At 44.8% G+C, this 71658-nt stretch overlaps 3 protein-coding genes, 1 long non-coding RNA gene and 1 pseudogene across 8 annotated transcripts; 2 read left to right on the top strand and 3 right to left on the bottom strand.

Annotated features, from left to right (window-relative positions):
- Window positions 1-11068: 11068 nt before the first annotated feature.
- LOC124700834 lies at window positions 11069-16577 on the bottom strand. Of its 4 annotated transcripts, none has more exons than XR_007001839.1 (7): window positions 16294-16577; window positions 16109-16164; window positions 14919-14985; window positions 12736-12762; window positions 12383-12636; window positions 11526-11653; window positions 11069-11362 (listed from the first exon to the last, which is right to left on the bottom strand). It is a non-coding gene; the product is annotated as an uncharacterized LOC124700834 (long non-coding RNA). The 4 variants fall into 4 exon arrangements; XR_007001838.1 differs by lacking the exon at window positions 12736-12762 and having other exon boundaries at window positions 12383-12484; window positions 12581-12636; XR_007001837.1 differs by lacking the exon at window positions 12736-12762.
- Window positions 16578-40753: 24176 nt separating this feature from the next.
- Window positions 40754-41636, top strand: LOC124704554 (auxin-responsive protein IAA14-like). The gene is made up of 3 exons (XM_047236824.1): window positions 40754-40935; window positions 41032-41376; window positions 41476-41636. Exons 1-3 carry the CDS (start codon window positions 40754-40756, stop codon window positions 41531-41533), a joined length of 585 nt encoding a protein of 194 aa, XP_047092780.1. The 3' UTR covers window positions 41534-41636.
- Window positions 41637-43262: 1626 nt separating this feature from the next.
- On the bottom strand, window positions 43263-46821 carry LOC124704553 (rRNA-processing protein efg1-like). Of its 2 annotated transcripts, XM_047236822.1 has the most exons (8): window positions 46613-46819; window positions 45728-45857; window positions 45517-45629; window positions 45227-45365; window positions 44979-45087; window positions 44351-44408; window positions 44029-44265; window positions 43263-43535 (listed from the first exon to the last, which is right to left on the bottom strand). In XM_047236822.1, the coding sequence occupies exons 1-8, from the start codon at window positions 46775-46777 to the stop codon at window positions 43530-43532; spliced, it is 957 nt and encodes a 318-aa protein (XP_047092778.1). In that variant the 5' UTR covers window positions 46778-46819; the 3' UTR covers window positions 43263-43529. The 2 variants fall into 2 exon arrangements, with proteins under 2 accessions (XP_047092778.1, XP_047092779.1); XM_047236823.1 differs by lacking the exon at window positions 43263-43535 and having other exon boundaries at window positions 44023-44265; window positions 46613-46821.
- Window positions 46822-53725: 6904 nt separating this feature from the next.
- On the bottom strand, window positions 53726-57028 carry LOC124700833 (transcription factor UNE12-like). Its single transcript, XM_047232901.1, has 7 exons — window positions 56737-57028; window positions 56520-56612; window positions 56311-56433; window positions 55552-55617; window positions 55085-55150; window positions 54916-54990; window positions 53726-54161 (listed from the first exon to the last, which is right to left on the bottom strand). Exons 1-7 carry the CDS (start codon window positions 56920-56922, stop codon window positions 53931-53933), a joined length of 840 nt encoding a protein of 279 aa, XP_047088857.1. The 5' UTR covers window positions 56923-57028; the 3' UTR covers window positions 53726-53930.
- Window positions 56921-64857, top strand: LOC124697693 (annotated as a pseudogene).
- The last annotated feature ends 6801 nt before the right edge of the window (window positions 64858-71658 follow it).

Below are 71658 nucleotides of genomic sequence, written 5' to 3'. Positions count from 1 at the left end.
ATTTACATTGCTTGAAAAAGAAAGTAGAAAGTGTGACTATCATGACTAAGCTTTATCCGTGATGACAAAGAACTTGATTGAGTTAACATGGTCTTTTTCCGGTGTTTGTCACTCCAGGCTTCATTTGGTATATTCACATCCCAACCTGGTCGAAAATGGAAACATTTTATACTTAAAAACAGATATAAATGAGTATCAAATATATTAAAACTGTTGAAGTAACAATGGAAGCGAATGTACATACATCACCGAAGAATTCAGACACAATAGTTTTGTCTATTTTGTTCAGCTTTGTGAAGAAAATCTCATTAGCATATTTGATTCTCAGATTAAGAATGTCTGCTTGGGAAAATGAGTTCTGCATTTGAGTCCTTGGATCATGAATTTCCATAAACTTCATTAGGAAAACACCGCAGTCGTCACTGTTTTTGTTAGAAAAAATTAGAGGCAATTTAGAAGATAAAAAAGCATAGCTAAAAACATAACAAAATGCATTTAGAAGATAAAAGTTGCCAGGCATAAATTCCTTAGTACAATTTACCCGTTGTCCTGTTTTGGAACAGGTGGATATCTGGTTTGAAATTCGTTAAAGTCAATTTGATGTTGCATTTGAGGAGTTACAATAATATCCCACAGTGTAATGAAGTTCTGAATCTGTGATGAAGTAGAAAAGAAAAGTGTTTAAATAGAAGAAAGGTAAAAACTGTGATAAAATTACTATATAATTGCTGAAAAGGTTAACTAACCAGTGGTTCTCTTATTGCATTATGGAAAGCATCATTTTCATCATATAGCGAATCGCAAAATGCAAACACTTTTGCCTTCAAGCATACAGAAAACAGGAACCAATGGTGTCCTATTACAATTGGGAATTGTACCTGTGAGGAATGGCAGTACAACATGAAAAGGATGCAGATCGGAGAAAATGTATGAGTAGCTAAAATTGTACATAAGAACAAAAAGAATTACTTGATCTGATTTCCATAAACGGGATGCAGAGTTGGCTCCTTCAAAAGCTGACTGGACAATGTCACCATTATTGCCATTATACCTCAGAATTGTTTCCTAGTTATACAAACATCCACAAATTATTATGTAAAAAAGAAGTATACATGATACAAAAAGAAAATTGAGTAATTAAAAATGTAACTGGAATTTACCCCAACATGCGGGAAGAAGAAATGTTTCTTTGAAACACTAGGATGCTTGTCGTGAAATAGTTTTCGACAGTAGCATAGTATGAGGTAATTATCAATATGGCCATAGGGTTCAAGTGTTGCTAGTGACTCCCATGAACAGTAAGCTTTCTCATATCTAATACCTTCTTCACTGTGTAAAACAAAAAGAGATAGGAAAAAGAACATTAAATTGGGTATAAAAAATTCTAGAAGAAGTACATGTTTTATTATGAGGAGGAAATGCACACCTTTTCTTTCCTGGTATTTTTCCTAGGTGGCAGATTGCACTATAGTAGCGTCGTTCGGATGGAAGCACGGGGAAACGAGTTGTGTTGTGGACATAAGGAACGAATGGATCCGTGTATCTCTTAGAAGGTGCAACATATCTCCTAGGCACAATATTTTGATGATCTGTTGGTAGAAGATGGAATGAAAGCATTTTCTTCCGTGTGGTTTGATTGTTTGAATAAAATGTTTGCACACTGGTTTGCTTGATATGGAGTTTGTCCCTGTAATAGCATTGTAAAAACTTTTAAAAAAGAAAGAACATGTTAAAAATCAACAGAACATGGAAAAAGAAAAAAGATAGAGAACACTTGACCTCATTCAGTTTCTTTAGACAATCGACATTAGCTGGAGTTGACACAATGTTCTTGAGTTTGTTATAAGCTTCATCCGTTTGCTTTGACATAGCTTCATACTTTTGGTTGAATTTAAACTCCCGTGTTATCTGTACTTCTGGACTTATTGACTAGTGATGATACAACAAAAAGAATGTGTAAGAATCTTCCTTAACTTTGAATTGAATACATATAATTCAAATTAAACGGGAAACAGAAGAGACATACATCGTCTAGAATTACAAGTTGAGGATCACAAACTGGTGATGATAGATCAATGATTTTCTGTGCAATGTGTTTGACAACAGCTTCAAGTTTTGAACTACTGACAGTGGGTGTCGTTGGGGAATCCTTAAAAAGGATGAAGTCATGTAAGCAAAGAAGATATGGAGCTGAAATTTTAAAACAAGTACATGTCTGAATGTACTTACCTTTGTAGATACATGCTCACTGAATATCTCTGATAACCTAACAGGCACTATTGGAGAAAGAACTTTATTTGGTGCATGCATTGTCTCGTTCACTTCTTTTGACTTTTCCATAACCTCTTTGTACACAGGTACATTGTCATTAACTACACAGCCATTTCCTTCATTTGCAGTATGTGCATGTGTATGACAAACCATATCTGAATGAAAAGTATCTACCACTGCTGGATGTTTAATGAATGGTTCTGGGACAACTACATTAACAAGACAGAGACTGTGTTAAAATAAAAGAATCACAAGGAATAAAAGAAGTGTTGAGCGGGTGAAACAATTTAGTAACTATATTATTTTACACAATCATTACAAGGTGTTAAACATTTTAGCCCAGCAACTGTCCGCCCGAGAACTGAACAATAGAAAAGATAGGAAACACAACACATTTCAGTTTAGCAAACAAACAAACAGTCCGATTCAGTTTACAAACAACAACAGTCTGGTTCAGTTTAGCAAAACATCAAGCAAAAATGAAAACCTGAGCCATACTTTTATACATTGACATTCAGTTAACATGTTCGGCAAAAGAAGAGCAGAAGGTTGAACACAAAAATACACTCTTATGTTTATACCACCAAACTGAACTATTAATCAAAATGCTTGTTCATTACAGAGTATACTTGCATTGCGAAGTTAGAATTTATGTTATCACATGAGTACCTCATTATTGACCCTACTAGCTAAGAAGAATCCATATGCATAGGAACAACTTCCAAAAAGTATACTCTAATGAAAAGCTGCAATCGAACTGTATTACATCCCCTGTTCTAGACGTATGAAACTTCATGGCAACACACAAGACGCAACAACAGGACACAAACATCATATGTATAAACCATATCATGTTAAAAAAGCAAAAAATAGCAACGATGTCTACCTGCATGTGCGGTCGATGTGTCAAATGAGGCATCTGTTACTCTGTTCGACAACATTTTGTTCAACTGCTGGTATTTACCAGATGCAAGTTTCCCTTTACTGAAATTACCTTTGATTCCAAAAATAGCATTTAAAAAATGTAAAATGAACATGTAGTACAAACTATGGAAAGTAAAAGTAAGACAATTTGATAAAAAGTCATTGTAAAAACTTACCATTGTCGAAGTCAAGGATGTTTGTGTCTTGAAATATGTTGTGTTCACTTTTTTGCTCTTGAATCCCTATATAAAATTGAAATATATGGGAAATTTGTAGATATAAACACAAACTAAGGTTGAATAAAAAATTGCATCATACCGGGACTATTGTCATTGACAAGTTCATTATTTACAGGCAAGTCTTCTCCATCTATTTTTCCTCCATGCCTTTCATTATTTTGATCTTTGATTAATGTAGTGTTTTTCTGAATTCCTCGAGGGAATTTAAACTGAAAGAGATTCCCTGCGTACAATATAGTGGAAAGCATAAAATGTACAGAAAAGGCATGGAAAATATATTTGCAAAGAATATGAAATGACTTAGAAGGTTCAGGTCAAAAAACCTATTGAGTTGTTGCTGATTGTACGCTCATTCACATGCTGGTTATTGTGCAAACGAGTTGAGCACATCACAAACTAAAGATTGTGACCAGGATTCGAAATCCTTAGGTTTCCCAATGTTATTTGTGAGTACGACTTGAACAATATCTTCAATAACCTATTTAAAAACATAAAGAGGCAACAAAATCAAAGAACGGAGCATATACAACTCAATATACTACATATATGGAGGTTATGCACTGCATTTACATGTCATATACACTGCATATACATATCATATATATACACTACATATAAAAATCTTTTATATATTACATATACAGAGCATATACAATGCATTTACATCTCATATACAAGTGAATTTATAAAAAAACAGTGCTACTAATATATAAAAAAACAGAGCATATACAAGTGAATTTACTAATATATGGAGGTTATGCACTGCATTTACATGTCATATACACTGCATATACATATCATATATATACACTACATATAAAAATCTTTTATATATTACATATACAGAGCATATACAATGCATTTACATCTCATATACAAGTGAATTTATAAAAAAAACAGTGCTACTAAAACATTTTTCTTAGCGGGTTTGGGCTTTTCTGCTTTATATAAACAAGTTTAAGCAAGAACTCCCCATCTTTGTGATGCAAACGAGGTCTCCTTGATTCAAAAAAATGTAGGAAGAACCAATATAAAGTATTTTTACTTGCATCAAAATCTCATAGGAAGCACAAAAAGGATTTTTATCAAGTTTACTTTACACTTGATTATGTCTCAATTAGTTGTAAATCAAATTCACTAAAATCAACTGAGACATAAACAAACCCTTGGATAAAAAATCACATGGTTTTTTCGATGACATCAGTTTGCTACTACCTAGTCTCCCATGTCTCAATTAAAGCTTTTTGAAAAATAGAAATAAGCTGACAGATTTCACATACTTATGAACAAACCACAAGACATGCAACTGGGCTTTGAAAAAATGGCTGGGAAGATACCTGTTCAGTAAGGAAAGATGAAAACATAGACTTTAGCTTGCCATTGAAATTGAAAGGCGAACTAAAAGCCTTTGGAAATTTTTTGCATGAATCCTTTCCAAATGATCGGTCTACCTGCAAACAACTCAAATGTTTCAAAAAGCAAAAAAGCATCAGTAAAAAAGCCTAAAAAAATGATCCAATGTTTTATGTTAAGGCTAGAACCAGAACATAAAAAAATTCGAACCTGGTACACTGAAGCAGGTACCAATCTTTTTAAAGGCCTTTTCCCAAATGAATTGCTGCTATTTTTGTCCATATCTGAGTATTGCCTAATCCTGTTACCTTTCCAAACAAGCATTCGCGGGTACTCATCCGGAAGGGAATTTAATCCAAATTCCACACTGTCAAGATATGCAACCTGACATAATAATTTCAAAAAGTTAGTTCATAGAATATGAAACAGTAAAGATACATGTGTAAAAGAATTGAATGAAGAGAAGAAATAAAAATACTCACAGCTAAAACGTAATGGCATCCACCAAATGTGATTGTGCGTTTTGAAATCTTCTTTACTGCCTGCTTGAAGCTTCTTATGCTACTAACTAACCAATCATAGACAAACTTTGAAAGATCATATCTCCTGACATTTTTGCAATCCTTGAATATATGGAAATATTGAGTGCTTGGTAAAACGCTTGAGTTTGGACATAGGAAGCTCGTGAAACAGACAGACATGAAGCATATGAAAATATCTTCGTCTGACAAAACTTCTCCAGATTTTAGCTTGTTTGCGAAGAAGTTTACATTTGGAATTGAGGAAACATGAAAATGCGACAACAGAAACTCCCGGCCAGCTTCACAATCCGGTACAAGCTCAATGCCACCAATTGGAAGATCCAGAATGTTGTGAATTGTTTGTTTAGTAACAGGTATAAACTTTTTTGTTAACTGGATTTCTGAGGCATTAGTATCAAAAACACTTGCTATCCATTTTACAAATCTCAGTGGAACATCTGTTTTTTCAAACTTCAACATGCAATCCATCCCGTACTCTTCTATCACAGATATCTGCTTAGGAGTCAATAGTTTGATTACTGATGAGAATAATTTGCCAGAATACCTCGTTGAAACTGTGGTCTCTGCATGTTCTATCCTAGCCTTCTTAGGCTGCAAAATTTTAAAATATATAAAATTAGGGAAGTTATTACTGCTTGCAAAGAAAAATTATCTTGAACACTAATTTAAAAAGAAAAATAAATGGCAGAAAGTTGTAAATGAATCTTTCAAAGTTGTAGGATATACAAACCTGGTGATAGGGTGTAGATGGATCACGTGATTTTGTTGCCATGATTTTACGTTTTAGCTTCCTAGCTTTCTGCAAATAAAATAAGAAATTATTGATCAATTCTCATAGTTCCTTCTCACATGTTTTTGAAGGCACTTTAAAAAAATCAAGAACAAAAAGGAAAATCAATAAATAACAATCCAGGAACCAAGTCAAAAGAGAACTTACATTTTTCATGTAAAACTCTATGAGCGCCTTATCAAAGTTGTTACCATTGTTGACTGTAATCTGATTGTCACAAAAAAACACAGAAGGATCTTACCAAAAGAAAAAAGGCAGTGTAAAACTAATGCTGAAGTCATCAGAACAAAAAAGACAGTGTAAAAAATTTAGTACCTCAGTAGGGTTACAGAATTCTTCAATGCTTGCTGACGAATCATCTTCGTCAGTCAATTTAGTGTCAGCATTGTTTGTATCAGTACGGTTTGTGTGAACTTTACCCATCTACAATCATAAAACAGGAAAAAGCATATATATCAGACAATGCATTTACAAAATCTTTATAGATCCTATATATGCACTGCATATACAGTGCATATGCGATGCACATATGACCTAGAGTCAAAAAAACTAATGGAAAATGACAAGAATAAAATTTCATGTTCGATTGGAGCCGTAACAAGTATGCTACGATCTGGGGAAAAAGAATACCTAATCACGAGGATCCTGCAAATCTCACTATGTGCTAACGCTTGCATATACACTGCATACACAAATGCATATACACCGTATATGCATCCTATATACATATGCATCCTATGTTGAAGTTGGTGTCAGTAGTGATCTCCCAACGCAAAAACATAGAGGAGACAAAGGGAGAACCAGGTCAAAACCCTTGGTTTCCTTGCACTCTCTGCAATGGCCAATAATTTCTGCATGAATAGATAGCTTCACTAGAAACTACTACAAAAAGAAAGGTACCATTCAAATCAGATGACCTGATAATCCTCACCGGACACAACCGTACGGGTATGAACTACAAAGCATCAACTAAGTCTTTAATTTCAAAACAAAGGAGGGTCCTTCAAGCAGCCACACATCAGCTTTGAAACATCAAAAAAAAGTTCAGATATCATCTAATATGCATGCGCGAGCGAGTCCGAAAAGCACAGCTGTCGCGAGTTCTGAAATAGCACGTACTTCTCATCACTGTATTTCCGCATATTTAAAAAAGTTCAGATATCAAATAAAAATCTATGCATAGCAGGTTGAAACAACTCTCCAGATCTAACATTTTCGACTCATCTAGTGATTAGTGAAGGTTGAATCATCTATATCTACTATGTATTTTCGACTCTCTTCTATAGTTGGTGGAGTATAAGCAGACAAGAGAAGCAAAGCTGTAAAATACAAGTAACTTGAAACCATCCGCAAAAACAAAAGTTTAAACCATATAAACTATGATCCACTGTATCAAAGAAAGCAATTCAAACTTCACATATATTTGAGCCCTAGATACCGAGAAGAGTACATCCATTTGGGGCTGAACTAAAACCTGAGAAATGACAGCTCAAAACAAGAAGAAAAACCTTAGAAATGACAAACAACTTATACAGTGGAGGCTACCTTAGCTGCAGTCTCCAAACAAGCTATGCTCAAATTCAGTCACAACATAAAAAGCCACAAGAAAATTGGCCTTCAGTGATTGAGATATAACAGATCTCTTTCGTTCATTGATTCCAACGAAACAATCAGTTGTAGTTACACTCATTCCTAGATTATTTCAGCATCAGTCATCCAAAAGGCGACACACCACATCCACCATGCTAAGCTACAAACATAACAGTGAGTAAAAAGGCGACACACAAATCATATACATCTACATACCCCCTGGATATTGGGAAATTTGCATGTATATACAATATACATCTATGGCTCTATACATACATTGCAAAAAATAAGAACAGGTTTACTCATCATTTACTGGTTTACTTCGTTCAGGAAAAGTGAAAGAAAAGAACAGTTGCACCCCTCTGGTATATATTCTTGTGGCAACACAAACTACAAGTAGTATCTTCTTCATCATCAATCATCAAAAAATCCACACACAACCATCAATAAAGCCAAGGTACTGTGCATCATCAATCATCAATAAACTAATGCTGATGTGTGTCACTTTACTTCAGGTCGATCATCAATATATGAAGCATATATTTACTTCAGGTCGATGCATATCACTCCACACACAACACAGAGAATACCACCGGCAATCCACAACACTCCACCAAAAAAGTGACACACGATTGCAGGAACTCAAAGCAAGCGTCTAGTATTCAGTTTTTTGGCTAGAAACTATCATACCTAAATGTAAATGCCTAAATGCCTAAACCATATAAAACACACCGAAGCACCTAGGCTTCCCTGAGACGTTGCATATACACTGCATATGCATCGAATCACACTGGTGCATATACATTGCATAAACACACTGCATATGCATCGAATCACACATAAGAAAAGTTGTATACTGTCAAGCAGAAAATCGTTAAAAAAGAGACTAACCTCAGTATTCAGAAAACTGACTAAACAGTCAAGCAGATAAAATGGTAGCTTCTGATCACTTGTAACCTACAAAAGAAGAAACAGGTAACCCTTGAATTCAAGCAGATAAAATGGTAGCTTCTGATCTACCCTTGAGGTCTCTTTTAAGCATCTCAAAAAGATAAGACAAAAAAATCTATATAAAAATGATAGATCAAGCTACATACAAGTGATCAGAGATACCACTTGCAAAAATATTATGGAAGAACAACAAACATTCTAATATAGAGATACACCATAGTACTGCAAGATAGCCAGAAACACAGAGCTGATTTGCAAAAAAACTGCTAGTCTCAAGAGCAAAATCTATAGACCTGGGGGGGAAATGTTGGGAAAATTTGCCCCATGATGTTGCCCTGCTCAAGATCAAACTAACATAGCTCTACGATGAAATTAGCCGGATGAAAACCACTATACAAGTCAGCAGAGACCATAGAAATACAACATAAAACTACCCCTAAAACTACACAGACATTACCAGCCATGGATTGGCTCAAAAAATGGCTTCCGGCGGTGCTTGATGTCACGGAAGAGCACAAACCACCCCAACAAACCCATGGCACGGAACTGTGATCAAACCACACACGCAGACACTCTCCTCCAAATGCCGACCGCCAGCGACGATTTCGTCCCTTCAACTACATATCGTCCTATATATACATCCAAATACACTACATATATTGCCAACATACTGCACACACATTCCAGTGTACAGACCACTGCATACACATCATATATAAGTGTATATATACACTGCCAACACATACAAATTACATGGAACAAAAATCCCAAAACACACTGCACACTAAACAAAGGTTGAACACATACAAATTCCACTAGATTTGGTGCTACAGACAAGCAGAGAAGGATCATTTCATCCAGCCCATGATCATCCCCTAACAAATTCGAGTCACCCCGCTAGAAAACATGTACATAGAACACCAGAAACCTCCACAAAATCGACCCAAATACTGAATTCGTAACGCTCATGAACAAAATACACAGATCCACGGAAAATTTGGGGGAAAGTACCGCACGAACATCACGCACTGCTCGTGAACATCAAAATCCACAGGTCCAGCCCGACGAAAATACTCAATCTACGCCAGCCCCCGCCCCTGCAGTAAAACCCTAGAACAAAAACTACACGGAGTCACGGCGGAGTTTGCCATGGACGCACACCGAGCTTACCTTGCAGTGGAGATCGACGAGCGACGATGAGAGCCGACGCCAGCTCCCCCGCACGGTGCGGGAGAGCGCAGCGTGCTGCGCTCGACCGCAACGCACGGGCTCCTCTCCCACCGCCGACTGCCGACGGCGACTTCCTCCCTTCCGCGTCGCCTCTCCGTCTCTCGTCTCTCTCGTGATTTTGGATTTGGGGAAATGGACGAAATGGAATAAGCCATTACGCCTCTCACCGGGAGGGGGACGGGAAAAAAAACCGGAGAACAAAAACCGAAGAAAAACCAGAAAAAAAACGTGACCACAACAAACGAACAGACACGGAACAAAACAGATGAATCTCTACCGTTCAAATTATCCGAGTGACGCCGAATTGTAAAACAACCGAGTGCAAAATAGCAAAAGTGAAGGAGAAACGAAAATAAACTTTGCCACACACCATCACACTCGCCCCAGCTCCAACCGTGTAACCATCGCCTCGTCACCAACCTGTGTCTGAGGGGATTTGTGGCCTGCACGCGCGCGTCGCGACACGGGAGCACACTCGCATGTTCTGATGCCGTGCGCGCTCCACGCCGGCCAGGAGCGTCAGCCAAGCACGCGGCGCTGGCGCAGATAGGCCTGGCGATAACTCGAGGGCCCCCGCCGGCGGCTCTCTAGGTGGCGCGCGACGGCGACGGAGGCGGAGCCCATCGACGCCGACGTGCGCCACGCGCGCACGCGCGGACGTGGTCGCACGGAGCCGTCGTAGTATGCGGATTGATGGCGCGCGCGCGGCGTGTGTGGCCGGGCCGGCAACGTCGCTGCCCCATTCATGTGGCCGTGTTCGGCGAACGACCGCGGCAGGGCCGGCAGCCCGGCAGCGGAGTAAAGACGGGGCACGGGCGCAGTGCGAGATGCGGACATGGATGCGGCTCCGTACGTGCGCGAGTGCTACTGTAGTTCCGTGCTGGGCCGGTGTCATCAACAACGACCAGGATGACATGCGCCGGCCGGACGGCTCTACGGCGGTGCGGTTCGGTCGCTGGATGCACTGCGTCAGGTACCCATATTGCCGGCACAAAAAAGTGCCGGCAAAGGCACCAAAAGTGCCGGCAAAGATTTTTCAAGGCACAAAAAAAAATGCTGCGATTATTCCAGTCGAGGTAGGTCTTTGCCGGCATTTTTAGAAGGGAATATCTAACCATCATCTAGATGAAAATGCAATTCGCCTCAAGTCAGATTTGTCCTCCCTTTATTAGTGTTCATTTACCTCTTCAAACTGCTTAAAACTTCATTCCAGTCAGTTCAGACAAAAAAAGTCAAACAAATTCGGGTCAGTCCGGTTTTTTCTGGTTTTTTCCATTCCACAGCAAACAATCAATTGAACTGAGCTTTCGTACGTAAGGACTAAAAAAAAGTAGCGCATTATTTCCACATCAGCCTTTTTTGAGGCCTTCACATAAAACATGGAAGTGGGCCTTCTGTTTTCGTTGGCCTGGTCTACCAGCTGCCTCCACGTCACCATGTCTCTCTTCTTCTTAGTCCTCACGCAAAGCCGCCTGGTACCAGCAGCGACGAGCACCACATAGGAAATCAGAAAAAGAGAGGTGGAAAAGAGATAAAAAAAACTAGAAGGCACAAACAAGGTAGATCCACATCCACGATGGATGGGAATGAGGAGAACTACGGCAAAATCAGGAACGCAGAAGCAGTTGGGCAGACCTTTGGACCTCATACACTCTCAGGACAGGCATGTCACATTGTCACCGCTTTTCCCCCTCCCCCCTACTACTTTTCAGAACTTCCTTCTTTTTTGATCAATCATGTACCTATCCCAAAATTGGCTTGAGCTGCAAAGGAAATGCTCAGTGGTATTAGCAAGTAGTGAAAAACCCCCACATCATTAGGTGTACAGGAACATCCCTAGGCCAGACATGTTTATTCTCATATGTACGACAATAGGTGGAAGATAATTCAAAAGTAGGCTATGTCATGAGAAAAATCACCAGGCTGCCATGGACTAAAACTACAATGTTACAACGGATGCTAGTATCACTAAGAAACATACTGAGAAACTGAAAATTGAAGTACGGATTGCATGTGAAAAACTAGTGCATGCACGACTAGTATAAAAAAGGGTCTACTTCCCAATCAGTGTAAAAGTGCCACACATTATTCTAGACAGAGTAGAGTAAGTAGACTTCCTAATCAATGTATCTGACATAGGTGTCATTCTGCATCGTGCATATCCTTGAATGTAAGCTATTGTGTTGGACCTAACAATGGCACCTTGCTTGGTGCAACACTGATAAAAATACGTCATGTTTAAGTTTCTCCAGCTATAGTTGCCACGTGATCATGATGAGACTAACAGAGAAAGAACTAGGAAGAAAGAAACTAATACACCAGCTCCTAACTAATTAGGAAAATCGAATGACGAATAATGAGTGACAGAATATGAGTGATGCATATTTAGAGAGATAACAATAAATGATATATAGATCTCAATGTCTGTCAAAACGCCAAATTAGCAAAAATAACAGAGAATAATTATGCTTGCAGGAGAGCAAGACACATACCGGGGGTGGCATTCCTTGACATTTTTCCCTCTTTCCTTTTCACAGCCTAATACCCCAAGATCAGCTTGTATTGAGTTATTTCCTAGGATCAGCGTAGTACCCCTAAAATGAAAAATGATACATAAGAATGAAGTGAGTAAAAGTGAGAAAATACTAATGTGATAATTAAGACTGATAAATACGCATGTCATGACCCACGCTAGCAGTAGCTTGGCTAAAAAATCTTGATGACGTCCAGGTGCACGTCTGTAGAGCTGCAAAATCACAAATAACAAAAAGAATAATAAATGTTAATCGTGGGGTACCGTCACCAGCCAAAACATAGCAACAAAAAACTCAGGGAGCCTACTAACCATGGGGATGCAGATGGCAAAGATCAGCTATAGTACAACAACAACGATGAAAAATGGTCAAAAGAGGAGACATATGTATTTGAAGCAGGGGCCAGAAATTAGCGAGACCATCGGAGACTAACGCAAAATGAAGATGACAAAAAGATTACTAAGCGGGACTAAGATAATAAAAAAAAACACTAAGAAAATAAAGACTAAGATACTAAGCTACCATACCTACGTACTCAATGCTATAGTACGAATGACTGTCTAAAAGTAATTATTGCAAATGATGAAAGACTATGGTAATTATATGGAAAATGAAGAAAGAGACAGGGATGAAATAAACTGAAGAAAGAGACATATTAAACTGAAAGAAGAGTGAAAGAAGAACCGATAACAAGAAAGAGTCACAAAGATTAAATTACTGAAAATAATGAAGAGAAATCTAAAGAAATTAAAGAACTGAAGAAAGAGTGAAAGAAGAACCAAGAAAAGGAAAGATTGACAGAGATTGAAACATAGAAACTGAAAAATAAGGAGGAAACTCCAAAATTAAATAAACGGAGATAGGCTGATCTAAAAATGACAGACGGTTAATGAAAGATAGAAAATGAGGAACAAAGAATGAGAGACACAAAATGAGACAGGGATAACTGAATACTGACATGGCAAATGACTGAATACTGACAAGGCGGACAATGAGAGACACAGAAAGAGAGATGTAAAATTAGAGGCATATTACGAAAGCAAAGAATGTTGTCTGATATAAAATAGGAAACGGAGAATGAGAGATGGAAAATAAGTGGACAACAAATGAGAGATGGAGAAAGACACAGAGAAAACATGAAAAAAATGGAATGAACAAATAATGAAAAGAAAGAAGCAGAGGTAATAAGAGGATACAGGGACAAGCATCTAATTAAGAAACTAAAGAAAGAGGAAATGAAAAAATAAATACTGATGAAATAATGAAGAAAGAGTGAAGTAATGAAGAGAAAATAAAGAAAGAGGGACAAAGAAATATGAGAAAAATGAAGACTCGGAAAAAAAAAGATGACCAAGAATAATGAGAATGAAGAACTGAGAAAATGAAAGAAAAAAAAACAGAGAGAAGAAAAAAATAAATAAATGAACGAAGAAAGATATACATAAAAAAGTGAGAGAGAAATATGTCAAACTATGTGAAATGAGGAAAGAGAGAAGAAGTAACTGAAAGACTGAGATACCGAAAAGACAAGAGACTGAGCAAAGAGTGAGCAAATATAACTGATAAAATAAACAAAAAAATATTAAGAAAAAAGAGTGAGACTCGGAAGCTATAATGAGATAAATGAAGAAATATATGGAGAATGAATTAAGAGATTTAAGAAAGAGTGAATAAATAAACTGAATAAATAATGAATGAGAAACTGAGGACTGAGAAAAAAAATGAATGAGAAGACTGAGAATAATGAAGATGAATGAGAAGAAGTAAATTAGAGAATTAAGATTACTTAATAAATAAACATAAACAAAGAAAAAAGATGAAGTAAAGAGACAAACAGATAAAAAATGAAGAAAAATAAAGAAATAAAATGAAGTGCTGAAATAATGAAGAGAAAATGATGAAAAAATGAAGAAACAAAATTATTGCTGCAGCTGTCTCCCTTTTTCAGCTTCCTAAAATGGTAACATATTTTAGTGTAGTCTACTTACATAGGCCGAGAGAAACATATGTGAAATGAAACTGAAAACTCAGTTATTAGAACATGGGAGAACCAATATTTTCTGAATTAGGAAGACCATAAATTTGCATCAACCATCAAGCTGAGTCTTATTTTTCACGGGAAACTGATGATACAAAGATAAAAACATAACTTAAACAATGTGCTAATAAGCTGGAATAAGATAATGCAAAACTAAGAAAACTGAGCGGTTCACAAATCATTTGTATGAGTATATGCCCGCTGTCATGTAGAAAATAAGCTCCAGATGATATGGCAACATTATTTTACCTCTTCAAAATGAGGACAAAGTAAGGAGAGAAAACTGAGATAAACTACATCAAAACTTGTTTACCCACCTACTATAAGTTCCAAGATGAGCGACAAACATAGAAAGGACAAATTCAAGAATAAACCGAACATATAGTGGCTGATGATTGAAAAAAACATTATATCAAGAAAAGTAAACTCATAATCCCTGAACCAAGTGACACTTACTAGGTAGCTGCGGGTTTAGGAGCTGCTGCAATTTCCATTGCGGACCAAACTTGCTGCTCCAGGTCTACTGCAAAGTAACATGATGTTGTGCCAAAATAAAAATATGAAGATAACAAATCTATGACATATGAGAAAATGACAAAAAACTGAGAAAAAAAATGAAAGTCCCTTAGATTGTATTATAGAAGAAAATAAAGAGAAGACATCATCGCAATGAACATTAAAATTGCATGCAAATTCGGGTACTGATTTACAGTCTCACAGGGTGCATGATACTACACATATCAGAACCAATTAAAGCTCATGCCCACTAATGAAGAACCATCAAAGAAATCACCTGACAAAGAACAGAGAAACTGGAAGCACTGAATATGCCATAGGCATTATGAAAAACTGAAAAAATAATAAGATCATAATGAGAAACAAATGCTCATGGCATGCCGTGACATGTAATCAAGCTGTCCAAAAAATATGTGGTCGTGCCTTACATATTGTTAAGGTATCATATGTTAAACACCATACATGTAGTATGTGTATGCATAAATATCTATTGACCACTAGAAACTTCATTACAAATTAACGGAAGCCGACAAACATCTTTAACACCCCCTTGATGACAACACCTGCTTTGAGCATCGAAATGCGTATGCACTAAACAAAAGAAACAATGCTCCTCTGACCACCAATCGAACAACACTGTAAAAAAGAATTATACTACCATTCATAAACTAACATGTAAAAACTGGGCAAACAAAAGCACATGCAAAAACTAAAACATTACCAAGCAATAGCCATATTACAACATGTGTTCTACTGATTATAACTCACAAGAGTCATCAGGAAAATGAAAGTTACAAATGGCTACTAGTACTGCAAAATATAAAGGGTCGGTTTCACTTGTTTGTTCTTCCCAGCGTTCTTTCCAGCTACTTAGTATATGAAAACATGTGTGCAAAACATACACTACTTGCAGTTGGGGAATCAACTTTTCTGATCAAATGTCCACCGGAAAATTATAAGTATATTCGAATTCAGTTTTGACTCAGATAAAATATCATGGCTGCTACTCTCTATGTTCACAATTAACAAATACTCCTGTAATGATCTGAATCAAGGGTGGCCCAAAAGCCAAAAACACTAGTAGAACAATTTGAGGGGAAATAGCGCGGGTTCAAGCCACGGAGAATCACCTAGCAAATCATGGTGCAAATCAATGTATTTGTATTCCCCTGCGCCACCTAACCTCCTGAGAAGAACACAAAATACGTAGAATTGACCAGATTAGTGCGGTAGATTAGAAGGCTGCACAGGGAAGGCGCACATAGAGCAGGCTAAAAGACAGGTAGAAAAGCAGAGCAACGAAAAAGAAAGATACCCCATCACACCGGCGATCCAGCCTCCTACCGACTCCTCGAAATGGCGGTCGATCCCTGGAAGCTCCGGCATGGAGGAACCCAGCTCCTCGGCATCCACGCAAACCCAAACTTCTGACTTCCAAACAGCGACGAAACACGGGATGAGAGATAGCGGACTCCACCCGGTTCCTCGCTCCGGTGGCCTTCACCAATTCCACCGCCGCCCGCGGGGGCACCCAGGTCCTGGTCGGGAGAGGCCACACCATCGGAGAAATGCTCTCTCCGCTGCCAGAGATAAAGAGAAATGAATGGGAAGGGGAAATTTGCTACCGACAAAGGGCACGGATGAAAAAAACCAGACCGGCCAAAAAACGGTATAAAAAAACTGGATAGAAAACGGAGAGCCACGAGAGCCACGACCCACGAGCGAGAGGTGCGAGCGCCAAGATTCGCGTCAACGTTCTGAATGAACGGACAACGATCTGACCTGAGACGAATTAGCATTTCAGCTAGCTGAAAATTAGGAAAAGTGTTTTAGAAAAGTGCCGTTAATTATATTTTAAGGCACTTTCAAAAATGCCGCTAGTTAGTATTGCCGGCACTTTTAAAAGATGCCATGGAATCTTTTTGCTGGCACTTTCCAAAAATACCATAGAATCTTTTTGCCGGCACTTTTCGAAAAATGTCACGAAATCTTTTTACTGGCACTTTTCTAGGGATACCATCTAAACTTTTTGCCGGCACTTTTAAAGGATGCCTACAATTACTTTTTCAGGCTTTTAATTCTGGTGCCGCTGATTATTTTCTTATGTATTTTTAAGGTTGCTATACTGCCTGCAAACATTCAAGCAATCTACAATCAAGCATACATCACACTCAAGAAATCAAGCAATGCTTAAAACCAATATTTCCAAGCAATCTAGGTTTGAAACCAACATTTTGAAACATTCAAGGAGTTCACAATCCATGCATCTAATTAACTTCCATGACCAACAGTGTTCATCGCCACATCATGAACAACATGGTTTGAAACCATTAGATAAAATACACAACAAGGTTCATCTAACATGGTTCATCTAACTGGCTTCCATCTTACTTGTCTGACCAACAAGGCTCTTTGTTCCCCACTCGCTTGCTTGTTCCTCCAATGCCAGCATCCTACCATCACATCTAGAATAAACAGACTAAACACAGAAGTAGTGATATTCCTTATATCAGGGAAGTAGATATATTACCCATTGCGAAAATAAAATCCAATTGCAGCAATAATGTGAAGAAAATCGTCTAATATTCGCACTTACAAATTCAGTAGGTCAAAAGCTTTCGGAAAGATATTAGAGTACAAAATAAAATCATTTGTAGCAACTAAATATTAGTTGGTTCTACACAGGTAATAGGCTAAAACTGAACATAAAGGCTTAAAGAAGAATTACTTTTATCCTGTAACAATACCTCGTATCGAAATGTATATAGAGAGCAAAAAGATATTAGAGTACAAAATAAAATCATTTGTAGCAACTAAATATTAGTTGGTTCTACACAGGTAATAGGCTAAAACTGAACATGAAGGCTTAAAGAAGAATTACTTTTATCCTGTAACAATACCTCGTATCGAAATGTATATAGAGAGCAAAAGCTCAACAGAGATGTGTTATTAGACAGAGCACATGAATAAGAATTGGGGGGGTTAGCTTAACCATGCTCGTTGAAGAGATTAACCCATGCATGTTTAAAGTGGCTAAAAAGTAGGTCGTGCATTACAGAAAACTGGGTTCTATAGGAAAAAGTATATAGTAGTAGACTTTAAGCAACGAAGCATCATTTATATCTTGCCTTCAATCTTGTAGCTCCTGCAAATAAGGACTTTTCTTCTCAATCCTACCTTTCGGTTTGAGAAGATCCGTCTGTAAACAGAAACACACTAGATATGTTACTGTCTACACAACTCTAAACACACTATATGTTATATCATACAGAAATTAAAAACAAGCAAATAGCACTCCTGCGGAAACTTAGTATTATTTCACCAATTGAAACAGATTCAAGAGAACCCTAAGAAGAAGAAAAGGTGGTATGGTGTGATTAGATGAAAAAGGAAGAAGGAATCAGCCAAAGGAATAGCAGACTCATTCATCTAACCTGTGATGTGAATATGGTTGAGGGATGCAGGAGTTCTAGCCTGGGTGGAAAACAGACTGCCAATCCCAGCCCCAGCAGTTCTAGTAGTTTATCGTGATAGAAAACAAGAAGGGAGACAGGGGAACGGAGGTGTAGGACAGTAGGATAGCATACCTTGAAGGATTTGAGAACTGGAGATGGTGGCCGGCCTGGGAGGAAGGAGATGACAATCGAAATCAAATTAGATATCATGTGACAGTACCATGGTAGTAAGAGTGTGGATGGAAACTAGAAATGGCAATTATTTGATCAATATAATTCTGGATACAGAGAAATAATCTACTAGAAATGGCAACAAATCCAAAAAGCTATGTAGAATGTGGGACAGTGTTAAGCAATATTATAACTTAAATTTCACATTATTAAGTACTGATAAGTTGTATTTATTTTCTCTACTCTGAAACCTATAGAACAATCTCTCGAACTAGAATTACATGGTGAGATTAATTCACTAGGTTTAAAATTTCACATTATTGGGCCTCATGTTTTAGCTTGTGGTGCAAAGGCCCTAAAAGCTTGGAACTAAGAAGCATGTCTCTGTTTATAGTTTGTCATTCAGGAAGAGTGCATGTTGTCAAAACTTTTTGAGTTGGAATCCAAACATTAAGCATTATCCTGTAAGGTCTCAAGCAAATCAAGTCATTTATATCCTGAGTTGGAACTAAGAAGCATGTCTCTGTTTATATCTGATTTTGCTTCATGACAAAGAGTCAAAGTAGGTACTGATTACTTTACATATGCCAAAAACTTGGTGCACAACTAACAAACACAGATGTCTATTTGCCGTGATTAAATTCAACCTTATCCAGATCACAAACAACTATATCTTTGAAGGTTGTTTTGCCAGCAACTCAGGTTTTGCATTACAGTATAGCCAGAATGCCATTAGATAAATAACCATCTATATAATTTATGTTGATGTTGATGTATTGAACCAAAATTATGAACAAGCTTCTCATCCAGACCTTTCTGGTTCAGACCTCAGATGAAAGAAGCACTATTACATTAGTAACAAAAAAATAATAACTAAATAAAAGTAGACGAATATGAAAAGGTTCATCATGAGAATGAATAATACTCCCAAATAAGCTTGAAACTATTCTCTCACCGTTATCATGTAGTGTTCTATATGCTTTCACAAAGCAAAGCAAGTAAACAACAGAACCTACTTTTGTGTAATAAAAGGGAATGCAAGAGACAAAGGAGTGGGATGGACCATACACCAAGATGTTTACAGATTTGGTGATGCAGAATCCAGAATATGTCAAATAATCCAGGCATGAAAGGAGTCAAGAGAAAGCAATAAGTATACTATATACTTGTTTCTTTGTAGGATGCATATCTATATATGTTAAAGACAACACGTTTGACAGCTGCAGAGGAGGGAAATTGATAATGCTAGAGCTTAAAAAAATCATGGACATAAGACTGCTATAAGATATAAAATACAGCTTTGTAAAAATCTAACAGTTTTAATCTAAATTGGACATGGCCATGGTTTATTAAACTAATAAAATTCCTTTTTTTGTTTTACTAAATGAATAATTTCAATTGTTCAAAATCTTTTACCAAAGAAACGACAAGAACAAATATATTGTACGGCGATGAAGAATAGCGCTCCCAAGCGTGTTGTAATGCCATACGAGATTGGTTAGAATGCGCAGCAAGCAAGAGAACGAGAAATATTATGGACAGTTCTCGTGCATTCTGATTGAATTACAAACTATATTTGTATCTTTCAAGTTTCAAGTAAGAGTATGAGTTTCTCCTGAAGGATAACAATCACACATTTACCTACAGACTTGAACTATTAATTTTTATAACGAATCTGATCTTGGGGAACTTGAGATTTGTTCTGCATTTAACATAGGATGACTAAATGGTTGTTGCTATACATGACAGTTAAAATTTGACCTTTTTTTTCGTCTTCGAAAAAAGAAATTGTAGCTATAAAGCGCAAATATCTTGGAGACACACCCTACCTGCAGTCCTACAAGGGGACATTTGCGATTGATAAAATGGCGTGTGGGAGAATGTTGAGAGCTTGCGAGATATACAATCAGCACTTAGTATGATGTGGGATATGTAAGAAATAATAAATCAACCATGTTCATAGATGGAAATGACCTGCATTACCTTTCCCCCACGCAGCATAATCTTGTCCTCCAGAAAATAGTAAATAAATGTCAGTTATCCGCTGACTACTTTGTTAACCAGTATAGCCATGCATTCAACATATTACAGGAAATGATGTGTTTCTTGACCTAAGTACACTTGGGCATATTATATTGAGCATAAAAGCAAAATTTCTTAATGTGAGAATTAATTAGAGCCTGCATTTCTTGTGTCTGCTTCACCGTACAAGTACCGGTAGTATATATATGTCTATATGCTTTTTTGAGCTAGTCTGACGACTCGTGATGAAACATATATGTATAAAAAAGGCAAACCTGGAGTCTTTGAGCATCTTTTTTCTTTGGTGTGAAGTACTACGGTTAATGGGAGTGTGTAGTAACCATGATGTTCTTAATATGAAGAGATTAAAGTGCAAAGCTAGCAGACCTCATATCTTGGTGCAAGCCCCAATTCCCCTTGTCATGACCATGGATTCAACCTGGTATCATCCAAAGGAATAACAGACTCATTCATCTAACCTGTGATGTGAATATGGTTGAGGGATGCAGGTGTTCTAGCCTGGGTGGAAAACGGACTGCCAATCCTAGTACCGGCACCAGAATGTACATTTGTCAACTAATATTACTAATATTGATTCTTCAGGCACCAGTGGTGTCCTATGTATCAGTTATGGTGCTGATTGATGATGCTTATCCAACTACTGTATGCAAGTGAAAAAACAAAATATACATGTAGCTAGTCATATGGCCTCTTATGTGCAACTGTATGCAAGCACAACTTGAATGAATGAATAACGTGACAGGACAAGTGATAATGCTGATATGCCAGCCATCAGCAACACTCACATCACATATATATCACATAATGCCAGCCAGCGGGATTGGAGACGGAGGGGAAGAAAGGGGAGGCTCCTGGGAGAAGGATTACATGTGCCTTCACTTGAAGAAGCGCATCGCCGGTGACGGTGCGGGCCTCGGCCTCGATGTGGTCTAGTCGGCGATGCTCGATGCGAACCGCTTGTTGTCGACGGGGAGGCCCTGGATGTCATGGTCCCTGGCGATGATTGTTGCAAATTCGGCCTGAGATAGGCGTATGGTGAACTCGGAAGAATAATGTAAACAGGCATAAATCCCAGATTGGCAGCATCCACTGGCGAGGCGCCGCGCACGTACCGAGAGGACGAGAACGGGGTCGGGGGCACGTTGATGAGGCCTCCGCGGCGGCGTCCCCGGGCGGCAGCGGCGGCGGCGGTCTTGTTCCCATCGGCGCGCCTCTCCTCGGCGCGCTCCGGGGAGAGTAGCCTCCGCGGCTCCGGGCGGGCGTAGCAGCAGCAGCGGATCGCGCCGCGCGCGGGGCGCGGCCAGGACAGCCGCGTGCCTGGCCGTCAAATCGAGCGGCAGCGGCGCCATGAGCCCCCTGGAGCACGCGGCCATTCCTCTCCGTGGCGGCGGCGCACGCGCGGGGAGTTGGTGGCTCAGGAGGCGAGGCGGCGCGGTCACTGCGGCGGCGACCGTGCCGAACCCCATGGCTAGGGTTAGCCGCAGCGTCGCGCTCAGGGGCGGATCGGCAGGGTGCGGGTAGGGATCCGGTGGAGGGACCCAAGACGCAGCTCGCCCGGTGCATGGAGGCGGCGGATGCAACGGGCGTTGGGCGAGCGGCGGCGCATCGGGGAACCGAGGACGTGAGAGAGAGGTGGTTACGGGAGAGGAAAATGAGAGATGGCCGGGGAGGTCTGTTCAAGTTTTGCAATTAGGCCCTTCAATTATGAGGGAATAATAACGGCACTTTTTACGTCATGTGCGCTAAAACTGCCACGAAAGATACCAGCACTTTGGTAAATGCCAGCAATCAGCAACAATTACAGGCACTTTCCAAAAACTGCCGCAAAAAATAATACCGGCACTTTGCAAAATACCGGTAATAATGAAAATTGATGGCACCTTCTAAAAATGCCTGTAGTTAGATAGTAATTTGAGGCACTAACTAAAAAGTGCCACTAATTACTAGCATCCGTGGCATATTTGTAAAGTGCCGGTAAGGAACTGCCGGCAATACTGGGACGTGAGGTAGTGATGTGCGCTGCACGCAACGATCGTCTACCGGCGTTGAGACTAGCTAGACCATAGATTCTTGTGTACGGTGCGCCACTCAACCAACATGCATGGCCTCTGCATGCTGTGCCGCTGCACTCGTGTCGTCGTCATTTTTAACTGACCAGAATTTCCAGCGTGGATTATTCTATTCTACCTATCTAGGCCGTACTCTTCCTCCTACTACCGAAAGAAAATGAGAGGAAGATTCAAGAGTTAACATTCCGTTTGCGAGCAGACAATATTAATGCATCTTATGGTAAGAACATTATGTATCCTCCCTAACCCTAACTTCCCTTCCGCTCCCGCGCGGCGGCGCCGCGCCGCACCGGGCGGCCTCCTCCTGCGCTCCCTCAGCGTCCCCTTCCTCCGGCCTCCTCTTCTACCACCGCCACCCAGGGCATCGCCAGGCAAAGCATGTGTGGCGTGGTTAGGAAAAACATGCGAGAAACCAAACAATGAAAACTCGCTTCCGTACCCGGTGCAGAAATGAGCGACCCAGACGATCAATAACATGGTTTTTTTTAGCCTAGGCCATCTTGGACACGCAGGTGTTTTCTTCTCACTAGTACAGTGGTGCAAAAAAATCGTCCAAACTACCTAACGGGGTAGGAGGATCCTATACAATTACGCATGCTCGCGAGCACGTCACGACACATGAGCACGCTTGTGGCTCGTGCTTGGCTGCCGCGCTGGCGCAGACGACCGAGCGCTAACTGGGAGGGCCCGGCGGGCGGCGGCGCCGGTGGCGCGCGGCGGAGCCCATCGACGACGGCGATGCCGACGTGCGCCCGTGGCCGTGAGGCACGCACGCGCGGACGTGGTCGCGAGCGGAGCGTCGTATGCGGCTTGATGGCGAGCGGTGGCTGGGCTCCGTACGCGCGTGTGGCCGGGCGGCCGGCAACGTCGCCGCGCGCATTCACGGCGCGCATGTGGGCGTGTCCGGCCAGCGACCGCGGCCCGGCAGCCGAGTAAAGACGGGGCACGGCCGCGCGGCAGCCAGCGGCCGGGCTGTACGTGCGACAGTGACGGTGGACGGACGGATGGCAACTCACAGACGTACGTGCACGCCGGAGAACGTCGTCTCCGGTCCGGTCGAGAGGACCACGCGCGCGCGGTACCTTTTGCTTGGTGTTTGTCCAGCAAAGCAGAAACTGAAAAAGACCTCGGCTCGCCTTGGCCTCCTGCATGCCTTTTTCCTCCCGTGCGTGCATCTCGACGTTCTAACATCGGTACAACAAAACGCAAATGTTGTGTTCAGTATGCTGGAATTCTAACGTCCGCTCGATATACATTTCTTTTTATTTTATATAAATAGTTACTTGTTAGACTGTATATCCTGTATATGTAATCTGTAATCCGTACGTACCTCTTGGTACCCATATATATATTGAGGTAGGCCACGCCCCAGTGCGTTGAGCCAATCCCACCCAAACATCCTGTGTCTCTACGTTTAACATGGTATCAGACTAGGTCAATGAATCCTACCCTAGCCGCCGCCCCCTCTCATCTGCCGCCGCCGCCGCTCACCCTCTCCGGCCGCCGCCATGACTGAGGCGGGTGCATCGGCCTCCTCCTCGCCTGCGCTCCCTGCTACTGTCCCTGCCTCGACGGCCCCGCTCATCCTGCCGTCGCTGGCGGCTCTGCTCGCCAACACCGCCACTAGCCAGATGGCACCAGCGATCTCGTCGCGCCCTCTGCACCTCGGTACTGCGGCGTTCTCTGGTGGGTTCTTCCCGCCGCCGCCGCCTCCACCGGTGACGTCACCATCCTTCCCACCTCCGCCACCGTCGTTTGCGCCTTCGGCGCCCATGGTGCCCTACACGAGGCTCCCGACCAACCTCTCCGGCCCGCCGATCCCGCAATTACCGGGGTTTGCCGCCGCGCCTCAGGAGGCTCCGGTTCTGCCCCACGTCGCAGTGGTGCCTGATGCCCCGGCACATGCCGATGGTGCTGCCGCCCCGACAGCTCAACAAATGGCGAACCTCATCACCGTACGCCTCACGCAGGACAACTACCTGTACTGGCGTACCCAGATCCTGCCGCTACTCCGCAGCCGCTATCTTGACGGCTACGTCGATGGGAGCTTCACCTGCCCGCCGCGCACCGTCGCGGCGTTTCTCGCGGATGGAACGAGGGTGGCTGCGCCGAACCCCCTCCACCGTACCTGGGTTGCCCAGGACCAGGCCATCGTCTCCGCGTTGTAGTCGTCCTTGACGGAGAGTGTTGCCGGCCTGGTTCTCTTCGCCTCGTCCTCCTTCGACATATGGAGTACACTCGAGCACACGTTCTCGCAGCAGTCTACTGCTCGCGGCACGGCCCTTCGGCGTCAACTCGGTGATTGCAAGAAGCTTGACTCCTCTGCGCATGACTACTTCAACAAGGTGAAGACGCTCGCGGACACTCTGACGTCCATTGGGCAGCCGCTTCGCGATGAGGAGTTCACTACTTCACGGCCTCGACAGCGACTACGACAACCTCGTCGAGCACGTCAACGGCCGGGAGACACCGATACAGCAGCGGGACCTCTACTCCCTCCTGATCTACACCGAGCGTCGCATCGAGGAGCGCCGCACCACTCCGATCACGGACCATGCTGCTGCACATGCGGCGTACCAGTGGCAACCGTGCGCCTGCGCCTGCGCCTCGCCCGCCATCTGGTCCGCCCGCTGGAGGTGGCGGCCAGTGGCAACCGCGCGCCCCTGCTCCGCCGAATAACGGCGGTCGCCCTCGCCCCACCTGTCAGCTGTGCGGAATTCAGGGACATATGGCGTCCAAGTGCCACCGCCGGTTCAAACGTGACTTCCTTGGCATCGGCAACGACGGCCGTGGTAACGAGAAGCAGGCCGCCATCGCCGACAGCTACTCGGGCAACTACTCGGGCTATACGCCATCTTACTCCGTTGATCCCACCTGGTACTTCGACACCGGTGCGACGGACCACATGACTAGTGAGATGGCCAAGCTCAACTCGCAGGAGCCCTACCGTGGAAATGACAAGGTCCGCACCGCCGATGGTTCAGGTATGCCCATCACTCATGTTGGCCAGGCATCTCTCCTTTCTAGCACCTCCCGTAGACTCCATCTTCGTAATGTTCTCTGTGTTCCACATGTTACTCGCAATTTATTATCTATTTGTAAGTTTACTTATGATAATGATGTTTTTTGTGAGTTTCATCCCTTTCATCTTCTCATTAAGGACCGAGTCACACGAGAGGTTCTGCTTAGAGGTCGGGTTCATCAGGGCCTCTATGCGCTGGAGGCGCCGGCATCTGGGTCACCCGACCCGGAGGTCTTCAGTGGTGTGTGCGTGTCGCCGGCTCATTGCCATGCGCGGCTTGGTCATCCTGCATCCCCCATAGTCAGCCATGTACTCAGTCGTCATGAGCTTCCTACATCATCTAGTAATAAAACTTTAGCAGTCTGTGATGCTTGTCAGCAGGGAAAGAGTCATCAACAACCTTTTGTTTCTTCTACTCGTATTGTTAAGTACCCACTTGAACTTGTTTATTCGGATGTATGGGGCCCTGCCCAAACCTCTGTTAGTGGTCATAAGTATTATGTCAGTTTCATTGATGCCTACAGTCGATTTACTTGGCTGTATTTACTTAAGAGCAAAGCTGATGTGTTTAATGTTTTCTTGCAATTTCAATTGCATGTAGAACGCCTTCTCAAGCATAAGATCATTCATGTTCAGTCGGATTGGAGGGGGCGAATATCGCAATCTCAACACCTTCTTTAACAAACTTGGGATTTCACATCGTGTTTCTTGTCCTCATACACATCAGCAGAACGGTGCGGTTGAACGCAAGCACCGTCACATAGTTGAAACTGGTCTAACTCTTCTTGCCCATGCATCTGTACCTTTTCGGTTTTGGAGTGATGCTTTTTCCACTTCTTGCTTCTTGATCAACAGAACTCCCTCTAGAGTTCTCCACATGAAGACACCTCTTGAACTATTGTTTAAGGAAATTCCTGATTATACGTTCTTTAAAGTCTTTGGTTGTGCTTGTTGGCCTCATCTTAGGCCCTATAATAACCATAAGCTTGAATTTCGTTCCAAAAAGTGTGTTTTTCTTGGGTACAGTGCGCTTCACAAAGGCTACAAGTGCCTACACGTTCCTAGTAATCGTGTTTATATCTCTCGTGACGTTGTCTTCGATGAGAATCTGTTTCCCTTCTCAAATATACCATCATCTCATTTTGTGCCACCCACAAACTCCACTCTTGTTAGTCCTGGCCAATTTGATGATGCTGCATATTCTCCTGCATTATTGCCTAACCATGGTGCAGGTACTGCTCGCGGCGCTCGCTTGGAGGTCCTGGACGCCCCCGTCGACGTCCACGTCGATCGGTGCATGGCGCATGCACCCGCGCCACGCCCCGAGGCGCCTCCGTCGCCGCCTCTGGCGACCAGGCCGCTATCGCCTGCGCGACTTCCCGCGCCTCCTGCAGGTGGGCCGCCACCTGCGTCGCCCCGGCCCGCCTCGCCACCTCCAGCTGGGCCTGAGCCGCCCTGTGCGTCGCCCTGCGCGTCGCCTACGCCCTCCGCCCACGCTGGGCTGTCTTCACCTGGGCCGCCACCGGCGTCGCCCGCGTGCTCTGCACCGCAGCCTGACGCTGGTTCCCCGGCCTCAGCTGCGCCTTCGTCGCCGCCTGCCTCAAGCGACGCTCCTCCACCGCCTCCTGTCACTGCCGCGCTGCGTCCTCACACTCGCAGTCGCAGTGGAATTCATCGGCCCAAGACACGTACTGACGGCACTGTAGCATGGATTGCTGCTCGCTTGGCTCAAGCACAGTCTGATCCAACTGCTGAGCCCCGTCACTACCAAGCTGCGATGAGCATCCCGCACTGGCGCGCTGCCATGGATCTTGAGTTTCAGGCTCTTCGTCAGAATGGTACCTGGCAGCTGGTTCCTCCTCGTTCTGGTGTCAACGTCATTGACTCCAAGTGGATATTTAAGGTAAAGAAGCATGCTGATGGCTCCATTGAGCGATACAAAGCTAGGCTGGTTGCAAAAGGCTTCAAGCTACGGTATGGGCTAGACTATGAGGATACGTTCAGTCCTGTCGTCAAACCCACCACTATTCGGCTGCTTCTCTCACTCGCTGTCACTCGAGGTTGGGATCTTCGTCAGATGGATGTTCAGAATGCTTTCCTCCATGGCGTATTGGAGGAAGAGGTATACATGCGCCAGCCTCTCGGTTTTGTTGATTCTCGCTCGCCCCGAGCACCTCCGTCGCTTGGTCAAGGCACTCTATGGCCTCGAAGCGAGCTCCTCGTGCATGGCATGCACGGCTTGGTGCTGCCCTGCGCTCCCACGGTTTTGTGCCTTCTACGGCTCGACACTTCACTGTTCCTTCTTCGGCGTCCGCGAGGTTACCATGTATCTTCCGGCTTATGTTGATGATATTATTCTCGGTTAGCTCCTCTGCCGCAGCCTACGGACCGTCTCATTGTGGCTCTTGGTTCCGATTTTGCTATCAAGGACCTTGGCAAGCTACACTATTTTCTTGGGCTCGAGGTCACTTATCCCGGTGATGGTCTTGCTCTTTCACGGCGAAGTACTCGCAGGATCCGTTACGGCGTGCCGGCATGCTTGAGTGCAAGGCCGCTACTACGCCTATGTCTTCTACCGACACTGCGTCACGCTACTGATGGTACTCTGCTGTCTGTTGATGATGCTACTGAGTATCGGAGTGTTGTTGGAGGTCTTCGCATACCTCACCATCACTCGGCCTGATGTCTCCTATGCAGTTAACCGTGTCTGCCAGTATCCACGGGACACTCATTGGTCTGCCGTCAAGCGCATACTGCGCTATGTTCGTTCTACTCTGTTGCCTGCCAAAACCCACCAGCGAGCAGTGGTTAAGCAACACGAAGAGCCGGGAGGCTTCCAAGACTGCAGGGGGCCCTGGTCCCTCGACGTCGTCCCGCAAATGTTCCGGCACACGTCCTAGCGGTTGCAAGGGCGTGCCACCTGACCTATACCTGGTCGGGAAGGTGTTGGATTGCTTCGATTAGTTTCCTCGCATGGCAGTACACGTAAACATTAAATACGAGCCCGATCGGCTCTCAGAGTTGCCCCGTGGATCGGCTCAAAGAGCCGATCGCCCCATGGTTTGCGTCGGGTTAACGATGACATGGGGCTCCTGCTTGATCAATATAAAGTTAAACCAATCTACGACAGTTTAGGGTTTTCACCGTATGATCGGAACATCCTACGCGTAGTTGAGCCTAATAGATACGGAAGATAATGGAAAACTAACCCTAAAAGAGGCCTAAAAACCAACACAAAGTTAATTCCCGGAACATCCCTCTTAGGACTAACAAACCATACCTAACGCACTACCGGATCGTTCAACCCGTTTGTAAGGTCTAACCATACAGATATTAAACCAATCCTTGAGGAATCAAGGAGCAACTATAACAGATCGGATCTACTAAACAACGAACAAGCAAGACGCTGCCCTTACACCTGGATAGGTGTAAGGGCAGCTAGATGTCGAGGGACGGCATAGCTAAGCAGATATGCATAAGAAAAGCATCCATGCAAGCCCCAAAACATCTACGATAAGTAGTGCTACTCGCCATCAACAACGCTTCAAAGACAAGCAAGCACAAGGTAACGAATAAACGTGCGGCTGCCTAGATCGCAAGATGCGATCTAGGCAAGCATGATGCTTACCCGGGAGAAACCCTCGAAAGAAGGGGTGGCGATGCGCCTGATTTGTGTTTGTTGTGAATGTGATTGTCCTCCTTTTTCGATAACCCTAGATACATATTTATAGTCCAAGGGACTTTCTAATTCGGGTGTGCACCTAACCGTGCACGGGCTAAACTCTATCTTTTAATTCTAAACTAAGATGCGATCTACTATGTTACAGATACATGAGCAATTAAGCCCAAACTCTCCGTGCAAGGCCGCTTCAAAGATGCTCCACGCGTGTATCCTTCAAGCCCATCTTCACTTACGGCCCATCTCCTGATTTGGCCAAAATCCGGTGATAACACATGCCCCCCTGGTTTTGGCAATGATAATTTCAAAACCACTCTGTTTTTTTTTCTTCGAGGGGTCATGTCGTGGCAGAGCAGAACCGTCGCAGTATTCTTCATCATGATGCCTTGCCTTCTCAACTTCCCTGCACGACTTGACAGTTGTGGCACCACATCCTCGAAAACTTCTTAAGCATTTAAATCTTGGCTATATCCCCTTTTATTTAGCCACATCTTGCAGTTCCCTTCTTCGTCCCCTTCGCATTAGCACTCCAAAAGCCCTCCTCTGCCACCATGTCTTCCTCTTCTTCCTCCTCTTCTTCGTCGGGCCTTTCCGTCCAATCCTCCCCCCTCCGGGAGCCGACGCCGGAGTGGCACCCGATGGAGGCCCACGCGGCCCACATTCGCCGCGCCATAGAAGACGGGGACGAGTCTAGCCATGACTTCTCCGTCTGGTCTGAGGACGACAAGTCCTCGACCGACGGGGAGAGCGACCTCCGTTTCCTCGCCGTCGGGGAATCGGAGGAGGAGAGCGATGACGATCGCTTCTCCTGGGGCAATTTCACCTCCTCCGAGGAGGCGAAGGAGGAAGAAGAGGAGGAGGACGACACCTCCTCCGACGAGCCGCCGGCCAAGCGCTTCTGCCCCTGGCCGGGCAACCTCAGCGACTTCGACAGCGACGACGACGACGCCGACGAGGAGGACGAGGACAACGAGGGCCCCGCCGGCGGCCGCGGCAGCAGCGACGACGAGCCCGCCGAGAGTAGCGCCGACAGCGGCGACGACGGCGATGACGAGGGCAGCGACGGCCCGTAGATAGGATCTTAGCATAGGATCCGTAGTAGTAGATGGGGCGATGTATCCCCTAGTTCTTCCTTTTGAGGGCAATCAGCTCTTCTATGTAAGAAATCCCATTATTAATGAAGAACTCCCTTTGCCATGAAGAACTTCCTTTGATTTTGCCGATTCCCTTTATGCTAATTTAGCCGATTTCAACCAAAATCGGCTCCCAAGAGCAAAGTATCTTCAGGGCAAGCTGCCCCCCGAGCCTCAGTCAAGGCGAGAATAGTAGTGAAAAAGGTGGCTGCCAAGAAAACTTTGAAGGGCAACAACCCTGTGCCAGCTCAAAAAAGGCTTACTGAAGATAATATCAGCGGGGAAACACAGTCCAGCCGGCGAAGCTCAAGTTTGGGCACCTCTGAGGACACCACCATGCAAACCCAGCCATATGTGCTACCATCGGCTTCTGAACCTGCTGCACCTCCCGCTCAGCCATAGCTCAATTCTTGCACTTTACTGCTCCGATTGGCTCACCATCTTCTTTGATCTGCATGCTTATGCTGCCCTTGTTGAAGAAATCCAGCTCCATATCCCAACAACGCTGTGGTTGAAGCTCTGGCCAATCGTAACGTTGTCTCGCCTCCCGGACAAGGGTATTCTAGAGTCGATGTCCGAGCATCGGCTGTGTTTAAAATTTTTGTATTTTCGATTTTTTATTAGCCGATTGATTTCATGAATCGGCTTCCCCTGGGTACATACTTCGTGGCCTCGTACCTTCTCTGTGTGTATGCCCCCGAGCCGAATCCTTCAAGTGATTGAAGATATCGGCTTTTCAGCCAATGCAAGCTTGTCTCACCACTCACCATGCTAAATAGCACATCAGTGAACACGTGTGGTGAGAATAACTTTAGCCGATTGCTGGAATCGGCTTCCCTTGCAATTGTCGATCCGACTATTTGTTGATAAATGTTGGTCGTGGCTTATCCCCAGGACCAATTTCAATCTCGTCTAGATCATCAGCTTCTGTAAACCCATACCCCAGCTTTCCATCGCCTGCTAAATCAATGTTGAACGCAAGCAGAAGGCAGGTTGAGGCTAATTGTGGCCGATTGCTAGAATCGGCCTCCTTTTCCATTGCAATGTTTAACGAGGGTTTACAACTTCTTGGTTCTCTGCTATAACGACGTAGCATGCTTGAGGTGAGATCCTTGCTTTTTATTTTTTTTGGGGCCGATCGCAGGGATCGGCCTCGCCACGTACGTCCATAGACTTGGATCTTGCTACTCTGTCAGGCCAGTGGATAAGACCAGCCTCACCCCATTTTTTGTAGCTTCGATGCGCTCACAGCCGTCCAGGTTGATTCCAGAGAGCGGCTCTTGGTCATTTGCTTCCCAGATGTTCATGGCAGCCAGAGAGATGTCGATCGAATCATCTGCATGAACAACCTCCACTTCATCTCCATCCCATTGTATGATGCACTGATGCATTGTAGACGGAATGCAACAGTTAGCATGGATCCAATCCCTTCCTAGCAGGACAGCGTAAGTGCTCTTGCTGTCAACGATAAAGAAGGATGTAGGGATGGTCTTTCGGCCGACAGTTAAGTCCACGTTCAGAACACCCTTGGCTTCTGACGCTTGGCCGTTGAAATCGCTTAGCGTGACGTTGGTATTGATCAGATCTTCATTGGAACGTCCCAAACGTCGTAACATGGAGTACGGCATTATGTTGATCGTCGCTCCCGTGTCAACCAACATCTTGCTGATAGGCTGCCCATTGATATAACCCTTCAGGTATAGGGCTTTCAGATGCCTGTAGCTCCTCTCTCGTGGCTTCTCGAAGATAACTGGCCGTGGCCCGCAATAAAACGGTGCCACTGATACTTCCTCATCTCTTGGAGCACAAAACTCTGACGGGAGAACGAACACCATGTTTGTATCAGCCGATGTCCCTGCATCGGTTTTTGTCTGCTTGGGTCGCCACACTTTCTTTGGTGGGCGAGCCTCTGTCTCCAGCGTTTGCTGAATTTTCACGGCCAGGTCGGGCCGTGCTTTCCTCAACGTATACAGGTATTGCGCCTCGGCTTCCTCCAAGTTTCGTAGCCGTTGCACTCTGCGCTTTTGGGAGTGGCTGAGTCCATCAGGACACCACCTTGGTCGGTGATATCTATCTTCTTCCTCTGACTCCTCGAAGTCTTCATCTTGAGATGACTCAGCTCGTTTGTTCTGAGGTGGGAGAGGTCCTAGACGCTTGAACACTGAAACTTCATTTGTTCCCTTCCTCTTCTGTCTACATTCTGGCGCGTTCTCGATTGTAGGCAATCGGCTCATTCCTGAGTCCCAGCAGTGTTTGAAGAAAGGACAGTTCCAATGCTTATCCATGTCCTCTTGCTCTCTTGACCTCCCTCTGGCGTGACACTCATACCCTTCGTACCGACGGTATTTCCTGTTGTCTGCATCAGACCGACGATATCTGTCATCGTCTACGTCGTAGCGCCGACGTCGGTCGTATTGCTGTTCATATTTGTTAAGGAGGTGCGCGGAAAGTGGTCGTTGATGCCGCACGCTTATCACCTCTTCCTCAGTCAAATACCGTCTGTCATCATGCTGGGGCCGGTCGCGCGGATCGGCCTCCTCTTTATCTTTGCCACGGGAGCGACTGCTCTCTGGCTTATCCTTGCCATGGCGATCTGCAAGCCCTGCCATGTTGATATCAAAAGAGAAACCTGGCTCGCGTCTTATGCAGTGGCTGAGATCCACCATGTTGACGTCCGGAAACGGCTGCGTGTCAACTCTCATGGCAAACTGACCGAAGAGTAATCGGCCTTGTTCTATTGCCATTTGAATCTGTCCGCGCAAGACTTTGCAGTCGTTGGTGGCATGGGTGAACGTGTGATGCCATTTGCGGTATGGCCTGCCGTTCATCTCTTGTAACGTGGGGATTTTGTGGCCTTCGGGTAACTTCAGCTGTTTTTCCTTCAGTAGCAAATCAAAAATTTGCTCCGTTTTGCTCAAATCAAAGTCAAACCCTTTTGCCGGCCCTGGTTGTTTCACCCACTTGCAGGACACGGGCTTTGCCCCCCCCGAGTCCATTCAGCTACAACGACTTCCTGATCTCCTACAGAATCTTCATCTTCTTCCATCTCGATTAGGGCGACGCGCTTGAACTTGTCCTGGTACAATTCTGGGTGACGCTGTTCATACGATGTCAATTTCTGAACCATATGCGCCAATGAATTGTAGTCAGCTTTGAAGGTCACATCTTTGAGCGGCGCTGACAATCCTGCTATCGCCAGCTCGACTGCTTCCTTCTCAGATAGGCGAACCGAATAACATCGGTTCCTGACGGTCCTGAACCTCTGGATGTACTCAGACACCGTCTCTCCTCGCCTCTGCCGAACCTGGGTCGATCGTCAAATCGGCAATGCCAGCTTCAGTAGCTTCTGAATGGTATTGTACGTGGAATTGTTCCTCCAGCTGCTTCCACGTCCGAACCGAATCTGGTGGCAACGAGGTGTACCATCCAAAGGCCGGACCCGTGAGAGATTGTGAGAAGAACCTCACACGCAGCTCGTCTGAAACTGAGACCATACCCAACTGTCCCACCGGGCGTGCTGCGAATGTGTTGCCTGCCAAAACCCACCGGCGAGCAGTGGTTAAGCAACACGAAGAGCCGGGAGGCTTCCAAGACTGCAGGGGCCCTGGTCCCTCGACGTCGTCCCGCAAATGTTCCGGCACACGTCCTAGCGGTTGCAAGGGCGTGCCACCTGACCTATACCTTGTCAGGAAGGTGTTGGATTGCTTCGATTAGTTTCCTGCATGGCAGACACGTAAACATTAAATACGAGCCCGATCGGCTCTCGGGTTGCCTCCGTGGATCGGCTCAAAGAGCCGATCGCCCCATGGTTTGCGTCGGGTTAACGATGACATGGGGCTCCTGCTTAATCAATATAAAGTTAAACCAATCTACGACAGTTTAGGGTTTTCACCGTATGATCGGAACATCCTACGCGTAGTTGAGCCTAATAGTTACGGAAGATAATGGAAAACTAACCCTAAAAGAGGCCTAAAAACCAACACAAAGTTAATTCCCGGAACATCCCTCTTAGGACTAACAAACCATACCTAACGCACTACCGGATCGTTCAACCCGTTTGTAAGACCTAACCATACAGATATTAAACCAATCCTTGAGGAATCAAGGAGCAACTATAACAGATCGGATCTACTAAACAACGAACAAGCAAGACGCTGCCCTTACACCTGGATAGGTGTAAGGGCAGCTAGATGTCGAGGGACGGCATAGCTAAGCAGATATGCATAAGAAAAGCATCAATGCAAGCCCCAAAACATCTACGATAAATAGTGCTACTCGCCATCAACAACGCTTCAAGCACGAGCGAGCACAAGGTAACGAATAAACGTCGTGCTGCCTAGATCGCAAGATGCGATCTAGGCAGCATGATGCTTACCCGGGAGAAACCCTCGAAAGAAGGGGTGGCGATGCGCCCGATTTGTGTTTGTTGTGAACGTGATTGTCCTCCTTTTTCGATAACCCTAGATACATATTTATAGTCCAAGGGACTTTCTAATTCGGGCGTGCACCTAACCGTGCACGGGCTAAACTCTATCTTTTAATTCTAAACTAAGATGCGATCTACTATGTTACAGATACATGGGCAATTAAGCCCAAACTCTCCGTGCAAGGCCGCTTCAAAGATGCTCCACGCGTGTATCCTTCAAGCCCATCTTCACTTACGGCCCATCTCCTGATTTGGCCAAAATCTAGTGATAACATACTCTCACATTTGGACTTCACCTGAGGCCGGCACCTTCAGCTGTGCTCTCAGCCTTCAGTGATGCGGATTGGGCTGGTAACCCAGATGACCGGCGATCAACGGGGGGCCATGCAGTATTCTTTGGTCCTAACTTGATCGCCTGGAGTGCACGTAAGCAAGCTACAGTGTCTCGGAGTAGTACTGAAGCTGAATACAAGGCTGTTGCCAATGCCACCGCGGAGCTCATTTGGGTTCAGTCTCTGCTGCGTGAGTTGAGGATTGCCCAGAGACAGCCACCTGTTCTTTGGTGTGACAACATTGGTGCTATATACTTGTCCTCAAACCCAGCATGAATTTCATGCCAGAACGAAACACATCGAAGTCGACTATCACTTTTTGAGAGAACGAGTTGCAAAGAAGCTCCTGCAGATCAGGTTTATATCATCTAAAGATCAACTTGCTGATATCTTCACCAAACCGTTGTCGCTTCCGCTGTTCACAGGATGTAGACGCAATCTTAACTTACTGAGCACTTCAGGTCACAGTTAAGATTGAGGGAGGGTGTTAGACTGTATATCCTGTATATGTAATCTGTAACCTGTACGTACCTCTTGGTACCCATATATATATTGAGGTAGGCCACGCCCCAGTGCGTTGAGCCAATCCCACCCAAACATCCTGTGTCTCTACGTTTAACATTACTTACTGTGGCATATAAGAGCACCCACAATGCATGCATGGATGCTTAAGTAGGCGCTTACTAATAAAAGTAAGTTTACAAAAGTTTTTATTTTGAGATGGAAACCAGACTTTCATTAACATGTGGAACCAGCAGGATCGTTGTCCAGTAAAACTCGTACAAACTCAGGTACATCATCCGGCCATACGGCTGGGGACTGATGACCAAGTTTTTCACCATACGTCGTGAGAGTGTCCACAACTTTATTACAAGCTCTTGGGCAATACTTAACAGAAAAACTAAAAAAAATTAAACAAGCTAAAAACATAATCTCTCCCAAGAAATGACCATTAACTGGCACATCATGAAGATTTGTCTTGATGGCTTCAACAAGTTTTGCGTCCACCGCTTGGATCATACGAAGAAGCCCCCACCTTTCCCGAGCTCTTCCACCACACCTCTAGTACAGTGGCGGGCGCATGAAACAAGTAGAGGATGGGCATAACGCGGACTTTTGGCTCTTGGGTGCAACGCACCCCCATAGACCAAAAAAATTATAATAATTTAAATAAGTTAAAAAAAAATTTGAATCTTCCTGGAAATAGAAGATGATCAAGTTTGTACTCGTAAAAAAAATGGTTGGACACAAAATGATTCCCATGGACACCAGGGCAAAAAAGACAAAATTATGACAAAAAAAAGTGAATAGTACCTGGTCATGGGGCATTTCGAGTTTGTTTTTTTACCCAGGATACAAAAAAAGTAATTTTCTAGGAAAATATTTTGTTTCGTGTACAATACCCGATCATCTTTGATTTCCAAAAAAATTAAATTTTTTTAAACTTTTTTTAATATTTTTTTTTTATTTTTCCAAGTATAGGGGTGTGTGGCACCCGGGAGCCACTCTGTATTTCCCAGGATGGGCACACCTATAAAAAGAAATTGCGCTCCCTAATTATATATTTTTGCCAAATAAGTAATATATGTAGCCAATATTTCTGAAATTAGAGGAAAAATATTTTTTCTCAAATTTTGGGGTGGGCCACGTCCCACCGGGCCCACCTTGTGTGTTCGCCCTACTCTAGTATATTCACTCCATTTACATATTTCTCATGATATATCGGTTCAAGATTTCGTCTGCCCATGCATTGTGCCAAGCTCCGCCACTCGATGTGAGTAAAGTAGACTTGGTCAACCTCGGCCATGAGGAGTGTGTGCTTGCACTCCAAGCTGAGGTGATGCGACAGGACCGTCTAAAGAGTTTGTGCAGCTCCATTTTATTGTGTCGCTTGTGGTGGATGTTCCCCATAGTTGGCCTTGGTGGCGGGTTGTGGGTGTGGCTGCGACTAGAGTTTGAGGAGGCAATTGGGTAGGAGATGGACTTGGGGAAATAGGTAGGAGCCGACGTGGTGTGCGGGCGGAAGTATGTTTTTTCTATCCATTTCCTTGCTAAAATTACATAAGTAAAAAAAATCGGAAAATCATTCTTGGAATCTAGTCACCGACGAGCTCATGTAGCTGGAGCCCCTTTGGTTTCGTGGGTTCTGGTCTTTCCACCGCCCTCCTCCAAGGTTGGGCATGCTGGCGAGCTTCCTCCAACAAACCTCTCCACCAAAGGCGGTTGTACCTCCCTTCCTCCCCAGTCGTCCGCACATGCTTGACGGTGGTGCTATGCCTCGTGCCATGCGATATTTAACGGTGATTTTTTCCCAAAAAATAAAATGGCATCCAGTTTGATGTTCACCTATGTTTGGATTAGTATGTAGACCTACCACTGCTGTCCACCTCCTTTGCTGCCAAATTGCAAGCCATAACGGTGGAAAAAGACAAGACCATTTCTTTACACCCCGTCTCTGGCTCAATATGCCTTTGTAGGCGCCGCATCTTCCATTTTCCTTTTTTTTAGCAGCATCTTCCATTTGCCAGGTAGCTATTGTGAGAGTTTAACAATTTTTGTCCGACGAAAAGAATCCAAAGAGTAGTTTAGATAAGTTAGCGTATCCATATTCTAATTCAACCAACTATCTTTTCATAAGCAAAGTTATTCCCGCGTACCTTTACCTAATTTTAATACTTTGTTTATTATGAATCTTCGTGCTGTGAATTTATTAACAACAAGCTATTTTCCTAACTTGTGAAATATCGAATTGGCATGAGCTCCCTGCAATATGCGACATGCTGTAGCATTTGTTGTGTAAATAGATACTCCTTCGGTTCACCAATGTAAAACATGTTTAGTTCTTTTCATAATTGCATGTATCTAGACGTGTTTTAGTATGCATGTTCATTTATTCGGGTCTGCATCTAATCCATTTTAAAATATTAAAAAATCTCACATTAGTTAGTGAACAAAGGGAATAGCACTGCGTAAACTTTAGCGAATACACATGCTTTAGTCCTCGACAACAACGTGCACAAAGTTAGTTATGTGGTTACGAGTTTCCAGAATTAAGCAAGCAAGGGTCTCTGGCGGCAGGGACCAGATCGGCCGAGCCTAGCTTTGGCTCCTGCGTGGTCGTTGCGACGAGGGGACAGGGCAACGACCCGTGGGCGAGCAGGAAAAGCGTGCTGGGCCGGGTTCGGCCGTCACGCACGGCAGCGGCACGAGATCTGCATGCGTGCCTCCCTTTCCTTTTATTTGCGCCGGTGCAAGGCAAGAGTTGCATGGTCTCGCTTGCGTGCTTTGCCAGCTCTCTGGGTTGTCTGGGCACCTTGGGCCATGCATGCAGGCATGTGATACGCCCTAGGTGTGTACTAGTATGTCTAAATTGCTTTTGCTATTGTTTTGGTTAGGTTGCTTATAGTGCATAGTAACTATAACCAGTGTCGTACATGACGCTATATATAGTTTATGTTACTACTTTTACAGTGCATAGTAACATTAAGATATAGTATCATAGATCGCTCCATTAATTAGATTGTAGACTTATTGAGTTTTGAAAAATGTGATGTTACAGTAATTAGCTATGTTACTCTATCCTCCTTCCTCTCTATCCCCCCCCCCTCCTCATTAACTCGGTGCCACATAAATAAATTTGCTGAATTGGACCATAAATTACTAGTGAAGTTTACCCCCACTATGAAATTAACGCTAGCCTCTATGCACCAGCAAGCAATGAACAACCTCTTCACTCTTCATCGAGTAACAGAAATGGTAAACAGAATGAGGCATCACCTAATGCTTCCCTTCATGACATGAACGGTACATCTTCATAACCAGAAGCTACTCCCTCACTTCCATAATTCTTATTGGGGTTTTAGTTGAAATTTGAACTAAACATCAAAATGTCAAGCTAAACAGGTACAAGATTGAAACAGGGGGAAGAGAGACCACCCTAGGCGGGTAGGGTTTCCGTCCCCCCCATTGGGTGTTTGCCCCGTCTTCGTGACCTTTTAGGCCTTGGAAGTGTGGATTACCCGAGCTCTTTTATATAAGCTAAATAGTACTTTTCAACTCTAATTTTTATTAGATTTTGGGTTTACGGGAGTACAAGGGCTGACCAACGACAAAAAAAAAAACAAAAAAACCAAAGTGAGCTAGAGGTTAGCTCCAAAGTGGGCAAGCTAAAGTAGACTAAAATCTCTTAAGCAAAAGATTGCACCTAAGTTCTCATGCCAACATAGGACTTCCTCATTGCTTTGTGAAGAAGCAACCACATCTCAGCCTTGAACTTTCTTCAACAACGGTATAGATTTGGGGAAGTATTCTTGAAGAGGGAATCGTTCCTGTTAGTCCAGATAGCCGAGGAGATCAACACAAGGATCTCAAGGGAGACGGGTTGGTTGATCGCCTTCTTTAAACTGACTATGAACTATGAAGTCTAGGACCGGAGTGTGTCGAAGTTGGTCCAAAGAAGGAGACCAACTAGGGCAAACATACTGCCTACACAAAACTGCAAATGACACTTAAAAAAGGATGGTTTCTCAAACCCTATCGTCTCTTTTTTTTTCCTTTTCCTTTCGGCAAGCGATAGAATTTCCATTTCTTGTTTTAGGTTTTGCTATGTATTCTTCAGGATGGTGGGTTGTAGCAACATCCTGAAATCAGAATAAGGTCATCTTGTCCTTACCCTCGCCCGGTGGTGTGCTTAATTAGCACCGGTGGAGAGCATCTAGAGTTGTGTGTCCGGACGATCTTTTGATCTAGTTAACTTTCCCCAACAGCTGCTAATCTGGTGCGCTGATCTTTTAGAGACGTAGCACAACAAATTCCATCCATAACACAATAAGCTCTACTAAGATAAGTTTCATCAACTTTCAATAACGGAGAAACGAGGATGATGACGAGCATCATGCTCGGGCAAGTGTGCGTGTAGTCGTCAATACGTGGACGTGGTTGAAGAACTCATTTAGTCGCGCGCGCAAGGCGATCACTCCTTCTCCTTCCCTTGCTGTCGACACGTCCCAGCCAGTTTACGGGCGTGACATGCGCTGATGCGCATGGTCATGGACCATGACCGGAGCGTGTGCTGCCACGCCTGTAGACGAACCAAGCAGACCTGCCGAGTGGCGACACGTGTGAGCCCCCTTCCCGCCGGGCCCCGCCACATGCGCCTGCCTGCCCGGGGGCCCGCCGTCCGCCACCGCTGCGGAATCTACCCCGACCCGGCCCATTACTCGCGGCCCCGCCTGTCTGCCGGGCCCCAGACACACGGGCTCACCCGTCACCGTGCCGTCGAGCGTGTGAGGCGAAGCAACCGCCGGCCGGGGCCATGCTATATATGCCGAGGCAGTCACGCAACCGGAGCGGAGCCAAGGAACGACGTCCAAGTCTCAACCACAAACACCCAGCTAGCTGCTATCTCTCTCTCTCACGCACTCCTCGTTTCTTTCCCGGCCGGCCATGGAGATCATCGACGCGGAGCTGCGGCTCGGCCCGCCCGGCAGCGGCGGCGGCTGCGACCTGGCCTTCGGCGGCGGCGCGTCGGCGGTGCAGAAGAAACGTCCGTCGTCTTCGTCGGTGGCGGCGGCGGCCAGGAGCGAGGCCTCCGGGACCGACGACCACGACGCGGCACCTGCTTCCAAGTAAGCTTACTGCCACAGCATGACTCCATCCTAAACCTCATCGCAGTCGTCACAGCACGAACGAGAGCTAACGGTGCGCTTGATTCTCGTCTGCAGGGTGCAGGTGGTGGGCTGGCCGCCGGTGTGCACCTACCGCAAGAGCACGTTCCAGTCGGCGACGTCCACGTCCACATCCACGGCCGAGAAGGAGAAGGAGGGCGCCGGTGAAGCTGCGGCGGCCGGGAAGAGGCCAGGGGGCGGTGGGCTGTACGTGAAGGTGAGCATGGACGGCGCGCCGTACCTGCGCAAGGTGGACCTGCGGACGTACGGCGGGTACGGCGAGCTGAGGGCCGCGCTCGACAAGCTCTTCGGCTGTTTCGACAACGGCGCGGCCGGCCAGTTCGCCGTCGCGTACGAGGACAAGGACGGGGATCTCATGCTCGCCGGCGACGTGCCATGGGAGTAAGTTCGCCGAAAACTGCACACTTGGATAAATACCTGCTGGATCTGTGCACAAGAACTGGGTCTGACGAGTGGGGTTTACTTCCCGTTGATTTGCAGAATGTTCATCTGCTCTTGCAAGAGGCTCAGGATCATGAGGGGCTCCGAAGCGCGATGATTAGGATACATGGTGCCATGGCGAGCATATACACATCAAGTGATCTGAACATGGATGATGGAATTTGGTCGTGGCTCAGGATCAGAGCTGGACGCAAGCACACTCATGAGTTCCTACGGACGAGCCAGATGGCCATGGGAGCACGCACGCACGTCTGTGCCCTGCAATGGCACTTGGTACGTCGTAGTACGAACGATGACGGGACTGAATGACTGATGGTTCGGGACAACTCCAGGGGATCAAGATTCAGAAGAACGCGCGCCGGCCGGGTGGATCGGCGTGCAGCAGTACTCTTGGAGTACATGTACAGTTGTCAGAGATTCAGCCAAGTTATTCCTAGAAGAACTGGCACTTGTATTCTCAATCCTGTATAGGTTATTTGTTTAGTTTTTATAAGTTTCTGACGATCTGTATCGACGAGGATCCGGGACACGAAGCATAAAGCGAGAGGGAGATTGAACTCCAAGTTTGCTCCTTCTTTCTCCGAGATTCCTCCTAGTGAGGGTACAAGTTTATGTTTAAAAAAGCGAGGGTACAAGTCATAAACTAGTGTTATCTCAACGGTTAAACAAAGAAGAATGCGTCTTATCAACAAGCTTTGTTTCATTCGTTCTTCCTGTGGTCTTATTCCTCTAGTTTTGCTCTTCTCCATGCTACAGTTTTTTCTTCTCTTTGTTTATGTTTTAGTTCTCGAAGCAAAAATTCGAGAGGGAGTAGTATTATCTCAACTATGAAACAAGAAAGAATGGGTCTTATCAAGAAGCCATGCTTCATTCGTTCTTCCTGTGGTCTTGCTCCTCTTGTTTCTGTCTTCTCCCATGCTATAGTTTTCCCTTCCTTTTCATGGGTAGATCGATGTCTTCGAAGAAGAGCACACACATAAAGCCAGATCGATCTGAACGAACTCAAAACACAAACACTGTTCCAGTCAATCATTCACTCATGTACGGTATGTAAAAGTAAGAATCATCCACTATGTACCACCGATTCAGAAGGCCCCTTGGGAGCCTCTGATTCAGCGCTACCGACTTTTTTTGCCAAAAAATAAAATCGCACAAACAAGCACCCAGCATTTCGAATTTCCTTTTTCAAACACAAGCACGGACCAAATCCCGGGGCGCCTGCTCAGTTCAGAGGTACGAATGTAGAGGAGTCACTGCACTGCGCGTCACAACCCGTTCAGCGGTACAAATGCAGAGGAGTCACTGCAGATCGTCATAACCGGGACCTCCCAGTTCAACTCTCCAGGCCATGGCTGAGCGAGAAACCCTGCTAAAAATGCAATGCACGCATAGGACAAGGAAACGCAACCACCGATGAGATAACATTGTACATTATGACTGGTAAATAAAACTAGACATGAGCATGTGAAATTGTAAGAGGCAAGGTTGAATGTTCTTCTTGCAGATGATGGCTAGGATGCAGACAACGTGCACTAGACCCACATGAATTATCATGGCGATACATACAGATGCGAACCAGACAGTAGGGAGACAACAGGGCATCGGTATCACGCGGTCACAGCTCATGAGATCCCAGCAGTGGGCAGGCAGACAAGGCGCAGCAGGTCCACACACACACAGCCTAGCAGCTTATGGCAAGGGAATGGTGAAAGCATGATGTGGCTTCAGACAGGAATCAGTGTGTGTGCCCAAATGCTGGGTCCAAGGAGGCTGGAGCCGCTGGCGGCCGCCCAGTTGTGGCTCCCCAGATCCATGGGTTGTTGATGGGATCATGTGAAAAAAGATTTACTCCACTCCACGGGTAAAAACAAGCATGCTATCAGTTTACAACTGCTAGTGTTTCTGTACGACAATCGGATGCGGAGCAACAAAAAGAGGGTCATTTTACATCGAGAGCAAGCGTACAAAATCATCGGCTTGCTCGGTCACACATGCTGCGGTTTTTGTTTCTTTTTCAAATTAACATGCCTCCGAGGTACACTTTGGTGAGATGAGATCTTCGTGGTTGATGCATCCCTCGAGCTTCGGAATATTCATGCCTGTTGGGATGGACAAGCAACATGATGAGGCTTTGTTTAATGATAAGATCAAGATACAAACTGACGATGCATGGGTAATGTTCTGCTCGGGCAGACAAATGGTACAAACCAAACCAACTAAGATATTATTCCCAATGATACAGCGTCGCCAACTTGTGTAAAAAACAGTCAAGCATAACCAACTTACAGTTATATGAACACACACACACATCATGTGGAAAGATTTCCCTTCATGTTCCTTACATTTTATATTTCTATCAATGTTCTTATGGATATTCACTTATGACAGAATAAGCATGCAATATCTGAGTCTGACAAGAAAATCACTAGCTTCAAATGGCTATCTCGAATCTTCTTTTCTTTCTAGATAATAACTCTCCTTCCTATTTAAGTAATATTCCATATTTATTAGAATATAACCTAACCTATATTCATGCATATAGCATACCATAAAAAAATGCATGAAGATTAAAGCATGTGTGCAAAGTTATACCTGCTTCTTTTTCTTAGGTCTCCTTTTCCGACGCGGCTTGTGAGCATCAGAATTTGAACTAAGAGTGCTGTTGTGATCTGCCGACGCATTTGATGCTCTCCTGTTTTTGAACGAGTTGCCACTTGTGCTGGCCGAAGCATTGCTAGAGCTGGACATCGCACGTTTATCCACAGATCTAGCTCTATTTGGTGGTAATGGGCGAGGTGGTGGCATAAGAACTCGAGCATCTATCTGCCGCTGCAATCAGAAGAGTGGGGTTAAATATGGAAGCAAAACTATGACAGCTTAACGGAAGAACTGGAGACACAAGGCAGAGAACAACCTGGTTCTTTTCATCGCTTGACATACCAGACGCTGCCCTGCCTGAGCCACCAGGTTCTCTGCAGAAAATTAGTAGCATTAGCAGTATACCTTCCCTTACGACGCAACATGCAGTGAAATATCCACTGAACATAACAGTTTATACAGTAGAAAACTATTACAAGCAACGGGGATTAAATTTATTAGGAAATATGATATTGTCCTACCACAAAAATGAAATGTTTCTACATGATTTAAACTGCCAAACAACTCCTGAAATGCTTATACACTCTTTTTTTTTTCAGCACCTAACCTTCTCCCATGACTTTCAAAACTAACTGAACCAACGGCACAGTTGTTTCTATGACAAACAGAGGGTGTTAATTTGCAGACCTGGATATGATATTTTGCAATTGCAACGGACTACCTCATGGATTCACTTACGTGGTATGATTATCTACAGATAGTCCTGACGCTAGTGTTCAGTAACTAGTTGTACGCAAATATCTAAGCTAGACAGCTACAAACAGTAATTGATCACTCGTTGACCCCGTGAAATGCTCTCTGTGTGACAATCTTGTTGTATGACATATTACTGCGAACTTAGAAGCAAGCAGCCAAATACAATGTCCAAGAGTCGTGAATCATACTTTGCACTTTTGTCGGTCAGCTCATCATCTGCCTCTTCATCGCTTGAACTTCCAGACATGAAGAAGTCATCATCACTCACATCCAAGGCATCATCATCACTTGCTGTCTCTGTTAGGTTTATGCAAAATAAAATTAAGTACTTTAATGAGTATACATAAAGCAAACAAGGTGGAATAATTTCAATGTAGAGCTAAAGTGCATGAAGGATTCAAACATGATATAGAAAATCAGTAATGCAAACATGCACCTTCTAAGTCCTTTCCATTTGCTGCAGCAGCCATAAGATTCTCCTTGATCTGCTTACGCCATGCATTCCTCTTTTCTACAACATCTGGGGTATTCCCCCCGGTGAACAGAGGGAAATATTTCTCATTCTTTGGGAAAAACTGCACAAGTAATGATAGATACCTTTAGCTGGAAATTAAAGCATGTTCATTCTAAAGCAAGTACCAGCCATGAATGAGTGAGTCCTAAACATATAGCAAATCTCATGCCAAAAGAATGGTTCAAAAAGCAAAAGAACTGCAGTGAACTTACTCTAACATATTCGAGATCTTCGCGCAACGCTGGCAGCTTGTTGCTGGCATCATCAGCATTTGTACGTTGCTGTTTGTCAAGGCGCCTTATCATCCTCTCAATCTTTCGCCTCTCTGAGAAGTTAGAATTAACACACCACGAAATAGATAAGTACATAGAGGCAGCCAGGGGGGCTAGAAATGAATAGGAATAAGGGCTAATGACAGCATACCGAAGAACTTTATCTTTCTATCTCTCAACTGTACTGTTCGCTGAACAGCCAGTTGATTCTGAAGTTCTTGCTGCTTCTTTAGTTCTTCCAATTTCTTCTCTTGGGCCACCCTCATGTCATTAGGAAGGTCCTACGGAAACAGAATGCAACACAGGACACAAATAAAAGTAGGGCTAAGGCTTAACACTTGATAAAATATGGAAGGCTCAAACTGCTGCAATGCGTTGTGCAAAACGGCACCAATTAAATATGGAAGAAGCCCAAAGTAACCGACAAATGCCAGAACTCATCTCTCGAAAAGCTTTCAGCATGGATCCTTTAATCGGGATTATTCAAATTGAAACATATAGGGAAACATCAAACACGGTGCACGCGAAAGTAATGATTCCTTGAGTAGATGTGTTTCCACCATCACTTATGACCTTAACTTGTTTCTCAGATAAGTACGGCTATCAACATGCAACATCACCTGCTAAGCTGGGGTAACCTATCATCAGCGACCCAGACTGTAATCCCTAATGGAAAACAAACATGACTTTTCTGACGTTTTGTCAGATATATCTAGCTCAGATATACGCTTTCCGAGCAACATTGGAGAGTACCGTTGCAACCAGTGACCCTAGTGCTCCAAAACGAGCATCAATCTAACTACAGCACTAGCTTACTTGCAATCCTTAAGATAAATACAGCCGGTCCGGTCGGAAGCAAACAAGGCACCAATCGAATCACCGACGACTATAATCCTTACACTAGAACTCTAGAAGCCAAGCGATGCTAATTCTAGCTGAGCAATTATTTAATCAACGAAGCCCAAGCAACCACTGTTTCGACCAGGAACTAGCATCAGCACTTCAAAGGATAGGCAGCGGAGGAGGGCCTCAGTACCTTGCGGAGAAGGCGCTCGGTGGAGCGGATCTGGTTCTTGAGCGTGACGGTCTTGGCGGCGGACGCGCGCTTCCGCTTGCGGTCGTTGGAGGGCGCGGAGGACGACGCCGACGGCTTGGGGCGGCGCGCGGCGGGGGCGCGGCGGGGCTGGCCGCCGTGCGCCATCGCCGGAACCCTAGGAGGAGGCGGGGGATACGTGTGTGGTGGCGAATGGCTGTGGGGTTCTTCGGTTGGGTTTGGGCCGGGTGGGTGGGTTTGGTTTCGGAGCTGGAGAAATAGCCCGGCCTGCCTACGTTTTAGTGTTGCAAGTGACTGGCCGGGCTGTCAGTGAGTCGGAACTTGTGCGAGTCTTTACTATTAAATGAGAGTTGGTCGTTTGACACTCAACGCAATTTAGTGGTCGTCATTTAAACCATCTCATCCATCCAATCACCCTCAGCAACACAACTAACCAACTTGTACGGTCGGATGTTCTTTCAGATAATTTTCAGCCGAGCATCCCACCCCTTCCCTCGCTAGCGCTAGCAAATAAAATTCGTATGTACTTGCCAAAATAGTTCCCTCGTTAGTTCTAATAAGGTAGGCTATGTAAATGTTTCAAAAAAAAAAGGTAGGCTATGTAAAGATCCCCCGAAAAAAAGGTAGGCTATGTAAACAAATAATCAATCAAATCTTACTTGCTAATTAGAGTGTTTCTTTTCCATTGCCCGGAGCTGATTTCCTTCTTCCTCTATTGTGCATCAGCGAGGGTTCCGGCACCCAACGCCCACGCATCCTCCTTTGACAAAGGCGCCGCCACCACATGGTCCACAATTTACTGTCGCCCCTTGCAGTGAAGGTCGCCGCCAGCCCATGATGCCCACTCTCTCCGGTGAAGCCCGTCGCCCCGCCTTTCAGGTCAGGGCCGGCTTGGCCGTCTTGCCTATAGTACCACGGTGTCGCCCCTTCCATGATTGCCCCACCACGAAACTCCCCAAGAAACGCTGGATCGTCCCAAAGAACGACCTAACTGCTCCTTCCAAGTCCTCGTTCTTGATTCCGTTCACCTGTGAGAATGATCGGCGTTTCTCTTGCTATTGTTGTAGGGGAAGGAGGTGCGAGATCTGGATGTCTCCATAGAGGACAAGGTTTGCAAAAGGTATTGCACCGATGCCCAACTGTTGTTCATGTTTGAGGTGATTGATTCTTCATATTCACGAACTCGGGCTGCACATGGTCTGTGCGGTGCTGGTCAAGGTGACTCTCTGATCTGTGATAGCAGTGCCACTGGTGCACAAACTGCAATGCTAAATGAGAATTTCTATACAACTACACCTCTCCTCTCTCTCAAATTCCAATGCGCAGATTACCAACTGGAAATTTGTTTGTCGAGGTCAGCTTCTAATAAATGGAAAGGCAGATAAGATACACTCAGATTGAAAGACCTGCAGCACATGATAGTAATTAAATTATTACTATGATATATTAACTCCATTCTGAATTGTTACCACTGAAAAAAGTTGATACCAATTGGAGGAAAATGTATTGATCATTTAATTGTATATGGCCATAGTCATCGATATAAGCTTGACTCGTTGTTTGTATGTTCTGTAGTGAAAGAAAATGAGGATGGAAGCTGTACTTGCAGGCACACGTTGAAAGATCATGCTGTAGAGGTAAACTTGCATGGACATTTTCTTCTGATGAATGACTGCGTTTGGTTTGTGCAACTATTAGAGCTGCCAGCCTAGGTAGAGAGGAGAGCTGGACTTCAGGGATGTGAAATATATGAATGCGTTTTTTAGTATTCTTTTTTTTTTTTGCTGTGTGCATCCGTACTACCATTAGGGTATTACGTTGTTGCAGAGGCTGGGTGTAATTGGTATCTCTCGATATTAATATATTTCCTTTATCGAGAAAAATATAGCTGGTGTCTGAAGATTGGAAGAAATAATTAGACCCATTTGTAAATCTATATAGCATTATAACTAGAGTTATCTATTAACCAATCAACTCACGTAGTCACGTCCACAACAGTCACTCTGCAATATAACTTGATGTTGCATAACAACACTATCAGTTTCATCTATTTGTGAATGAGCTCTGATAGCCTCTCCAGATATTACATGAGTATTGTTTTTTTTTCGAAATGGGAAGTTAACCCCAGCCACTGCATCAAAGTGATGCACACGGCTTTAATATTACATCAGTATGCGATACATATAAAAACAAGTTAACCATGGAAGTAGCGAAGGTGCAACATTATTATTCACTTATTTCTGTTTCATACATGAAGAGATGCTATCAAAGATGTTCTTGTGATCATTTCACGTAGATTATTTGCATCTTCTGTAATCCTTTCTTTTACTTTAAAAATCACGATGTGAAGCTGGTATTGTATTATCTAAGCTCTGATTTTCCTTTGAGAATACACCAGGTTGAAGTTGTAAGGGTCCATGGGGCTCCAGGTTACTTGGTACCTGCATCCAGAGATAACACATGGTACTTCTATGATATTTTAGAAGGGTCTTGCCTCATGCAGGTCTGTACTTTGCATTAATTTCCATAAGCATGCATATGTAAATATTTACAGTTTTCACGTGTTGCTTCTCATGTTGGTGAGTCTTCTTGACAATATTGATATAACATAATAGCTTTCCGTCCTGAACTCATGATGGTTTTATCCTTGGAACAAGCACATATGAAGCTTCTGTCAAAATTTGGGATGTAAAAAATCAGGTAACATAGAGAAAAATATTCTTCATCAGCTTGCCATCCACTATGCCACTTATGATTATTATTTTTTATTCAAACATTGCAAAGTTTGGCGGCCATTTCCTTCTCAGAAACGGTTATTTCGTTGAGTTCCTCTTATTTTCGCTTAAGATTGTTCTGTGGCTTCCTTTGTCCAGATTTTGGTACAACTCAACAGGCATCGAAGCCTGGTTTGATGAACAGATGATTAAGCAAAGACCTATGTTCCTGTTTTTTCTTCACTCTAGAGTGGCATGAGAAGTGCAATCCGCCAAAATATTTTGAGGTTACATGCTGCTATCACCAATTGACTGTCAGAAAATAAAATGGTAATTGATGCTGAAAACATGTTCCTATTTACTCGCCTAAGTTATCCTTATAGATCACTCGATTAGCAAAAGCCATTTGTGCTATCAATTGTAGGATGCAATACAAGGCATCACGGTGTTCCCGGCAAGGGTCATGAAGCTTACACTGACAAATCATGTATAGTACAATTGTATGGACCTATCTTTTGTCCTTATGCACGACGACGTGATTTGTTCTTATATTTGTTGTGCTCACAATATATATTTTTTACTTTGAATTTAATTAGAAAATTGTGTCATGTAGCTTTATCATACATATACATCTGCCATGATTCGGTGTGTCAATGATAATTATAATGCGGCCATGATCCTTGTGTCAATCATCATATTCTTTATCCTCACTTTTTATATGACGACAAGAGAAGTTACCTTTGTTTTCAAATAATAGAAGAGACAAATATTGCCGTTGCACTCAGTGAAAAATGTATTTCCGTATGGATATTTTATGACATCATCTATCGTTATAGGTGAGAAAATTTTCATTTGTAAATTATGACATCATCTCTTGTGATACGGAATGGTCATTTCATACATTTGATAATTTTTTTTAAAAGGTGCCGAGCCGACTTTGGAAGCGTTGACAATTGGAGGGGAAGAAAGGCAAGGGAAAATGAGGAAAAATATAAGTGGAGGAACGGGGAGAAAATTTTCATGTTACTATATGAACCGATATTTGTTACTATATGAATGGAAACCACATGCCATGTGTTCGCACAAAATTTCAAATTAGAGCGATTGTTTGATTGGTGGCTATCATTTTTATTCCGTAGCAACGCACGGGCATTCAACTAGTAAATATAGGATGGTTGTACCTTTTTGTTTTGACGCATGGTTGGCAACCAAATTTGAATGTGGAGGCATTAAATGGACATCCACATTTCGAACAACTAAGATTTTGCCCTTAAAACAGCTTAAATTTTGTAAGCCATTGTTTCTTATCGCGGAAAATATGTACTTCGTAAGACTTTTTTTTGTGACTAGGAATCAAAGTTGTGGCACCGCATGTGTCGGTGCCAGCAGCGATGGCGTCATTTCCCTCATTGGAGGCACATGTCGTGGAGCTCCGTAAGGTGGGTCTAGGCATTGCAGTAGAAATCCATATCTCTAATTCCTATGTCGCGAACTTCTTGGAGGTGTCGTCTTGGAGGCTCAGTACGACAGGTGGCATGATGTGCTTGTCTCATCATTGGATCGGTGGATGTCAGGGCAAGCAGTTGCTTTTTTTGCGAGCTGAGGTGATGACCTTAGAACCCATGGTAGGCATCGATGGGCAGATCCATTGTTTGCACCGCTTGGGTGGCATTCTTGTCCCCGGGAGCGGCTAGATGTCGAGATGACAATCCCATAAACTTGGCTTTGTCAATGGCGTAAACCTCGTGTCGTATGGGTGACATGGTTGCCTTTGATGCTGCTACGTGTTGTGGTGGTGTTGCTCTCCTGAAGGGTCGGCTTCTTCATTTTTGTTGGAGGGTTTCGGGCTTGTTCTTCCCATAGCAGTCATGACGGCTTTGCTGAGAGGTCATCCGGTCTTCGCGGATTCCCGTTGATTAACAATGCAATATTTTCTTAATCAGTGGAATAATCAAAGCTCGTGCCTCGTTTCGGTAAAACGGTATGCCATGTAAGAATATAAGCCGCCCGTGGAATATTCCGGATAACAATGTCACGCGAACCAAGATCCAGCCGCAGTTTTGGCAGAGTATGTCCGACGACGTATAGTTATCTCTAACACTGTTATGATCCTCTCGTATTTAGACGACCTGATGACTTGATCGGAATGTTGCTGTCCAGTGACACGTGTCCATCGCTGATTAAATGGGATGGTGTCTACCATTATCGGACTTTTATCGCTGTTGGCAGACAACAGAGAAACAATCAGGCATGAACAGTTACAGCTTTCATTTTTTCCTGGCAGGAATTTCATTACCAGTTGAGCAGAGCAAATCATGAGCGGAAAAAAATTTGAGACAAGATTTGTCAGGATGCGAAATCAGTTCTCTGTGGAGCCAAGTGTCATTGGTGCACGTTATGAGCACTAGGTTCTGTAGTTAGGAGTTAGGACAAAGGACTACAGTACATCATCACAGAGATAATCTGACCATGTCAATTAAGCACAAAGCTGAGAAACGGTCCTCTGCAACACAGCTCAAACATGAATAATCTTACACAAATGGCGGCAAAATACACAACACCTCTACAGAGGCATGGAAGTAACAATCTTGATTGAAAAGTGAAAACCAATATTTCAGCCTGGTAGAAAAAGAAATGCAGCGGTCCCTTTCTAGTAGAATAGTTCCAGCTAAACTATTGTGCCGAACAAGCTAAGTTTTCAAAAACAATATCCTGGGTAAATTTCCTTCAACGGAGACCCGACAACCAGGGTCTGAAAGATCTTTGCTAACCAACATGAAAAAGGAAAATTCTACTTTTTGTCAAATAAAGGCCGAAAGACACTTGGCCAGGTACTAGTAAAGTCCCCGAGTATAGTACTCACTACAAAACCCCATGAAAGTAGTAAAAAACAAGCACGACCATTTAGCATGAACAATTAAAACTTCATTTTGTCTGGCAGTAATTAGTTGGATTATTAGCATCAGTTCTTCAGAATGATATAACATATTGTATGGAGAGAAAAACACATGTAGCACGTCAAACATGAAACTACCGGAAACCCCGCATAGTCAGCGCTGTATCTACACAACTCTGACAGAAGTTTCATTCTTTCTTCAGTATGATGTACTAGAAGAAAAGCAATTCTCTGTCGAGCCAAGTGTCCAAGTGCAGGATATGAGCACCTTATAGATTAAGGAGTCAGGACAAAGGACTGCTGCACAGATAACAGATAAATGTTGATAGAGGATTAGAAGGTGTACTATTACTTGGTCAATTGTAATCAGAATAAATAGATCACCAAAGACCACTAACCTGGGAAACTGTTTTCTGCAATACACCCCAATATAACAAATAATCTGCAAACAAATGGTGGCCAAATGCATAGCACTCCTACAGAAGCAATACGAAAGTAAAAATTTGGACTGAAAACCGGTATCTCAGCCTGGTAGAAATAGAAGCGCAGCAGTCCCTTTCAAGTAGAATAGTTTCCAGCTAAGCAATTGTGCCGAACAAGAGAACTTTTTAAAAACAAGATCCTGGGTAAATTTCCTTCAATGGAAAGCAGACAACCATGGTCCGTAAAGATCTTTTCTAACCAACATGAAAAAGGCGAATTTGGCTTTTGTCCAACAAAGAGAAAGAAACTTGGCCAGGTACTACTAAAGTCGTGTATAGTCTCTGCAAAACCACATGAAAGTTGTAGCAACATGCAAGCGCATATCTACACAGTGAAATATTTACAGTCACATGTAATGATGCAAACAAACAAATCACACAATATCATTCCGTTGTCCAGGCTGTAGATTCTCAATAGTCCACAAACTCAGGAAACCTTGCGATTACGGCAGTGAACAGCACAACAAAACAGCTGTTCCCCACACATAAGTTGGCAAAACAAATCTGGGGAGGTAGATAATTATAGAAACAATACTTTTTATGGGCTAATCAACAATAGAAGAGAAAACTTTATATGGCAGTTCTTATCAAGAGTAATAAAGAAAAGTAGTGCACATAGATAGCAGACCCACTAGCAAGCGGATTCACGCACGCTCAGCCTCAATTGACCAAAGCCTCCGTCTCCACTATGGAGAAATGAAGATGAGAAGGAACATCACCATCAACACCACCTCCCATTCCATCTCGTGTTCAAATTTCGTCAACCGTTTGTGCAGGTTGCAGACACACGCATACATCAATCAATCTCTTTTTGATTAGTCCAAACACCCACTACCGAAAAAGCAGCCCCCACCACAAAGTGTATGGCTAGTGCACTACAGACCCGAAAAGGAAGAAACAATATGAGAGCATGCAAGACTCTTTTGTAGCTCTCTCCATCACTCACACTCATAGGGGTATTGGAAGATGTAGGAGCATGATCAGGTTATTGCTTACCATATCCTTGAGATTAAAGCACCTTTGAACAAAAGATGGAAAGGGGTAGGTGACATCATATACCATCGGTACAACTTTGAGTGGAGAGGATCTTATAGGTCTTTTCTTGCCTCCTTGTTAGTGAACCAAAACGAGCTGTTTTATCTTACACTTTGATAGGTTGGTGGCTACTAGCAGCTGGAGAGATGCGTGTTACAGTTGCTGTTACTATACTAGGACGTAGCATTCGGTTCAGGCTTCACTGGTTGGCCATCTTGTGAATGTTGTGTGTCGTAGATTGCCATGGCAAGAGAGATTGGCATCATGCAGAGTGCCTTGGATTGGAGAAATTGCATTGCGGCACCAATGTCCTCGTCCATTAGCTTTGCTACCTGCTTTTCTGTGCCATCCGTTGACCACTTTTCCCAAATCTGCTGTTTGGTTCCACTATCACTTGCTTCCCCCTAACGAAATTAAAGCAAGATACATTTCAACAACCAAAAGATATGACAATGTATGTATGTCGAGATGGAAAAGGACTTCCAAATTTATTCTTCAACTCAAGGTACGATTGTTCAAGAATTAGTAGAATGATGCACAGTACGTATAACTATGAAGCTAATGGACAAACGAGTTTCACTCGCAACGACAAATAGATTGTGAAATGAATGAAAATTGAAGAAATGGAAATAAGGTACTGAATTTGCCTAGAAGAAAGCGAGGAAATTCAATAAAATAGATGTTGATAACGATTTTTTTTAGTTAGGAAAGTGGGATGGTTATCGCAGGGAAAAACTAATACTTATATTGTATTTGGATAGCAATGCTCAGTACAAAAAAACTAAGATACAAATGCACTTTGGATACTCCATTTGATGCCAATCAGTGATATAGGAAAGACAGAACGACAGAAAGGAAAAGAGCAAGGGGAAGAAAACAATGAAAAACATTTCAAGGACATACACAACAAGAAAATTGGTAAGTGACATACAGAAACACACACAAAAGCAGCCAGCTCTATGTTTTTAACAGACAAGAGTTTTGGTGCTAATATGGTGATGCCTTGTTTCTGAATATTGATGCAGAAGAGAAAAAAACTCAGGAGAAACTTGAGATAACTATCAAGCCTAACTTAACTGAATTGCAGTAAAAAAATCTGAAGAAGGCAAAAGTGCTCAATGTATATTGGCCAATAGTCAGTTTGTGGTATTTTTTTACCTTAACTGAAAGTGGAATGTCAGCAACCAGCTGCGCGACAGCACCAGCACCACCCAATCTGCTCATGCTTAAAACCTAACATCACAACATCAAGGTTGTATCAAACAATTGAAAACACAATGATGGTTGATGGTTCATAACTTCATATATAATAGCACATGGACCTTACCTTCACTTGAAGCCTAAGGAACTTCACATAATCTAGGATCTCATCTAGCATTGCTGCCCTATCTGTCTGCATGTAGTTAAAAAGAAAGAATCAGAAATGTTTTAGTCGTCATAATTTGCAGTTGCAGTTCTTAAAATTATATACTTTGATGTTACATAGTAACAACTAAAACTCCGCATGTGGCTGTTACACAATCATTCTTCTTCTTTTATTTATATATAATTATCAGCTACACACATGATTATCTCAGAAGGGTGCCATACTGGTCTCAGCGTGATGGATTATAATATTTTCTAAGACGAAAAGTTATTGGCCAAGAAAAGAAGCGCATATAATAATCTAATGTTACCAGCACATCATGACCTGAGACAACTTGCTGAAATTCTGTCAAGTGTCAATGGCAGGCATGTGAACCGTAGAAGTCTTTACCTATATAATAACATCTTCAAGTATACTAACATGATTACCTTGTTCGTATTGGGGACCAATTCCTGTAGGGCCCTCATCCTTTCCGCTATTCTCTCTCTTCTTAGCTGCATCGAAACAACATGGTTCAAAATACTGCTGAATAAACAAGCACCTAGCTAGCAGGAATGTAAATAGTAAGAAAACATTTATATAAATATAAAACTTGGAGACAACAGCCAAACACAGTTCTACAACTGCTAGAAACATGATAAACAAGTCCAAAGAATGTAGCCTGCCATAAAGCAGTAGTATTCTGTAGCTGTATGAAATTAGAGAACATTCAGTGCCTAACAGGATTACATGACAAAAGAATCATCAAAGATAGGGGACATCCCATGTAGTACAACCACATGGCAATTGTGACTTTGTGAGCCTTAGAGAAAATGCCAAATGCATCGGCCAAATGTCTATCCATCATCTAGCTAACTCAACACACTGGTTTTGAAAGCATGTGATGACTTGCCGGGCAAGTGAAAAAATATATGGAAATCCTGCCGCTCCAGCGCCAAGTTGAAGCCGATTGCTCAATCACGGATTTACACTGTTCATGGCAAACAGGTACATATCGAGCAAAGGCTCTTAGGGCCTTAGAGGTCACAGATCCAGTTGAGTCGAATTAACCCATGTTTTATACCCCACACCAAAATCCAACACTTGAAAACAGCATGGATGCATGGTAGTGGCTTATGCAGGGCACGGAATAAAATATATCGAAATGCCCTGAGCTACGGGGTATGCAGTTTAATGAATTTGATTACCCTCTCTGCTATGCTGTGGGGATCGGTCGCCTGGCCTCGACGCGCTCGCACCTTGGGCCTAGGCGCCGGAGGCTGAGGCCCACCGGCTGATCCGCCCTGCTTCGACTGCTGCGCGTGGAACATCTGAAATCCAAAACAAGATACAGTACAATTGTCACAAATTCAAACTGAAACACGGCATAACCTGTTTGCAAAAAAGGTATATATACCTGGGGAGGATGGGTGGGGCGAAGGTGCGGCGGTTGCAAGCCACCGCCGAAGACCGGCGGGAAGAGGCCGGGGAGCTGCACGGCGTCCCGGTCCTGCAGAGGCGAGCGATAAGCCTAGCACGGCACACGCGCTCTGGTTCAGCTCAACGAGGAGGAAGAGGGCCAGCGCAAAAGGCGAAGAATATAAAGGGGGAAAGTGGAGAGGGAGCTCACTCACCGCCTTGTCGGCATCGTCTCCGATGCCCCCCCTGCCCCCGGAGGCGTCCGCCGCGGCGTCGAGGCTGAGGTCGAGGGAGAAGGGCTGGTCGCCGGAGGGGCGGCCGGCGGCGGAGAGGGAGTTGGTGAGGGAGAAGAACTGGTCGAGGAAGTCGTCCTCCGGGTTCTGCGGCGGCTGCCCGGCCATGCCCGGCGACGCGGCCGTCCGCCGGCGGGAGGCGGCAGCGGCCGAGCTGGGGTTGCTGCTCTCGGCTGCCGGCTCGGAGGGCGTTCGTTTTCTCGGCGGGTGTGAAGTGGTGGGGATCGAGGAAGAGTGTTCGCTCGCTCGCTTCCATTTATTTACTCGCAGTCCTAGGCTTGTAGACCAGACTGGGCCATATGGGCCGTATGGGCCTATGCGATTTGATAGACTGGTAGAGGTAGGTTATGGGTATGAAATATTTCGGCCCCGAGTAGAAACCCAGAAAAAGGGAGCGTCTGCAAGCCCAGGAAGAAAGTGCAGCCACTGCCCGTTTGTGTTTCTTGGTTCATCGAGAATTTCCTCACGTAAAAAAAATTTGCTCTACCCACAAAAGATAAAAAAGAATTTCGGTCGATCAGCCGTTGCTCCTGCTCTTCCCCTTTTCAACTGCACTTCAAGCAAAAAACTTAGCCTCGAAAGTTGCAGCTAATAGGTTGAAGTATGTGGGTATGTTTATTGGTGCATCTAAAACAGTTCTTTCAAGCCCGGTGAAGAAAGCTAGCGTCTCCTCATCCTCGCCTCCTCCATAGGTCGAGTCCGCGTTGGGAAGGGTGGGGAACGCGATGGAGTTTTTAGACGAAAGTAGAGTTTCCACGATGGAGTTTTGGTAGCCCTTTTATTTTTTGCCCCAGCTTAGTGGAGATGACATCATCTATAATAAGTGATTTTCGGCCCCTTCGCTTAACGACGGTATCTCTTTCACTACGTCAATGGTGGTGTTAGAAGATTAAAATTTGTATTCGGATCCTTCTTCGTCAGATCGATTTTGGAACATTTCATGGTTTGCACGAAGAGATTGTTCTTGCAATATTTGTCCTGCTATGTTCTCGACCAGGGGCGGAGCTGGAGAGAACATGTCCCTGATGCACAGCTAAGCTTGAAGCCTTGTTTTACTTATATTTCTGCCTCCCTGATGCACATTTCAATGCCTAACCTGATGCACTACCTCTAATTTAGCTCATAAGTAGTAGTAAAAAAAATTCTTACCCTGATGCATGTGCATCAGGGTCAACACAAGCAGATCCGCCCCTGTTCTCGACTCCCTAGCGACGTCGACTAGGATATTTGGGTTTTTCCTGGCATACCGGTGTCAGTACACTCAGTGGTGAAGGACGATAGAACAAACTCTAAAAAAAATGATGTAAATAAAAAATAGTCTGCAAATATTTATGATATATATGATTAAAACACAATCACGTATACAATAAAAGTAGAAACATATTTGATTATAAGTGTAACCTACGAACATATCAATAATGCTAGCTCAATAGCAAAGCATTACATTTCTAAAAAAATCTTCTATAATTTTATGGATCGACACTTTTGAATATCTCTCGGTCGCTTCGCAACTCGGTCTTGATGATACTTGTCAGCGAGAAAATCGCTTTTAATTGTTATCTTCGCCACTGTTAAAAACAATGTTTAGGAAATAACTTATCGGTTTCAACTCGGTCGACCGATGAATAGCGATTAATGAGCAAATAGGCTAATAATCAGTTAATCGGCTAATCGGTGACCCACTGAGTAGCGATTAATCGGTCGGCTAATCGATGAATCAGTCGATTTTTTTTTAACGGTGGTTAAAGCAACGCCAACTCAATGGGGTGATAATGTTGTTGGTGAAACATGACGTTGCCATTCAAAATTGAAGAAATCTCTTAAGTCTCTTGTGTATTAATAATGAATAGCTCAAGGTTATCTTTTATATAATAAGAGGTATGATAAATCTCTGTAAGAAAATCAATCTTATTCACATTGAAATGAGTCTTGTTTTTTAATGTATTTTTTGTTTTTGGTTTGAAGTTATTTTGCGCAGTGTTCACTAAAACAAGCATAACTTTCTCACAGAGAATCCATTTTCGACGTATAACCACTGAAATTATTCAAAAGAAACAAGTGCATCTCAATGTATTCACCAAAAATCAAGGTAGGGAAGCTGTCATACCTTGCCCTAACGGGAGCTTCGCCCCAATGGCTACGCATGTGCATGTAGCCTTGGCATTGTGACTCAGATTAAAATTAATTGAATTACCTTCATTGCTACATGGATATAATTTGGTATCTATAATTATTTTCCTTCAAGTGTCTTCGAAAATGTACAATGTTACGTTATAGAAGAAGAATTTGAAGTTTCGGAAGATTTGCACTTCTTTTAAATTTTATTTTATAATCACTTGAGATAACTCATGTATCTCTCCTACATACTATTTGCCACTACAAATATATATGCTATTTATTGTTAAGAAAAATGTTCTTCCAAATATTTGAAGGACCAAATTTAGAAGAGGGTACAAGGTTGGAAGAAACGAATCACGTCGGCTGGCGGTACATAGATCTTGATCAAATCGGTAGCGATGTTATCGCTACATACTCTATTGGTTATTTTAAGTTGCCGTATGGTATTTTCCTTCACATTAATTTGCTAATCAGGAGTTTTTGGTGGGAAAGCAAAGAAATTAAAATGAAACCGCATTGGTTCTCACGAGTGTTAGACTCTTGCATAACCCAGACTCATTGGGTGCAAGGGTTCTCAGGTTGCTGAGCTCAAATGGCGCCAGACTTAGCTGTGCCATTTTGCTTCAAGACAATTGATTTAAATTTCTTATTTGCTGGGAATTCTCATTGGACCGAGGATGATATCAAATCTTCTATATTCTTATGGATGTGGATATGAATAAAAGAGAATCTTTGGACCCGTGATATTTCTGGTGTGCCACTATGTTGAGTTTAATATTTGTGAAACGGTGTTCCACAAGTATTATACCAATGACTTCGCACTATAACATGGAGTGGTGTGCTTGATCATTGCATATATCATATGCACACATGAAACACATAGAAAACATGATTATACTAGCCAAATAACCATATCTTTCTACAGAGCAAAGTACCATACTATTTAGTTTCGGTTTGACCAACCTAGAGAAACAAGGTTAGGAGACTCTCTAAGAAATTGCAGTCCATTTGTTTCCGGTTGCTACAGTGTTAAATTATTGTTTGAGTTGTTTGATGGGAAGTCTTTAATGTCTCTAGGATAAGTTTATAGGCTAACTAACTAATATCGGTTTATTTATTACCTGAATCCCACTATTAGTATATGCCTTCTGTTTTTATTTACTTTGCCTTTTCGGTTTAGTCAAGGTCAAACTTTGTAATGTTTGATTATAGGAACAAATCTCAACATCTATAAAAAAAGCATATAATATTAAATTATACTTTATGATAATTCCAATACCATAGATTTTATAGTGTAGATGTTAATTTTGAAAAAAAATAGTCAAATTTTACAATGTTTTACTTTGATAAACCCAAAATGCGAAGTAATAATTAAAAACGGAGGGAGTAACAAAATGATGTTCCCACTGACTTTAAATTCTTAGACGATCACTGAAGTGATGGTAATTCAACTTTTTCGAAAAACATCTATCTAGCAACATCACATTGTTCGCCTGGTATACTAAAATTCTAATCAACACTATGAAATCTATGTGTGGACAGTAATGTGAATCAAGTACTTGGTCAATTTTGCATCAAGGTCCATGTTTGTCGAAATTCACCCAGAAGCGAAGTTGTAGTACAAAAGATAAGTTTAAAATATATGCTTGCAGGTGAGAGATATATGGCATTGATCATGGACATCACCGCCGTTTTATCAAATACCCCCTCCTCCAAAATATAGTGTATATAGTTTTTTCAAAAATGTCAAACCATATAAAGTTTGACCAAGAATGTGGATTTTTTTATTAGTATCTAGAATATCAAATCAATATCAGTAATTAGATACATTGTCATGCATATTTTTGTAAGATATAACTTTTGTATTGTGCATACATAATTCTCTCGATAAACTTGGTAAAAACTGATGAAGTTTGTAACTTTTGAAAAAAAACATGCATTATATTTTATGGTAAGGAGAGAGTACTTGTAGAAAAACTCAAAACTCATTAGTAGGTACTAGTTAAATATACCTGCTAGCGCGTTGGACCTGTGTCCCATGTGGGAATCCAATCGCAAATTCCGTCCTTGGCGGTTTGCCGGTTTCCTAGTGTAAAGTGCATCCGATTCCTATCCCAGTTCGAAATAGATATAAATCCAACGAGTCCCCGTGCACCCCGACTTGAAAACGGACGCGGCTTGCCTGCGCCCGGCGTGTGCGACCATCCGTGCGCCCGACGTACTTGGCATCTATCTAACGGTTCCACGATTGTCCTCTCGGTTCGTACTTCTGCGTGAGTGTTTCCGTTCCGAGGAAAAATAGAAATACAGTTAAATACAAAACTTATACTGGCTTGGAGTCGCCGGCTCGCCGCGGTACCTTCCTGCTCAACGGTTTTTGCCGTCTCAGAGTCCAGGACGTGGTGAGCACGGCCGTGCTGTCACCGCCGGCGCGACTGCAAACAGCTCGCCGTTGGCGGCAAACTCTCTCGGAACGCCCGACGAATTTCTCCTGGATTGAGAATATGCAGGCTGAGACGTCCGATCATCGCACCAAATTTCTGCAAGCAGTCCCCAGTTTTTCAATTACTCGTCGTGATGAATTGCTCTGTCTCCTATGATCTATTTCCCTCTATCAATTTCAGGATCGTGCAACTAAATTGCTGTCCCCGGTACCTTCTTCATCGTCGCCGAGCAGCCGGCCACCACAGTGAATTTGCTACGGCCATTCAGTTTGACATAATATTGTTTGATCTTGTGTCACCCCTCAAGTTTGATAGAAAATCCACACGTTTGTAACAGGCACGGCAACCGGCCATTGCCAACGCTTCTCGATTGCAGAGCTCTTGACGTTTCAGGATTCAGCTCGTCGGCGTTGAAGCTCCTTAATCATATGCAGCCCTCTTCCTTGGTGTCATTGTTCATGGGAGCGATGCCGCCGCCGGTGAAACAGCAGGCCGATATGAGATCGTCTGCAGTCAGCGCAACCTGCTCATCTTGATTGCGTTCTAGTCCTTCCGATGGCGGTGACGGCGCTGATGTCCAAAGCGGGCCGGCGTAGCCGCGTCGCCGGGCCGCACGAGCACAAGATTTATTGCGGTACTCGTATCAATTGGGCTACGTGTATTACGGGGTGAGATTCACTGTATAACTTTTGATCTGTTTTCAGACGAAAAGCACGAACGGACAGAACAAGCGCGGAACCGTTAGATGGATGCAAGTACGTCGGGCGCACGGATGGTCGCACACGCCGGGCGCAGGCAAGCCGCGTCCCTTGAAAACACGAGTATTTGCCTGCGCCGCCGTACACACAAACCTCGCTGGGGAACGCCGAAGTTGAAGGAACTATGAGAACATAGGTCGCTTCGTTCCATTGACTGATTGACCTCAATTGGCCGTTGAAGATGCGTGGCAGCAACAGGATGGGGGAGGATATGTCTACGGAGGTCAACAAGACGATGACGAAGATCGGTTACGGGGCGTCGCTTCCGTATGAGATGATCGTAGAGGTGCTCCAGTGGCTCCCCGTCAAATCCGTCTTCCGCTTCCAGGCCGAGCTCCTCTCCTCCGACGAGTTCCACAGCCTCCACACGGCCGCAAGCCGAGCACCACCGAAGCTGATTTACATCTCACCCACCGCCGGATTCGACTCCACCGCGGTGTACTCGTGCCCCTTCTCGTCATCATGCCGCCCCAGAGATCGGGGGAACCTGCTCTTCACCATTGACGGTGCCCGTGGCAACTGCTTGGAAGTAGTGACGCCCGCATCGTGCCATGGCCTCATCCTTCTGTACGACGCCGTCACCACGGCTTACTACATCTGCAACGCGGCCACGCGGGCAGCCACGCGGCTGCCCCTTTCAACTAACGATGCATCCAGGTCCACCACCGGGCTGGGGTTCGATGCCCGCACAAAGGAGTACAAGGTCGTGAGGCTCATCAATGGGTTGTGCCATCACAAGGACGAAATCAGGTGCGAGGTGTACACGGCCGGAAGTCGCTACGGCGATTGCTGGAGGCCGGTCGCCGGAGGAGTTCCCGCCGACTTGCGCCCGTTGGTATGCGCCGCTGTCATCAACGCATCAATGAACAAGTTACCGCCCGTGTTCGCCAACGGTTCCCTGCACTGGTTGCTGGATCCTACGAAACCGGGAGTTGCTGTCATATCCTTCTCCATCACGGACGAAACCTTCGCGTGCATCCCGTCACCTCCCTTCTGGGTGCCAGGAGCATGCCCGGCCTCCAACCCTTGGTCAACAGCGGAGCACCTAGTGGAGATGGATGGCCAGCTCTGTCTAGCCAGTGACCTTCGAAACAAAGACACTTTGGAGATCTGGCAACTGCGCGACTATAGCTCGGGGCACTGGTCGCTGAATCATCGAATCAGTTTATCCGGACCGTTGGAAAGACATCTAATCAAGCCACAACCTGCCAGAGTTATTGGCAATTGCGGGTCATCATCAGGGAGGAAAATTATCATTGTTACTTGCAACCACAAGGTTGACAACAAGTTTGAGAAACAGGTTCACACCTATGACCCTAAATCTGAAGCTCTAGAGACCATCCTTTCGGTCGTGGAGACACACTCGTCTCCTCACTATCAGCGCCCTAGCTCAAGGTTCAGTGTCGTCCAAGAGACCCTTGCTCCCGTACATAAAACAGATGAAGAGATTGCCTCGTCGTCCGCCCGGGCTAAGGCGACCAGAGATATCCTACTCCGCCTCCCAGCTAAATCAGCAATGCGCTCCAAATTGGTCTGCAAGCAGTGGCTCAGATTGATTGAGAAACAAAACTTTATCGACTCATATTTTGAACATAAGAACATGCAGGATAAAATTAAAAGGCCAAAGGTCATGCTTGTGGGCAAGGGCACTGGACGATCGGGTTTCAGTTTTGCTCCATTGAATATATATATGCCTCGGAGGGTCTCCTAGCCACGGTACATTGCTTGATAGAAAGGTGGTTTGCTCTAAGCCTTGCCATGGACTGAACCTGGTAAGCACCGAGACAGCGAACTATCTCTGCAACCCATGTACAGGTTTCCACAGGTCCTTCGCTAATGGGGGGTGGGAACTAGACCTAGCCTGGAGAATGCCAAGTGCAGAAGAGCATGCTTTCACTGTCGGCAACAAGAACGTTGGCTTGACTTTTGACCCTTTGATTCGTGACCATGTTGTGGTGGATATCTTCTATGGCCTCAAGGACTTCGAGTCTCGTATGTATTCCTTGGATTGCGTATTACAGTGGTGCGGCTCCAGAAATATGGCTCGTTCGAACTACGTACCTCCTCTGCCTGTGAATGATATGCCGCCTGCCTATCTTGATGGGATGCTGTACTGGATGAGTGAACCAAGGCTGGGTGAGAGCCACGAATGGGCAGTTATCTCTTTCGACATCATTACAAAAATGTTCGATGTTATCCCTTGCCCTTCATGGTTTCGCACATGGCATAGCAGAAACCGTTGTCGTGCATTTGTGGTCGAGCTCGCCGGAGCGTTATGTGTTGTTCTAGCAGACCCGGTAGCAGACAGTCTGGATGTATGGAAGCTAGAGCACGGCCAATGGGGCAGAGCATACACAATTCACTTGAAAGAATATCCTGACTACTCCGACAAGACAAATGTTGTGGTGCCATTAGCTGTTGACCCTGATGGTGGGAGGATCCTGCTCAACACAGGGAAGAAAATTGGTTTATATGATCCAGTGGAGCAAACAATTCAAGATTTGTATTCACTTGATCAGGTGCCGGTTGTCGGAAGTAAACCCCACAATAACGCAGTAGACATGCCTTCATCTTCGTCAGGGAATAGTTTGACATGCTCTAAAGATCAGCCAGGGGAGGTGACAAAAATAATGGATACTAGTAGTATGCCCTTCGTTCCCATGTTGTATGAGGAGAGCTTGGCATGTTACTCCCGTGTGGCCAAATTAAACTTTCTATGGTGATAGATTCTGAAGGAACCTCGGTTTCTTCATAAATATGTTTTATTTTATTAAATTTCTTGTGGTGGTACATTCTCAACTTGTCAAGGTAGCCTCCTTTCTTCATAAATATGTATTTATAAAAGCTTATTCTCGTGCAAATTCAAATGATTTGGCCATTTGCGTTGCTGGTGGTAGAGAAGGAGACATGAAGAAATAATGTCGGCGGCGATGCCCACGCGCGCGCGCACATCCTCTACCTCGAAGCACATATCACCACCAACAGACTACACATATCTAACCCCCCCCCCCCCCCCCCCACCCAACATAATCAACAATGAACACAGGGGATCTACAACAGGACTGACAATATCGAAGAGCACAGAAGCAGGAAATCGAGGGGATATAGAAGCCATACCTCAAGTGGCGGGCTTGTTTTCGACGTTCATGAACAACAACTCTGTCCGCTGCACATCGGGCAACCTCCCGGTCCACAACGCTCCGCAGAGCTGTCTGACCCAGCTGCGGACACAACTCTCCCTTCGAATAGGATAGCGCGCAATCGCGGGGCAACACCACTCCCTTTGTCGTCGGGCGGCACCAACATCCCCCCCCCCCACTCTCCCGAGGCGGAGCAAAAGGGCAAGCAACCAGGACATGCAGAAATTCAAAAAAAAAAAGGCATGGCTGGAAAAAAACGTTGACTCAAAACAGCAAGCCCAGAAAAATGAGTGGAGAAACACCAAGATTCATGGAACAAAAGATAACAATCAGACGGACCAAAAATTAATTGTTTTCCGGTGTGTGTTAGAGTTGGTCTAAGCAAAATCCCACTTACCGCAATTAATGTCAACGTATCTCTTGATGCAAGATTTCTCTAGCCAAGCAATTAGCAATGTCATCTCCACTAACATTTATTAATAATAGTCTATGTTGGGGGGATGACCCCCGGTATGCCAAAGGAATGCTATACCGGATGGTCTCACCCTTCAAGATACCGGTTTAATATTCATGCCGGTATAAGAGAATAGAGTTTGGCTAAGTGAAGCTAGGCCGGTATCCCCAGGAGGGGTATACCGGAACCAGGAAGGAAAGATACCGGAGCACCGGAAGGGAGAACATGCCTGGCCGACTGGTCAAAGATTCCGTCAGGAGCTAAAGGACAAAGGTGAGCTAAGCAAAGTGGCTTTAAACGAAGACTAGAAGACAAGGAGGAGGATGACGGTCAAAGAAGCCGGAGGGCGTCATCCTTCATGTTTAAAGAAGACCCCGGCGTCATCTGTGATTAAAGTAGCTTTATAAAGTATCTTTGTAAAGTAGTTTGTCTAGTCAAAGATCCCATTAGGGTTTCTTGTTCTATAAGCCACCCTCTCCCCTATATAAGGAGAGGGGGCAGCTTCTTTTACATGCGCGATCCACTGAAGAGAGAACAACCTGTAACCTGTCTTGAGATCAATGAACATGGTGATCTAGAGCGAGTTCGTCCTTGTGTCTTTCTTCTTCCACCTCTGGCCTTGGCCAAGTTCTTTGAGGAAAGCATCCGGAAGTTCGTCCATCTAGTCACAAACCCTCCCCGAATCCTCTAGCGTCCATTCGGCCCCAAGATAAGCCATCCCATGGCATCTCGCTCGTTCACCACGACGACGCTTGGCGCCCACCGTGGGGCATGAAGTGGCGCTTGCCGGAGTTCATATTCGGGCGGGCATCCTCGACATCAACGGCGAGCGCACGGTGTCCGCGCTCGTGGAACGCATCTACAACATGGACTTCATCAACGATAATGCTGGCTGCTTCGCCAACGGCGGCAAGTTCCCGCGAACGGCCGCACCATCGAGTTCGGCAGCATCCGCGTCTACCTCGGCACCGTCCCTGTGCGCCAGCGCCTCTCGCCGGTGCTGGTGGCGCCGGATCCGCCAAGATGGCTGTGTGCTGGCCGCGCCGCCGGGAGCGTGGAGGTCATGATGGCCGGAGCGGTCAACACCGGCAAGGGAGCTGTGGAAGAAGGAGCTGAACGTGCGGCATCGACTCGCCCGGCAAAACCACCGCTGGAGCGCGACGCCGGCGTCGCGGGAGCATCGTCAGCACCACCGGCAACACCTCTTCAAGCGGCGATGAACACGCTGGCCACGCCCATCGCGCAGAACATCGACCCGGCAAAGGCTCAGGAGGAGCTGGAGGCCACGCGCAAGGCCCTGCTTACCGGCGGTGCCGACATCATCCGGGCGCAGCGCGAGCTGAACCTGACCCTACGTGAGTACAATGCTGCCCATGGCTTTGCTTCAGCTAGTGCTGATGCTGCTAGGATGCCGGAAAATCGGCTTAAAGCTCGCAATCTAGATCAGGATTTGCGTAAAGAAGTTCTTGCCGGCAAGAGTGCATCTGTATCTGTGAGCATCATAGAAAAGCCTAAGTACAGTAGTCCGGATAAAACTATAAAAACCGCTAAAGCTGCAGTAGCATTATGTGAATCTCTCTCCGGTGACGAGTTGGCAAAGCAGCAAGAACGTGTACAAGAGCTGTTGAAAGTGATTGAGCAGCAAAATGCTGAGCAACTCGCTAAGCTGAATGAGGCAGTGGCCTCAAAATCCGCGCGTTCAACAAAGAATGCCGGAAGCAAATCTCAGGGGCAGTGCATCGTCCCCACATCCGGACAAAAGAAAAGAAAAGAATGCACGGCGGATGACCGTGTATGACCCAGCTTCTTGCCGGAAAGCGAAAAGCCGGGCAATACGATGCCGGTAGAAAAAGCCAAGGGGCAGATCGGGGCTATGCCAAGGGAGGCTATGCCGGAAACAATCATGCCGGTAGATATGAAACCGGGCAAAATTATCAAGCCGCAAGAGTGGCGTGCGTGGATGAAGAGATGCCACCACCAGGGTACCGGCAGGCAAGGGCCGCGGAACTGGAAGAATATGATGAATCAGATTCCGAGGCAGAACGAACAAGAGTCCGCCGGAACCCTTTGGGAGAACGCCTAGGGGAAAGATGTCTGCCAGACCGGGATGCGAGGCACAGGCTGGACAGAGTACGACTATCTGCAATAGTTGAATGTGAAGGACCTCCTGGTCCAAGGTGTTTTGGCCCTCGGATCATGAGAGAAGAACCACCGGTGCGCAATTTCCAGTTGCCCCGAGACACAAGAACGTACGATGGTACGACCAAGCCGGAAGACTGGCTGACAGATTATGTCACAGCAGTTTATGTGGCTGGTGGTGGAGTAAACCGGCGTTGGGCGGTAAGAATCATACCGTCTTACCTTGTGGGTCCTGCAAGGATCTGGCTAAACAACTTGCCGGCAGGAAGTATTAACGGATGGTTGGACTTTGAGGAAGCATTTGTGAACAATTTCAGCAGCACCTACAAGAGGCCAAACCGGCCCCAACAGCTTGCGCTGTGCCAACAGCGTGCGGGAGAACCAGACCGGGATTATCTCACCCGGTGGAACTCAATGAGAAACACATGTGAAGGAGTGATTGAGGCACAAGCCATTGCTTGGTTCAGTCAAGGATGCCGGAGAGGATCACCTTTGTGGCAAAGGCTGCAGAGAAGCATGCCCACAACTCTAGCAGAGATGATACGTGTGGCAGACAGCTATGCATTGGGAGACCCAATGCAGCCGGCAGTGCAAGCTGAGCCGGAGCAGTCGAATCCGCACCAGCAGCAGTACCGGGATAACCGGAACAACAAAAGGAGGGAAGATTTCCCAGATCGAAGATACGCATCGCAGCAAGTTGCTGCCGTGCAAGAAAATTCTGACGCCAGCGGCAGTCAGAGACAAAAAACCGGATCGCAGCCGTGGGCGGGTCCTAAGAAGCAATGGGTAGAAAAGAAACCCTGGGGCCAGAAAAAGAACTGGCAGGAACCCGTGAAATACACCATGGAAGCCGCCATGGACCAACCTTGCCGGTGGCACACGCCGAATCTGGATCACCCGTCGAATCACTTGACGAAGGATTGTTCTTGGACCAAGTTCTTGATGCAAAGAGGAGCGGTAAAAGATGCGCAGGCGCCAGGGGGCCCCATGCAGCAACAGCAACAATTACCACCTCCACCACCGCTTACCGGAGCAAACGCCTTACCGGTAGCAACCAAACAGAGCAGCAGCATCCAGCAGGTTAACCGGGTGGAGCAAAACAATGACCAGCCACCTCCACCGGCACCTTTAGGCCGGAATGTTTATGAAGACCCACACTTGTGCATGGTTGTCTTTGTCACAGAGCCAATGGACAGGCAAAGCGTGCATCGCCGTTCCATGGAAGTGAACGCCGTGATGCCGGCAGTTCCAAAATACATGCTGTGGTCAGATCAGGAAATCACCTCGGTCGTTCAAGGATCACCCCAAAGTCATGCCGAATCCGGTGGATACGCTCTCGTTGTGGACCCAATCATGAAGGGGCCGGAGACTCGAGTAAAATTCAGCAAGGTGCTGATAGACAATGGTAGCAGCATAAACATCATGTACAAGCACACCATGCGTACGCTCGGCATAACAGAAAACATGTTGCAGCCAACTCACACAACTTTCCATGGGATTGTTCCCGGTTTGTCTTGTGCCCCGATAGGAAAAATTCGGGTGGATGTGTCGTTTGGAGGACGCGACAATTGTCGTGTGGAAAACCTTGAGTTTGAGGTGGTGGACTTAGATAGTCCCTACCATGCCTTGTTGGGGAGACCGGCCTTGGCAGCGTTCATGGCATCAACCCACACGGCTTATCTCAAGATGAAGATGCCGGCACCTCGTGGACCACTAACTGTGGTGGGAAACTACAAAGTCTCAATGGAAACAGCGTCTCGCCGGATCAAACCTAGCGGAATCGCTGGTGATCGCGGAGGAGAAAAAGAGAATGCAAACCGTCGTTGCGCCGGCTCGCTCCTCAAAGTTGAGCTTAGCGGCAATGAGTGGAAGCTTGGACTCACCGGCATTCAAGCCGACAAATGAGACAAAGAACATAGTGCCGGATCCGGCTTACCCGAGAGCGCACCGTCCGTATCGGTGCCGGCCTCAGCCAAGCATAGGAAAGCGCGCTCGTCAGCTTCCTCCGTGAGAATCGGAACATCTTTGCCTGGTCTACTGATGATTTGGTGGGGGTTCCGAGGGAGCTGGCTGAGCACTCTCTAAACGTCCGGAAGGATGCTAAGCCGGTGCGGCAACCTTTGCGCCGGTTCGCTGAAGATAGGAGGAAAATCATTGGAGAAGAAGTAACAAAGCTGCTGGTAGCCGGCTTCATCGTGGAGGTCACGCACACGAGTGGCCGGCCAATCCGGTGTTGGTTGAGAAGAAAAAGATGAGAACCTGGAGGCACAACTTGCCAAGGTGTGGCGCATGTGCATCGACTACACCAACCTCAACAAAGCTTGCCCAAGAGATCCTTTCCCTTTGCCCCGAATCGATCAAGTGATTGATTCTACTGCTGGGTGTGAGTTGTTGTCGTTTCTGGATGCCTATTCCGGCTTCCATCAGATCCCTCTGAAAAAAGAAGATCAAATAAAAACTGCGTTCATTACCCCGCACGGGGCTTATTGCTATGTTACTATGCCTTTTGGTTGCGCAACGCCGGTGCAACGTACCAGCCGTATGCAAAAATGCTTGTTTGATCAAATCGGAAAGAATGTGCAAGTCTATGTGGATGATATCGTGATAAAAACTAAAGTAAAAGATACCTTAATCGATGACATCCGGCAAACATTTGATAACCTAAGGCGGTTCCGGATGAAACTCAATCCGGCAAAGTGCACCTTTGGCGTCCCAGCCGGCAAGCTGCTTGGTTTCCTTGTGTCAAGCCGGGGCATTGAGGTCAATCCGGTAAAAATCCGGGCGATAGAAAGAATGACCATCCCACGAGAACTGAAAGATGTGCAAAAGTTTACCGGAAGCTTGGCATCGCTAAGCCGGTTCATAAGCAGGCTAGGAGAAAAGGCCTTGCCGCTATATGCTTTGATGAGAAAATCGGATACTTTCGTCTGGACCACGCAGGCAGACGCAGCATTTAAAGAATTGAAAAACATGCTCGTAACGGCCCCAATTTTGGCCTCACCCTTGGAAAGAGAACCTATGTTGCTTTATATAGCGGCAACAAACCGGGTAGTCAGTGTTGTAGTTGTGGTGGAAAGAGAAGAGGAAGGAAAAACCGTCCAGAGGCCGGTATACTACCTGAGCGAGGTGCTCTCCTCGTCGAAGCAAAACTATCCACACTTTCAAAAAATGACTTATGGTGTGTTCATGGCCGCCACGAAACTCAAGCATTACTTTGAGGAACACCCCATGAAGGTGGTGAGTGAGGCACCCATCTCCGATATCATGGGCAACAAGGATGCCAGCCGGCAGGATTGCAAAATGGGCAATTCAGCTATCACCGTATGTGCCGGTATATGAAAGAAGAGATGCCATAAAATCGCAAGCTTTAGCTGATTTCTTGGTCGATTGGGCGGAGATACAGTACAAGCCGCCAGAACACAAAATAGAGTACTGGAAGATGCATTTTGACGGATCCAAGCTCAAGGAGGGCCTAGGTGCCGGTGTGGTACTCACCTCACCAAAGGGAGATCACCTCCGGTATGTTTTACAAGTGCACTTCAGGGCATCAAACAATGTCGCTGAATACGAGGCTCTGATACATGGGCTAAAGGTTGCAAAAGAAATAGGGGCACTCAGGATCATTTGCTATGGTGATTCAGATCTCGTGGTGCAACAGTGTTCCGGAGATTGGGACGCAAAAGATGCCAACATGGCCTCATACCGGTTCCATGTGCAAAAGATTGCCGGCTTCTTCGAAGGATGTGAGTTCCACCATGTGCCACGTGCAGAAAACGAGGCCGCGGATACTT

Source organism: Lolium rigidum, chromosome 3 (assembly GCF_022539505.1).
Source record: "Lolium rigidum isolate FL_2022 chromosome 3, APGP_CSIRO_Lrig_0.1, whole genome shotgun sequence".
Classification (NCBI taxonomy): domain Eukaryota; kingdom Viridiplantae; phylum Streptophyta; class Magnoliopsida; order Poales; family Poaceae; genus Lolium; species Lolium rigidum.
Note: the sequence above shows the minus strand (reverse complement) of the source record. Positions and strands in the feature narration are given on the sequence as shown.

Bases quoted from the DNA above. Each gene is read 5' to 3' on its own strand.
- LOC124704554 (XM_047236824.1), top strand. From the start codon at position 40,754: ATGGAGATCATCGACGCGGAGCTGCGGCTCGGCCCGCCCGGCAGCGGC. The intron at 40,936-41,031 runs GTAAGCTTACTG...TCTCGTCTGCAG, and splicing joins GACGCGGCACCTGCTTCCAA to GGTGCAGGTGGTGGGCTGGC. The intron at 41,377-41,475 runs GTAAGTTCGCCG...GTTGATTTGCAG, and splicing joins GCCGGCGACGTGCCATGGGA to AATGTTCATCTGCTCTTGCA.
- LOC124704553 (XM_047236823.1), bottom strand. From the start codon at position 46,777: ATGGCGCACGGCGGCCAGCCCCGCCGCGCCCCCGCCGCGCGCCGCCCC. The intron at 45,366-45,516 runs GTAAGTTCACTG...TTACTTGTGCAG, and splicing joins AAGATCTCGAATATGTTAGA to TTTTTCCCAAAGAATGAGAA. The intron at 45,088-45,226 runs GTGCATGTTTGC...TAAACCTAACAG, and splicing joins AAATGGAAAGGACTTAGAAG to AGACAGCAAGTGATGATGAT.
- LOC124700833 (XM_047232901.1), bottom strand. From the start codon at position 56,922: ATGGCCGGGCAGCCGCCGCAGAACCCGGAGGACGACTTCCTCGACCAG. The intron at 55,618-56,310 runs GTAATCAAATTC...GTTTCGATGCAG, and splicing joins CCCACAGCATAGCAGAGAGG to CTAAGAAGAGAGAGAATAGC. The intron at 55,151-55,551 runs GTAATCATGTTA...AACTACATGCAG, and splicing joins TGGTCCCCAATACGAACAAG to ACAGATAGGGCAGCAATGCT.